At 33.3% G+C, this 72,089-nt stretch overlaps 4 protein-coding genes across 7 annotated transcripts; 2 read left to right on the top strand and 2 right to left on the bottom strand.

Annotated features, from left to right (window-relative positions):
* Positions 1 to 18,510: 18,510 nt before the first annotated feature.
* Positions 18,511 to 19,224, bottom strand: LOC130802523 (uncharacterized). Its single transcript, XM_057666537.1, has one exon. The coding sequence runs from the start codon at positions 19,222 to 19,224 to the stop codon at positions 18,511 to 18,513; it is 714 nt and encodes a 237-aa protein (XP_057522520.1).
* A 1,443-nt stretch (positions 19,225 to 20,667) lies between these two features.
* Positions 20,668 to 59,506, top strand: LOC130802911 (protein FORGETTER 1). 4 transcript variants are annotated; one of them, XR_009039817.1, is made up of 33 exons: positions 20,713 to 21,387; positions 23,935 to 24,000; positions 24,137 to 24,310; positions 24,393 to 24,523; positions 25,896 to 25,972; positions 29,443 to 29,627; positions 29,715 to 29,792; positions 31,252 to 31,384; positions 32,470 to 32,530; positions 32,603 to 32,684; positions 34,938 to 35,066; positions 35,188 to 35,331; positions 35,432 to 35,531; positions 35,657 to 35,788; positions 36,654 to 36,724; positions 36,796 to 36,965; positions 37,098 to 37,191; positions 39,803 to 39,900; positions 41,486 to 41,621; positions 41,830 to 41,936; positions 44,463 to 44,558; positions 44,629 to 44,716; positions 44,821 to 44,935; positions 46,011 to 46,122; positions 46,213 to 46,336; positions 46,400 to 46,477; positions 46,557 to 46,675; positions 48,455 to 48,508; positions 48,592 to 48,694; positions 51,927 to 52,055; positions 55,761 to 55,854; positions 59,076 to 59,231; positions 59,333 to 59,506. XR_009039817.1 is itself a non-coding variant. In XM_057667025.1 (32 exons), exons 1-32 carry the CDS (start codon positions 20,875 to 20,877, stop codon positions 59,105 to 59,107), a joined length of 3,825 nt encoding a protein of 1,274 aa, XP_057523008.1. In that variant the 5' UTR covers positions 20,668 to 20,874; the 3' UTR covers positions 59,108 to 59,506. The 4 variants fall into 4 exon arrangements, 3 of the variants coding, with proteins under 3 accessions (XP_057523008.1, XP_057523007.1, XP_057523009.1); XM_057667025.1 differs by having other exon boundaries at positions 20,668 to 21,387; positions 59,076 to 59,506; XM_057667024.1 differs by lacking the exons at positions 59,076 to 59,231; positions 59,333 to 59,506 and adding an exon at positions 55,969 to 59,066 and having other exon boundaries at positions 20,668 to 21,387.
* Positions 59,507 to 62,760: 3,254 nt separating this feature from the next.
* Positions 62,761 to 66,352, top strand: LOC130802910 (aspartic proteinase NANA, chloroplast-like). The gene is made up of 3 exons (XM_057667023.1): positions 62,761 to 63,715; positions 64,255 to 64,715; positions 65,449 to 66,352. The coding sequence occupies exons 1-3, from the start codon at positions 63,141 to 63,143 to the stop codon at positions 65,829 to 65,831; spliced, it is 1,419 nt and encodes a 472-aa protein (XP_057523006.1). The 5' UTR covers positions 62,761 to 63,140; the 3' UTR covers positions 65,832 to 66,352.
* A 73-nt stretch (positions 66,353 to 66,425) lies between these two features.
* Positions 66,426 to 69,400, bottom strand: LOC130802909 (pentatricopeptide repeat-containing protein At1g79490, mitochondrial). The gene has a single exon (XM_057667022.1). The coding sequence runs from the start codon at positions 69,200 to 69,202 to the stop codon at positions 66,737 to 66,739; it is 2,466 nt and encodes an 821-aa protein (XP_057523005.1). The 5' UTR covers positions 69,203 to 69,400; the 3' UTR covers positions 66,426 to 66,736.
* Positions 69,401 to 72,089: the final 2,689 nt, after the last annotated feature.

The following is a 72,089-nucleotide window of genomic DNA, read 5'->3' as shown; positions in this document are numbered from 1 at the left end:
TACCAGTAGGTTCAGTAGATTGTTTGGGTGATGTATTTGTGGTTTCTTTGGTGGTGAGTGGTGCAGCATCCAGTAATGGTGGAGGATGAACCACTCTCAGAGGTTTTGGCTGTGATTGTTTACGGGATTTAGGGGTTTTCTTTGAGGAACTTGGGGTTTTCATTTTGAAGTGTTGAATAGATTGAGAGATAGGGAGGAGGACGGTTTCTTGAAGAGGAATTGAGAAGGCGTGTGAAGTGTGAAGTAAGAGAAGGGTTTAATAATGTGATGAAATGACGGTTTCCTTAAGTGCAATCCCTTTAATGCTCTAATCATAGCGTTTGATATGGAAAGATTTTGAAGAGATGGGATTGAAAACCGTTTCCCATTATTTTTATTTTAAGTTGGCCGTAAAAAAAATGTGAAATATGAAAATAAAATATGAATATGAATATTAAAATAAAATATGAAAACAAAATAGAAAAATGATGAATTAAGAAAAAAAATTATAAAGAAAATAACGAACATATTGCTGTGGTCTGATCAAACTAACAACATGCAAACAAGAAAATATTCATAGTACAAACTTCATTACGTGTTTACCTGATCCATGCAATAATTGATTTTCAATCAAAATTTTGAGGTTGATTCCTGACCCTCTTTTTTTTCATGATGCTTCATTGGAAATTTTATGCAGCCAACTTTAGTGGAGCTTGATCATACCAAGTTCCAATCTCATCTTTTCATATTGTTCCCTTGGAAGCGGTTTGGTCAGAATGTCTGCAACTTGTTCATTAGTATTGACATGCTTTAATACAATATTTTTGTGTTCTACGTTATCCTTAAGGAAATGATGTCTAATATGTATATGTTTAGCTCGTGAATGATGCACTGGATCTTTGGATATACATATGGCACTGGTATTATCACAATAAATACGAATGCATTCAACTTTAATGCCAAAATCTCTTAGTTGCTGTTTTATCCAAAGCATTTGGGAACAGCAAGCTGCTGCTGCCACGTATTCAGCTTCGGCTGTGGATAGTGCAACCGTATTTTGCTTCTTGGAACTCCATGAAACTAAACATGAGCCAAGAAATTGTACCATACCTGACGTGCTTTTTCTATTAACTAGATCACCTGCATAATCTGCATCACTAAAACCTTTTAAATCATAAACATCACTTTTAGGATAAAATAAGGACAAGTTGTCTGTTCCCTTCAAATATCTTAAAATTCGTTTGACTGCTGTGAGATGTGATTCTTTAGGATTTGATTGAAATCTAGCACATAAACCAACACTAAATGAAATATCGGGTCTACTTGCAGTTAGATATAATAAGGAACCTATCATGCCTCGATACATTGTTTGATCTACGTTAGTTCCTTTTAGGTCTTCATCTAATCTAACATTTGTAGCCATGGGTGTATGGTTGGTTTTAGCATTTGTTAGACCATATTTCTTTAGAAGTTCTTTTATATATTTTTGTTGATGAATGAAGATACCATTTTCGATTTGTTTAATTTGTAACCCAAGGAAGAAATTTAGTTCTCCCATCATGCTCATTTCAAATTCTGTGCCCATTAGGTTAGCAAATTCTTTACATAATAAATCATTAGTGGCACCAAAAATAATATCATCAACATAAATTTGAACAACCAAAATATTAGAACCTTTATTCTTAAAGAACAAGGTTTTGTCGATTTTTCCTCTTACAAAGTTATTTTGAATCAAAAACTTTGAAAGTCTTTCATACCATTGCCTAGGAGCTTGCTTCAAGCCATATAGGGCTTTATCAAGCTTGTAGACATGATCAGGACAAGAGGTATTTTCAAAACCTGGGGGTTGTTCAACAAAAACTTCTTCATCAAGAAAGCCATTTAAAAAAGCACATTTCACATCCATTTGATATAATTTAAAATTCATGAATGCAGCAAAAGAAATTAAAATTCTAATAGCCTCTAACCTTGCTACCGGAGCAAATGTCTCAGTATAATCAATACCTTCTTGTTGATTGTACCCTTTGACCACGAGTCTTGCTTTGTTTCTTACAATTATTCCATGCTCATCTAGCTTATTCCGAAATACCCATTTCAAACCAATTACTTTCTTACCTTTTGGTTTGGGTTCTAAGTGCCACACTTTATTTCTTTCAAATTCATTTAATTCATCTTGCATGGCTACTATCCATTCAGAATCCTTTAGAGCTTCTTCGTGATTTTTGGGTTCAAGTGATGATAGGAACGCAAAGTGTGCACAAAAGTTTCTCAGTTGGGATCTGGTTTGTGTTCCTTTATTCATATCACTAACCAGATCACTTATAATCAGATCAAGAGGATGATAACTTTGGTGTTTCCAAGGTTTAGGCACAAATTCTCTGGAGGGAACAGTAGCATGTTCTGTTTCAGCATCTTGATTTGCATTTTGTTCAGCTACTGGATCATTTTGGTCATCTGTGGGAACAGCTGGATTGGGAACAGTCTGCTGGTCCTGTTGTTCTGGCAGTTCCTGGATTTGGTCAGTTTCTTCTGCCTCTTCTTGTGTAGACTGTTCACTTGCTGTTCCATGATCTTGCACTTTAATTCCTTCATCATCATCTTCCAAGTTTGCAAGACCTATTTTAATATTACTTGTTTCCTGTTCACTTTTTGAAAAGTTAGTTTCATCAAAAATTATGTGAACAGATTCCTCTACGCACATTGTTCTCTTATTATAAACTCTGTAAGCTTTGCTATGTGATGAATAACCGAGAAATACTGCTTCATCACTTCTTTCATCAAACTTACCTATATTTCGTTTTCCATTCACATGAACAAAACATTTGCATCCAAATACACGAAAATAGGAAATATTTGGTTTAACACCTTTGAGTAATTCATAGGGTGTTTTAGAAGTGATTGGCCTTATTAGTACACGATTCAATATGTAACATGCAGTATTGACGGCTTCTGCCCAAAAATTCCTAGGTAGACCACTAGCAATCAACATGGTCCTAGCCATTTCTTCTAAGGTCCTATTTTTCCTTTCTACTACTCTATTTTGTTGTGGTGTTCTAGGTGCGGAAAAATTGTGATTTATGCCATGTTCATTGCAATAATTCATGAAGTTAGAATTTTCAAATTCTTTCCCATGATCAGACCTTATGTGAACGATTTGATTATTGGTAGATTTTTGTATTTTATTAGCAAAAGATACAAACTCATCGAAAGCTTCATCTTTGCTTGCTAAAAATAAGGTCCAAGTAAATCTACTAAAATCATCAACTATGACAAACACATATCTTTTGCCACTACGACTTTGTGTTCTCATAGGTCCACATAGATCCATATGAATTAATTCTAATGGTCTAGAGGTAGTCACCAGAAACTTTGATTTAAAGGATGACCGCACTTGTTTTCCTTTAGCACAAGGATCACAAATTTCATTTTTGAGGAATTTTATTGCTGGTAATCCTCTTACTAGGTCTTTTGATCTTAAGGTGTTAATCAATGAATAACTAGCATGACCTAGACGCTTGTGCCAAAGAAGTGGGTCTTCTTCTATAACGCTTAAACACGTTAGACTGTTTCTGGGAACAGTGTCCAGGTCCACCACATAGGTGTTCCCTTTTCTGATTCCCTCTAGTACAGGGTCTCCTGTGTTGTTCCTAGAAATTATACATCGTTCAGAAGTAAACTTAACAGAGTTACCTTTGTCGCAAAATTGAGAAATACTTAACAAATTGTGTTTTAAATTCTCGACTAAGAATACGTTATCGATGGCATGGGAACTAGACCTTCCAACCTTTCCTTTGGCAATTATCTCACCCTTCATGTTGTCACCGAAGGTTACTGTTCCCCCATCATAGGCTTCAAGTGAGAGAAATTTAGATTTGTCACCCGTCATATGCTTGGAACACCCACTGTCGAGATACCATGAGTTGTTCCCCCTCACTTGAACCTGCAAAGCAAACTAATGGTTAGGTACAGGAACCCATTCATCCTTGGGTTCCTTGTCGACAATACTTGAATCACATTTCTTAATCCATATTCGTTCGACATAATTTTTATTTGCTTTGATATGCTGTTCCTTCTTTATACATTGATGTTTCAGGTGTCCACTTTTACCACAGAAGGAACATATTTTGCTACTAGGGAGATCTACATAGACCTTTTTCTTTTTATCATTCTTCATATAGCCTAGTCCTTTTTTACTTTTGATTTTAGCATTTAGAATCCATTTGGGAATTTCATTGAATTTCCCTTTTCCTCTTAAGTTTATTTTATTTTTCAAATTTTCATTTTCAATTTCGTAGGATTCTAATTTTGATTTCAACTTTTGAAATTCAGTGTTAACCATGTGAGTAGATATATTGTTTGCATCTTTACTTAAACCTAACAATCTGTTTTGATTCATTTCGATACTAAGGAAAATAAATTCTTGTTTCATTTTCTCAATTGTCTCTTTCAAAACAACATTCTGATCTAGCAAATTAAAAAATCTGCTTTGTACATCTATTCTAAATGAATTTAGATAGGATACATGATCCTTGTTTGAGTTGAGGTCTTTCCCAATTTGGAGACACTTAGCTGTTTTTTCCTTCAATTTTTCTTGTGTCTCTAACAACAATTTGATTAATTTATTCTTACTTAAATTAGACAGTTGTTTAGAAGATGGACTAGAAGACATTACCTCTTTTTCCTTAGACTCTTCATGAGATGCCATGAGACACAGATTTGCGGTTTCTTCCTCCACTGGAGCTTCTGTCTCAGCCTCGCTCTCCGTATCACCCCAAGCTGCGATCATTGCCTTTCTAAAATCAGTTTTGAAGTTTCCCTTCTTATATTGTCTTCCAACTTCTCTTGCTTTTCCCTTGCCCTTCTCATTTTTCCATTGAGGGCAATCCTTGATGAAGTGTTCAGTGCTCCTGCATTTGTGGCATTCAAAATTTGTCTTCAAGTTAGTAGTTCCCTTTTCTTTATTATTTCTTTGATTTCCATATCTTCTGTTCCTGAATAATTTTTTGAATTTACGTGCCAACAAAGCTGCTTCCTCTTCACCATCTTTTGATTCTTCACTATCATCTGCTGCCAAAGCCAATCCTTTGTTTCGGGAACTGTCAGCGGTTCCCAAATGCAATTCATGGGTCATTAGAGAACCAGCCAGCTCTTCCAAATTAAACTTGGTGAAATCTTTGGACTCCTGGATGGCAGTGACCTTTGCTCTCCAGCGTTCGTCTTGAGGAAGACTCCTAAGTACTTTCCTAACTTGTTCATCAACGGGAATGATTCTACCAAGAGAGACTAATTCATTCGTAATATTTGTGAACCTAGTGAACATCTCTTGAATGTTTTCCCTCGGTTCCATGACGAATCTTTCATATTTGGACATTAGCAAGTCAATCTTGGATCGCTTTACTTCACTAGTACCTTCATGGGTAACTTCTAGCAGGTCCCAAATCTGCTTAGCGGTTTTGCAACCCATAATACGATTGTGCTCATTTGGACCAAGCCCACAGTGAAGTAACTTGATAGCAAGAGCGTTCATCTCCATCTTTTGAAAATCTTCTTTTTCATATTCAGTGATTGGTTTTGGAACAGCTTCATTGTTGGAGTTGATGGTCGTCACCTCAAAGTCTCCAATTTCAATGACTCTCCAAACTTGATAATTTTCGGCTTTTATGAAGATTTCCATTCTATTTTTCCAGTAAGTATAGAATTTCCCATCGAACATGGGTGGCCTTTGTGTGGAGTACCCCTCTTCCATACGCTCGTTCATCTTCAACATCTTTCCAGGGAACAGGATACTGCTCTCAGGGTTTCCTGATTAAATGAGGAACAGGGCTCTGATACCAATTGTAGGAATGCTAATGGATGATCAAATGCAACAAGAGGGGGGGGGGGGTGAATTGTTGTGTAGTAGGTTTAAGATTTTTGCCTCTAATTTTTGCGGAATTGTATCAAGTAAAGAACAATACTTAAACTCAAAAACGAAAAGAAAAATAATAAAGGAGACAAAGATTTTACGTGGAAACCTTCTTGGCCTAATAAGAAGGAAAAACCACGACCCCCCGGGATTTCAAAATTCTCACTATGTTAAGGCAATCAATTACAATTACACAAAACAATGTTTGCTTCACTTGAAGCTTCTCAATTCTCTAAATGCTTCACTCAAAGCTTCTCTACTTAGGCCTACTTCTCTTCTCTTCTCTTTCTCTCCTTCTCTTTCTCTTCTCTCGATTCTATTCTCTATTCCCTTAGACTTCCCATAAGTCTAATTACAACAAAACAATCAATTACCCTTTATAAGGCCAATTCTCATGAAGATTAAAATTAAGTAGTTGATCAAGAAAAATATAATGAATTAATTGGCATTCAAAAACAGAAAATATTTTTCTTTGAATGATCTCCCTTAAATGGACACTCTCTCTTCTCTTCCGCTTAACCGTAGCTTCCCTCTTTTATAAAGGGAACAGCCGTCAGTGCACTCAGCCCACGTTCTCCATGAGATGCACTTATCCCACGACTTCCATAAACTTACTTGCTCCCAAAGAAAGTGGGAAGTTAGTTGAAAGTAGGAGTGGAACATAACTGCTGTACGGTTAATATTACATGGGTTAAAGGAAGATCCTAAAATGTAGGAGACTAATTCAAAGTAGAGAACAAGTCTCTTGGATGTCCGAGTTTATAGGAGATAAACAAGGAATTAGTCTTCTCCATGTTTTTAGGCGTATTAAAAACATTTAGCCAATTAATAAATAAATTTAATTAAGCAACTAATTAAATTTTAACCTTTTACATTAACTAAAAACAGAAAACATAATTTTCGTAACTTCCAGTCAATGTCTTCTTCAGACCTGTATTGTGGGGAACAGCGCACTGTCTCCATCTACAACTTTCGTCAGGACTTCAACTCTAGGAACAGTAAACTGACTTCTAAAGCAATTGCCCAACTTCTTGGATATTTGAGACATGTACAACTTCCACGAATCAAGTCATAGGCTTCATCAACGATTCAAATTAAACCGGATATATACCTACAAAACAATCTCTAAAAATATGTTTGTTTATTTAAAAGTGAAGTCATCATCAAAACCTTAAGAGGCCAACATATTGAACACTTGTACATATTCAGTATTTGTAACATATCGACTTTTGTGTATAATTTGTAATATATGTGTATGTAACGGCCCGGTTTAAGTGACCCGGAAAATCATATGAAAACATGATTCCGGTTCACAAACGGACACAAAAGGAAATTCACTTTTACTCGGATCGTCAACGTTCCAACAGTAAAAGGAATATGGTCAACACAGGAAACAACGCCAAGCAAAATAAAACAAGTCAGCGGAAGTCTTTACATACAACTCAAGAGCCCACAGGCCTCTAAACTAGCTAAAGTTGTACGAGATAAAAAGAAAACGTCAAAAAATTTGGTTACATAAACTGAGTTATTTCGACTCATTACAAAGTATGTCTAGATTTGATGGTTACGGGTTCTAAGCTGAATCCTCACTCCAGCCCCCTCCTGCAGTCAACCTGCTGCACGTCGTATGATAACACGTAGCAGGTTCCAAAGAACAACCAATACATGTCAGAGACTTCATACATATATTAAACAGGTTGAATACAAGCATTGTTTTTACCCTAGCATGCAAAGGCTCTAATACATATTCTTTATTCAATATTTCCAATCTTGTAACGTTGCCCGTCCTGTTCGGGTCGTACAAGTATAATTTCAAATTTGTTTTGGTGGAATACACTTGGGAGAGCTAATCCCAAGGCAACCACCTACCTAAGATGTTGCCCGTCCTGTTCGGGTCGCCAAAGGCTAAAGTATGCATACCCCCATGGTGACCGTAATGATCCACAACTGCCATGGGAAAAATAATTATAATATTCCAAACCATTTGTTAACCCTTTTGGGTAACATAACCAAACGTCAACCCTTCTGGGTGACAAACACATAAATTCTCAATTTACACTTAATTATTTCATATTATTTGAGGTGTCTAATCCTTATGTGATTACAAATGCCTCGATTAGGAATAAAACAACATTACTTGCTCAACCATATAAACAGTATGGTCTAAGCGTGTACCTTTGAACGCTGCAAACACACGTTGTTCAAGCACAATTAGAATTTCGCCCTCTTATGAAACGAGGTCCTAAATAACACACACACAAAACGATCACGTATTAGACCGTGTTTAAACATTTAATCCACTCAATACCATTAAAATATCACTAAGACTTGATAATTTCAAATGTTTTCATCAAACTCCCAATAGTTCCAAATTTTTTTTTACATTCTGACCAGAAATTTTTATGGCCATTTTGGACAGTTTAGAAAATTCAAATTAAAAATCCGACTTCATTGCTGCGTCCGGAACGCATCAATTACCTTGGGTACCAAATTTCATAATTTCTAGCATCCAATTACTATTTTTAATTATTTTAAGCGTTTTAACGAGTTTTAAAACGCATCGGTTAAATAAAACAACAACGAAAACACACCCAACGCTCAGATCAGGGCGCCACTATCGAGGCAGCAGCTGCTGTCCAAAATTCCTTTTACTTTAATTATTTTTATTTTATATTTTTTTTTCTATTTAAATTATTTAAACCTTTTTAAATCTCATTACCAAGATACACTTAACCGAAACCGAATTTACATTCTACTAAAATAAAACAAACAAAACCAATTCTCCTATCACACAACCACTTGATATTTCCACACATCTAACAATACACAAAATCCCATCAACAATCTAAACCATCATCAAAAACATAAAGCTAGCAACTTAAGACATACTCATCCACAAGATCCTTCAAGAGCACTTAAAATTTCATAAACCATGATAATAAAATTAAATACTTGATTCTCTTATCAAATTAAAATTTTGTAGAGAATCATATATCATAATTTTTGAATCAAAACATATATATAAGGACAATCCTTTAAACAAATCAAATTTTGTTAAAAGATTTATAACTCTTGGATACCTACATTACTTAATTCATACACTTAAAATTTCTTCTAACAAACTAAAATCTTGCTAGAGAAATATAAATCGTAAAATAAATCCATTTTAACCTTTGAATAGACTTTATTCTTACAACAAATTTAAACTTTGTTAAAGAATGCAAATCAAGGAAAATTTTATATAATAGAAATAGGATTTAATCCTTTTAACAAACCAATTTTATCAAATGATTATTAAAGAAAACTTATATAAAATACTCAATCCTCCTAATAAGTCATAGGATATCATCATAAAAAGAAAGAAGATTATGTAATCCCATACTAAAATTTCTTATAAATAAAAATAGTAATTAACAACTTAACTTACCCTTTGATTGGAAGATTGGATTGAGCAAAGAAAATGTTTTTTTTTTCTTCTTGAGTGCCGAAACCAAGAACACAAAGGGAAAAATTTCTGAATTTTTTTCTCACTAAGAAGATTAAAAATGTGATTAGGAATGTGAGGAATTCAAAATGAAGCTTAAGGATTAATAGGGAAATTAAGGACCAACTTAATTACTCCTAATTACACCATTATGAGAGGAGTTACAAGACTCCTCCCATACTCACCCAAACCGGCAGCCCTTCACCTCCCTTCCATAATTTTTTTTTTTATTAATTGAGTAATTATTATACTTTTGTTAAAACAGCAAGAAACATCACGCGATAACATCGTACGCGATAAAATTTGTTACCGTTAAAATTAAACCTACTTTATTTCTTGTAATTAACTATGTAAAATAATATAATTTAATATTACTTATTTATTTTATTTTATTATATTTTATTTATTTTTAAACCCGATAAATTACGGGGTGTTACAGTGTACATGTATATATTTTAATCGTATTATCATACGTTTATTATGAATGAAATGATGTTAAGTACTCAGACTTTTCGGCGATGAATCATTCCGCCAAGAGTGCAGTATGAATTTAATCAAAAACTGTAACATCTCGGAATAACTCGGGTCGTACGAAAAGAGAAGATTATCTTTTAAAAAAACGAAATAAATATTGTCCGAGTCAAACCGGGATGTTAGAAGGCAGTTAAAACGGATTTGAAGTTAAGGGAAACTTGCGGATCGAGTTCTATTAGTGTTATTATGAACTACTAGATATAAGAAATTCTTAGCAGAGGATAAGAACGAAAAGTTAAATCTACTTATTACAACTTGAGAACGAAAATCGCCTCATAAAACCAAATGTTCTTTAAACTTAATTAGAAGTTCTTATCAAGAATTCTATATCCTAATGATTTATTTCTCCAAGGGTCAATCCTCACTCCCCAGATCTGCAACTTAACTTACTGCTAATCATTGCCCAGATAGGAAACAACATCATCGCAGGGTCGTTAAGACCAAAAGTACACGTCAGCAAACGTCGCATACCAAATAAATAATAACAACAAGAGAAAGTTTTAATTTAATAGCTGTCAATTCACATAAAAGTACGCTGTGATCATGCTAATAAAGAATAATTATTTTCATATAAAGATTAGTCAGCCATACAGCTGTACTATCCAGCCATACTGCCGGTACAACTCCAATCTCCATAAGTGAGACATTACATTAGGGGGAGCTAACCCCTAAGCAAGTCTCTACCATAGACACTCGCCTTACTTCGGTGCCTATGGTTAAGTATGCATACCCCCGCGGTGGCTCATAATTAGGGATGCAAACGGGGCGGGGCGGGGCGGGTATTGGAATTACCATCCCCATCCCCATCTGTTAATGCAATCCCCATCCCCATCCCCATGCCCACGGCGGGTATAATTTTTTTCCCCGTCCCCGCCCTGATGGGTTTGTATCTAAAACCATCCCCGCCCCACCACCCATCTGGGTATCCATCCCCGTGTAATACCCATTTTCCCCGCCCCACCACCCGTTAAATCCCCGCTTAATACCCATCTGTGCCACATATTTATATTCAATCATTTTATAAAACTAATAACATTATTACATAAATATCAATAACTAGTTAAAATACCAATAGACTCATCATTAACAACTTTGAACTCTTTTAACCATTTTTATGAAGACAAATGCGAGTCCGGACGAAAAAGATATCGCATTTACAAAACGGGAAAGAAAACGGAAACTAGCAAAAGACTTGAAAATATTTTGAGGCGGGTATCTTGAGGCGGGGCGGGGCGGGTATGGAGCGGGTATCACCTAAAACCCATCCCCATCCCCATCCCCATCCCCGCGGTGGGTATGAATTTTATACCCGTGCCCGCCCCATGACCCATCAAACCGGGACCCATCCCCTCCCCGATGGGGCGGGGATGGGGCGGGTCTTCTATTAGACCCGCCCCGCCTGCATCCCTACTCATAATGCCCCCATATACCGCGAGTAATTCATTTCCACCAATTGACGTCATATTACGTCCACTTTTAAGGTTAGTGAGGTCATACTACCTCTGCTTACCAAACAGTGTATCAAAATTATTTATTCGGAAAGATAACATTATTCATACTATATATATCCATGCTTTACTTTTGTATACCATTATTATATGATACATCGGACTAAATCTGAACTTCGCTGCGTGTACATACCTTAAGCAAGATAACCAACTCACAAGCGTCTTAATCAATTCCCGGTCACGAATCGACTTCCTACAAGGTTCAATCGTATTCGGGGAATAAGCACACATACACATTTTCCTCAAATCATCCATAACACACATATACAATTACACCCATACCTAGAATACCACACACAACATGAACATCCATCACATACTATAACATGGTAAATACACAAAAACAGGACAGCATACATAATCTGTCCAGAAACACAACTTAAAACTGTCAAACTGAAAATCCGACTTCACCTTTGCGTCCGGAAGGCGTCAAAACCCCCGGGTACCAATTTCCATAATTTATAACATAGTATAAGTATTTTTAACTTAATTTCAAAGCCAAAAATGTTCCAAAAACACATTTTTTTCACCATTTTCAAAACCTACGAGATTTTGTCTTTTTCATTTTTTTATCACAAAAATATAAATTTCAATGCTTTATTTCCTATTAAATCTAAACAACAAAATTTACATAATTTTCATGATCATCTACAAAAATAAATTTTAATTAATTTTTTTTTTCCTCAAAAAAAAAAATAATTCTTTTTACACAAATGTACACACACATACACATCATATATATACATGTATATTTCCCTACCAACATTATAAATTCCTTCTATTTATCAATAAAAAAAATAAATTTCTAACACCACATACATTTTTTTCTATGAGCATCCATTTTTTTATATATATATACTTTTCAATTATCCATCAAATAAATCCTTCACACACATATAAACATATCTAAAACCCTAAAAACCATACATTAATTTAGATAGAAAAAATACATCATACTTTCACACATGAATTTTAAATTATAAACAAATCATAAATTATAAAATAACACACATAAAAATCATAGAAATTTAAATTAAAAATTAAAAATAAAACTAGGTTAAGAATTACTCACAATTGCACAAGAACAAAACACCAAATTGATGAACCAATTGATGATTTAGGCGTGAGGATTAGAGAGCATTTGGGAGTGTTTTTTTTTTCTTGCAATTGTTTTTGAAATGAAAGGATGTAAGGTAAGAAATCAATTAAGGAATTATGAAATTTAATTATGATAATTGCCTTAACCATTCAATTACCAAAATGGAAGTTACAAATTCTTCCCCAAATCCTCCATATGGCCGGCCACCCCTTTTCAAATTCCCTCTTTTATTTTTTTTTTTTTTGAAATTAAAGATAGGTTAGAAAAAAGATTTGGGCTTAAAATGGTTTTATTTGCCTTAAAAGTTGAAATCTCATGATCTAACCCACTAACAAAAATTAAAAAAAAATATACTCTTCTAAAAAGAATAATAATAATAATATTACTAGTAAATCATTTAATATATCGGAAAAATATCAGGGTGTTACAAAAACAAACAGACAATCATATTCAAATAGGGATGTTGCTATCGGATATTCAACACAATTTCAATCATGTTCAACAAATCCATATCAAATTACATACTTCATTCGTTAACTTAAACTACCGTCGCTAACTAAAAAGGCTTCTTAAACTTTCTCATAATCCTTTCAGTCTCTTTTTTCCTATGCGCCATATCATCCATTTGTCTCTTTAGATTAAATACCTCATCTTTAAGCTCTTTTTTTTCCTTTTCAAGCCGTATTATTACGTCTCTCTGCCATTTTGTACCCTCCGGAGCAATCCATCTAAAGTATGTGCATCCTAATCCGTCAACCAAGTAGAAAGGGCAAGCAACAAATTCACCCCTGGATCGAAGTCGCTCCAATTTGTATTAATCTCAACTTCATAACCACAATCACGAAGCTCTTCAATACAATGCTCCTTTGACATCTACATAACACATATAATATAGTAACGTAAGTGAACTTTCAAAAATAATATTAACATTTATAAATTGAAAGTAAAACTAACATAATACCTTATGTTACCTTTAAAAATTAATTGAAAAGAAGAAGAATGATGTAGAATGGATATAATGAAGTATGGGAAATGATGGAGCTATTTATAGAGCATCATTACAACGGCTATTTTCAAGTTTCTAACGACTATTTTTCTAATTAACAACGGCTACTTTAGTTCATAAAAAAAAAAAATTAAGTGCTTAAGTCGCTGTTAGTAACAGCTACTTAAGCCCTTAATTTTTTTTTTCTCTTTCGCTATTAGTAACAGCGATTTTACCCGAGGCTAGGCTTGGATGTACGGACGCTTATTTTGGGAAATAAGTTTTCACGAAGCTTATTTTTGTAATTAAGTTGTTAAAAAAATCTTATTTTATTCAAATTCTCTCAAAAATTAGCACACTTTCTTCAAAAATTTCCTCTCATTGAGTTTTTATAGAAACACTTGCATGTGTTTTTTTACCTTGTGGGATGCAAAAAAATCATAATAAATTTTCTTCTCATGGAAAATTTCCACCCTATTGGGAGTGGCTAAAAAATTTTCAAATTATATCATGGACATAATTAGTCTTAGCCACCCTAATTTTAGTATTTTTTTAAAAATATTTATGGTCTTCATATTTTCTATTAACTTTATCTTTACATTTCATATTTTCTATTAACTTTATCTTTACATTTTTATAATGCTTAAAATCCCCACATGTTCCTCATTAAATTTATTTTAATATTTTTTAAGTATGTGATCTCCATATTTTATTCCACATATTTTATTTTATAAAGTTTTTAATGCTTGTGATCTCCACTTTTTCTGTATTAGCTTTATCATGCAATAAAATAATATCTCACTATCTAAAATATTAATTTTTTCTTAATTCTCGTGAACAACCTTTATAAGAACATCATATAGGAACGAAGAGAATATAAACTACCACTTGAAATACTTAAGAAAATTTTATAGGAAGATAACATATTTGTAGATAAAAGCTTGAACTAAACAAAGAACTAAAACTTTCAAAATACCCTAAAACACTTCTCTCTTTTAACTTCACAGTTTCACTAAATACAAATTTGGGGATAAAATATTGTGCTAGATAAATACTTCATAAATACAAATTTGAGGATAAAATGTTCTGCTAGAAAATGTTGTGCTAGATGTGATAGAAGCTCTTAATCACTAGTGTAAAGTAGAAAGGTTTAGTGAAAATGATAAATGAGTTGGAGAATGAGAAAAAAAATAAGACAAGTATAGAGCTGAATGGTTTTTTCTAGAGAGTATAAGTTCATGAATATGATTAAAAGAATGAGAGAAGAACCAATGTCAGACAAAGAAAATGGGCAAAATCAGTGGAATATATTAAAATCAGAAAGTGGTGTAAAATGAGAGAGACAAAATAAGTATAAAATAAAAAATAAAGTTCAAGTTATAACCACTCCTACATCAAACATTAAATATAGGTTCGCAAAAGCTTAGAAGAGACCGCCTCATTATGAGGCTGGTGCTAATGGACTGGTCAAACTCAAAAAAAAAAAAATAATTTTAAAAGTATCAATTCTGATATTAAAGTAATTTGTTTCAACTTAAAATAAACCTTAACGGATCAATTAAAATAAAATTGGACCTAAAAATGATCAATCTCACAATTAAAGCCATCAATATCTACTTACAAGTTTATAACTTTAAATAGATCAATTATAATGTTTTTAAAATATTTAATTTCGATGTTAAAATGATAAATTACAATCTTAAAGTGATCAATTTAATTAAAGTGATCAATTTAAAGCTTATAGTGCTAAATTAAAAGTCATCACGTGTATTGTGATCAATAATAACTTAAATCTTAAATGAGTTCATTATAACCTTAAACGTATCAAATATAATCTTAAACTGGTCAATTTTGACCTTCAAGTTATAAATTATAAATGATCAGTTATAATTTTAAAAAAATTATCAAATATAATCTTAAAGTGGTCAATTTTGACCTTCAAGTTATAAATTATAAATGATTGATTATAACTTTTTAATTATAAGAATTAATTGCAAAAAGAAATTTACCACTTTTTTTTTAATGTTTTTAAACTATTATATACATAGGTGGGTCAATCCACCAGGCCATAAAGTATAATAAAAAAAACTATTTTATGAAATTTTAAAAATTGAGTTAAAGTGGGTCGGATTTAAATGGGCTTTGACCCGCCCTGCCCCATTTAACATTTGACATAACCCGCCCCGAACCAACCCATTTAATTTTTGACCCGCCCCCCGCTCCCGTCTGTTGAACACCTCTAATTATAACTTTAAATTGATTAATTACTAATCTCATATCATGCAAAAAATAAAAAATAGACCGATTGAGTTATTACTTACTTCCTCCGTTCCATAATACTTGCTACATATTCCATTTTTGGCAATTTCATATTACTTGCTACATTTCTATTTTTGGTAATAAAACAATCATTTAAAATTCTACCTACCCCTACTTTTATCCTACTCTATACCTCTCTAACTTTTTTACCTACCATTATTTAATCTTTATTTATTTCCAATTAAAATTAATTTTCCCTCCATATTTATTATTCTCATTAAAAACTCAACTAATCTCCCATAACCCACCATCCCAATTAATTATTTCCTCTATTTAAATACACTATCTCAATTAATTATTTCTCCCATTTAAACCAACCTTTCCAACTACTTATATTAATGGTGAGATGAATCTGAACCGTTGGATTTTGTTTGCCCAGATCTGACCATTGATTACTCCTTTATATAAATGGACCGGTACCTTTCCTAACCCTAATCCCATTTCTCTTCCTTTGCCATTTCCCCCTCTCCATCTCTCTCATTCTCTCTGGAAACTTCTAACCCTAAACATCTTTGGTTTCCTTTCATTTCTTTGCCGTTTCTGATTTCATTTCTTTGGTTTTCTTTCACTATTTCTGACGAAAGGATGGATTAGATCTGGTTTTATTTGTGATCTTTGGTTTTGTATTTGGTTAAAGCTTTACATCTGGGTTTTCCGAAATTTCTCTAGTTCTTCTGGTATATTCTTTATAAACTTTGCTTTAATCGTCATCTGGTATGCTTTGATCCTAAAATCATGATTCTCTTGCATGTTCTTCGTATTTTGATTTTCTTAAAACTTTGATCTGCTCTGTTTTCTTTTTATTTCATGTTTATGTTTCTACGTTTATGATTTTGTTTTTGTTATTTTCTTGATTATGTTTGTGAGCTGTTTTTAATCCCAAAATCATGATCTGGTTTTAGTTCTACACTAGATCTGGTTTCAATTATGATATTGTTGCGTGTTCTTATTTCGATTTAATTTAATGTTGGACCTCATCTGTGTTCTTTTTACTCTTTGCTTTCATCTGGTATGATTTGATCCGAAAATCATGATCTAGTTTTAGTACTTTATCAGATCTGGTTTGATTTATGATATTGTTGCATGTTGTTCTTATTTCGATTTATTTAATGTTGGATCTGATCTCTTTTTTTGTTTTCTCATGTTTATTTTAATTTGATTATGATTTTGATTATGTTATTTTTTTGATTATGGTTTTGGTTTGTTTTAAATTACGAAAACGATGATGTGGTTGTAGCAGTCGATGAGATCTGTTTTGATTAATGATTCTCTTGCATGTTCATTTTTTGATATTTTTAAACATTGATCTGCTTTTATTTTTTTTTATTTAATGTTTATTTTAATACGTTTATGATATTGATTTTGTTATTTTTTTGATTATGTTTTTGAGCTGTTTTTAATCCCAAAATTAAGATCTGGTTTTAGTCCTTCACCAGATCTGGTTTGAAATATGATGTTGTATGATCTTGTTCTTATTTCGATTTATTTAGTGTTGGATCTGATCTCTTTTTTTGTTTTCTCATGTTTACTTTAATTTGATTCTGAATTTGATTCTGTTATTTTTGATATTTTTAAACTTTGATCTTCTCTGTTTTTTTTTAGATTCTCATCCATGTTCTTAGTTGATGATTTAAACTTTTGTTCTAGTAGTTGATGAGATCTGTTTTGATTAATGATTCTCATCCATGTTCTTATTCTGATGTTTACTTTAATTTGATTATGATTTTGATTCTGTTATTTTTGATATTTTTAAACTTTGATCTTCTCTGTTTTTTTTAGATTCTCATCCATGTTCTTAGTTGTTGATTTAAACTTTTGTTCTAGTAGTTGATGAGATCTGTTTTGATTAATGATTCTCATCCATGTTCTTATTCTGATTTTTTTAAACTTTGATCTAACCTGTTTTTTTTAATGTCTATTACTAATGATAAGATTTTTATTATGTGTACTTCCTCTGTTATGTTTTTGTTGCTACATAAGATTATTAAGGAGATGGACACAAAGGAAAAAGCATGCGACTCATTAACTGAATCCCAAAGAGAATGTAAAAAATACGATAATATCTTTGGTTCGTGGTATGATCATTATTATTTGAAATGTTGGGAATTAAATTGTGTTGAAGATCCTGATCAAGAACCCCCACCTTGGTACTACGGTTTACCAGATGAGGAGGATTATGCATTAATCGATAAGGTGCAACCTAAGCAAAAGAGGCCACGCAAGACGACAATTCGTGGTCTTAACTCATGAGCATTCTAACTTATTTAATTATTATTCATGATGTTTATATTTATTGAAAATGTTTTTTTTGTTAATGTCTCAATGATGATTGTTATTTGCTTGATGAAATGTGTAGATAGTAGTGTGTTTCATTGCCACCTTAGAGTTAAATCATGAGCAGTAGATATTAACACATGGTTAATGTGTTTTGTCTTATTGCCGGTTCAAGCACTAAGATGAGGCTGAGATACCTACATTTCCACAATTTCAAATGATGTTAATCGTTAAATCTGAGAGTTAAATAAACGCACACAAGTGAAAATTGGAATGATGAATGATGTTTAACTTGCTTAGTTTTTTTTTTGTGACATAACTACCTCAATGACTAAATGGAGAGGTATGCATAATTGTATACTTACAAAATGTTGTCATACATACTGTTTCCTTTACAAAATGTCTACATATTGATAATTAATTTCAATCATCTTGCGGAAGATCATTGAGATTAATTATACCATGAGATAAAAATTGCCGTGCTGCATCAATTAGTTCTTGTGGAATTTCTAATTGCCTGGGCAGCATACCCAGCCTGTCCAGTCTTTGTTTTCCAATGTGTGGATTCTTATAGTTATTACCGCCTTTAGCTTTTAGTACCTCTATCATGCACAATTGATACTGAATCCAAGTGTAGTTTAAAAGCTTTGGTTCAAAAGTGTCATATGCATCATTGACTGCCTTTATCAGATCATTGAGGTCTTTGGGGAATGACTTGAATTGAATTGATTGCAAAGCACTAAACAATCCCAAGTCCAAGATGTTCATATCTGGACTAGAGGCTGGTTGACAAACAAGTCTTATATTAAATCCGTCTTTCTTTGCTTCTTCATTGAATGCATGATCATTTATTAAAATATGTGGCTTGGCGTTATCTTGTTGAATCCATATATCTTTCACCCCATTTGCTGGCCATTTTGATCTTATAGCTGGTAGCACTTCAGTGATTAGTTTGTCTCGTAGAATGTCGCGTGTAACTCTTGTTATTGCTCGTAATGTTGCTGTACCCACTGGTCTGTTTTCTGACCTCCTCACTGCATAATGAGTTTCTGTAAACGGAAAAATTCCTATTTTCCCATCCCACAACACTTCATCTGTAGCATTAATGTGAGGTCTTGCAATAGCTGCTATAAACATCACTTTGCCTATGAAATTTTTATTTTGCACACATCTATATGGTTCCTCCTCTTCCCAAGGAAATAAGTAACACATCTATATGGTTCCTCCTCTTCCCAAGGAAATAAGTAATACCTTTGTGTTGCCTTACTCATGTAGAACCATTTTTCATCTATGTGCACAACATTATACATAAGTGAGAATTTTGGTATGTTGTCAACAGTGGGTGGTATTATTTGGGATAAAATGAAGTTGACTCTTCTCATTTTGTGGTCATGAGAAAGTTTTGGTTTAATAGAATTCGTATGTGCTTTAATAATACCGGATTTCATCATTCTATAAACTTGTGAATGACCAATGCCTAATGCAGAGGCGATTGCTCTAATTGTGGTCCTCTTTTCAATCGGAACAGCATTCAGCAAATTCATGTCAAAAACTTTTGGTTTCCTACCAACTCTTCCCCTTTTTCTACTATTAACATCAATTAAAATGCCATTTTGCATTGATGTTTTGGCTGATTCCCACAGCCTTGATATTGTCCATCTAGATGTGTTATGTTGCATTGCAATTGTTTTAATTGTACCGCGTGTCAAACGTCTATCTGATTCTGTAGACAAACTAGTTAACTGTTGTACAATTAACTTTCTGGTCTGAACTGGTAGTTCCCTCTTACTATCTACTGGTTGCTGTCTTAATGTTTCTATTTCTGTTTCTGTTTCTTCCTGTGTTAATGTTTGACCATGGCTTATGGGTTCCTCCAAATTCAAACTGACATCGATGTTTCCATAATTCTCACTTGTGTACTCATTATAAATGTCATATTCACAATCTATATTAAGGTTTTCAAAGAAAGAAATAAATACCTCAATATTAGGATTAATAAATTCCTCTTCTTGAATTTGAACATCAGCCATTTGTTGTTTTTGATTGCTTGTTGTTGGTTTTGTAGAGTAGATGAAAGAAATAGGTTTGGATCCAAATTCTTATGAACTTTTTAAAAGGGGAGGACAGCAGATGAAGAAATTGAAATGAAGAAGTGTTGAAATTTTATAAAGAATTTGATCTATTTATAGACAGATGAAATGTGTTAATGCTGACTTTTGTGTAAAAATTTTTACTTTTGTTGATAATTTGTAATATTGGAGGGAATTCTAATATTTGGGTGGGAAAATATTTTTTTGGGGGAAATGAAACAGAAATCCAACTTAAATCTGAAATTATTCATCTAATCTAAACTATTTTTCCTTTTTCTTTTAAAAATAACAACAATAAAATATTATACTTTTACTGATCAACAGTAACCTATAAACTAGGTCATCAGAATCCTTAATTTATGTGCAAATGCTAATGTAGCATGTAAAAAAGAACAGAGGAAGTATTAGTATGACAGTAAGGCATTCCTTTACAAGACCTGATGGATATAGATTCTCATTTAGCCTTATGTTGTGGTCACGTGGTGCGTGGGTTCATGACTAAACCCACACATAAGTCAAGGGGGCGCCATTCCAATCATCATTCTCCCAAAAATGCCTTTGGCGCTCTAAAACACGAACAACCACTTCCATTTCTTCCTTCTTTCACTCTCTCACTTCCCGTTACCCAATTTCCAATTCACTCCTCCAAATTCTTCCCTCTTCTCTTTAATCCTTAATCTTTCCAATTTTTCCTCCAATGTCTCAACCTTCAATTCCTCCTCCGATTCGTCCTCACCTTCCTCCATCCTCCAATGGCGGAATTCTCGGTGGTGGAGCTCCATGTCAAGTTCGTTGTGCCGGTTGTCGTCTCATCTTAACCGTTGCTGCTGGTGTTGCTGAATTTTCTTGCCCTACTTGTCAATTACCACAAATGCTTCCTCCGGAATTGTTGAAGAATTTCCGACCTCCTCATATTCCTCCTCCTCTTCAGATGTTACCTCCGATTCATCCTCCTAACCCTAACCCTAACCCTAATTCGGTGAGGCCGCCTCAGCCAACGAATCCTCCTGTTCAGGCTCAAGGCATAGATCCTACTAAGATGCAGCTTCCTTGTGCTAATTGTAAAGCTATTCTTAATGTTCCGCATGGTCTTACACGGTTTAAATGTCCTCAGTGCGATGTTGATCTTGTTCTTGATGTTTCCAAAATGAAGCAGTTTCTTTCTCCTCCGCCTCTTTCTCTTCCTCCTCCTGTTGAAGAAATCAATGAGGTTCTTTTACTTTTTGCTTTTATTATTTCAGTTGGTTGCAATTTTGCGTCCAATCATTACGTGCAATTCGGGTTTTTTTTTTTTGTTTTTTTTTTTTCTGAATTTTGACACTATTTTGAGCAGTAGTTTTGCATGCTACATGTTACTTAATCGGTTGTTTTTCTACTAGTACAAATGCTATATTTACAGTTATAATTTGTCATCTCCTTGGAAGTAATTAATTGAGTTGCTGTTTGCAAATGAGGGTTGTGATGGAACTTATGTTTCAAGGACATTACTTCCTATTTGATGGAACTTCCATTTATGACAAGAATGTTTTCCTTGGTTTCCTTTTCATTGCTTGAGTATCCATTATATAAACAACTAATCTTGCTTAATATGGGCAAACATCAATTACAAATACATTATATATGATATCATGGTTATATCAATAAAATGTGGTCAAACATATGGTAAAATATAAGCTGAATTTATGGAAGAATATGTGATAATATTTAGTTGAAGAACTTCAAAATTTTATTTGTAGGATATATTATTTCCAGGAGAGGAGAATTAGTTTTCGTACCCCTTTATTTGAATCATCAGCGTAGACTTAATATTAAGATGATTGTTTTCATGTAAATGTAATTTACTTGAGTTGAAGAGGTGGTTTCATCAAGAGTGCATAGTTGGATTGAAAAGCAAGCCTAAAACTTTATTTTGGATTTTTCCTTTTGAGGTGTCCTATTTCGTATTATGGTTGCGTAGGGCATGAAATCATCCATGCTTTACAACAAGAAATCATTTTTCTGCCTCGTCGAGCAATGCATGGGACATACTTTTTCAAACATAATCAATGTATAAAAACTATTTTGAGTTCATGATTGCATATAGAGTGACACATTATTTAATACAACAATAATTTCAGATGCTTAATTGCAAAAGATCGTTGTTGCTTAAATGAACCAATATATATATATATATATATATATATATATATATATATATGTATATATATATATATATGTATATATATATATATTTATATATATATATATATATATATAGAACCAAGCTTATATGAGAATCGTGAGAACTAACTACCTGATAAAAATGTGTTACTTTTTATAAAAAATGTGTTACTTTTGGGCAAAAAAATGTTACTTTTTTAAAAAACAAAGTTGGTACTTTTAAGCACAAAAGTGTTACTTTTAGAAAAAAAAATTTTAAAAAAATAATACAAAGTAACACGTTTTTTCCGATTCCGAAAAGTAACTTTTTTATGTAAAAAGTAATACCTTTTTGTGAGTTTTGTTCATAATCTTTTTCTGAAAGTAACACTTTTTTGAGGAAAAGTATCATCTTTTTTTTAAAATAAAAAGTAACATTTTTTTTCCTAAAAGTAACACATTTTAGTAAAAAAGGTAAAAGTTAGCCTTATTGGTTCTCACGGTTCTCATATAAGGATGGTTCTCACTGGAACTTCTTCCTCTCTCTCTATATATATATAGGGAGAAGCTCCAGTGCGAACTGTGCTTAAGTGTGAACCGTGCGAACCTTCTTATTTTTTGGCAAAAATGTGTTACTATTTTGTGTGAAAATATATGGTTGAGAAGTAACACTTTTTAAAGTAAAAAGTAACACTTTTGAAAAAGTCTTTCTTTTTGGCAAAAACATGTTACTTTTCAACCATAAAAATCAAGGGAAAAAATAGTAACACATTTTTGCCAAAAAATAACAAGGTTCGCACGATTCACACCTAAGCACTGTTCGCACGAGAACTTGACCATATATATATATACACACACACACATATATATATGTATATATACATATACATGTATACACACACACACACACACACACACACATATATATATATATATATATATATATATATATATATATATGAAGTTCCAGTGAGAACCATCTTATATGAGAACCGTGAGAACCAATCTGCTTGACAAAAAAGTGTTACTTTTAAAAGTGTTACTTTTTTTAAAAAAAGATGAAACTTTTAGGCAAAAAAGTGTTACTTTAAGGAAAAAATTATGAAAAAAACTCACGAAAAGGTATTACTTTTTACATTAAAAGGTGTTACTTTTCTGAAAAAATATGTTACTTAGTATTATGTTTATTTTAATGAAAAATATATATATTTTTTTTCTGAAAGTAACTATTTTTTGCTAAAAAGTACCAGCTTTTTTTTTAAAGCAAAGGTAACATTTTTTGGTCTAAAAGTAACACCTTTTTTGTAAAAAAACAACACGTTTTTATCTAGCTGATTGGTTTTCACAGTTCTTATATAAGTTTGGTTGTCACTGGAACTTGACCCCCCCTCTCTCTCTATATATACATATGTGTGTGTGTATGTGTTTGTGTGTGTATATGTGTGTTTTTATCATTGTGTATATAGCTTTTCATGTCATTTTGTATATTCCCACCTTTTTTCAATTTATGGGAGGGTTTCTTCTATGTCATGGCTAGGAAGTTAATGTTATTTTATTTATTTCTATCATTCAGTTAGGATTGTAACTTCACTGTTGGTGTCTGTTCTTGTCTGTTCAGGTAGCTATTGAAGTTGAACAGGAGGAAGGTGAAGGTGGAATGGTGGGGGAGACATTTACGGACTATGTAAGAATTATAATCATCAAGATTGACTTTGTGATTCATATATAAACTTCTCATTTTATATACATTCCTTCTTTATAGAGTTCTCCTCGGTTGAACTTTGTATATAATGATGTTCTTGACCATGTTCAATATGCAGCGACCTCCTAAATTATCAATAGGTCCTCCTCACCCTGATCCAATTGTGGAAACATCTTCCTTATCCGCAGTGCAACCACCTGAACCTACTTATGAGTTGGAGATCAAAGAAGAAATTGTGAGGTCAAAGGCATTGTCTTGCTTACAGCTTGAGACATTGGTGTATGCTTCTCAGGTTGTTTTTGATACCAATTCTTTTCAACTTCCACGTAACTCCCCTTCTTCTTTGCTGATAAGATGTTTTAGTTCTTAAACAGAGACACATGCAACATCTTTCAAATGGTGACAGGGCTGGATTCTTCATTGGAGATGGAGCTGGTGTGGGCAAAGGTCGTACTATTGCAGGGTTAATCTGGGAGAATTGGCAACATGGAAGGAAAAAAGCACTGTAAGCACAACTTTTATCATAAGATGTTGAGTTATAGCATACTACCTCCATTCTTTGTGATCGCAACAAATCTCCCATAATACTCTCACATTAAAATAGAACCATTGCGGTTCAAATGGAGAGCATATGAAGTTTTAATGATGATGAGACATAATTGTTTTTTTAGAAAGGGAAGGGTGTTGCTGAGTATTATGCTAAGGATGATTATACATTATCTACAATTGTAAAGTTATAGTAATCCGTAATTCTGTTGATGATTTAAGATTTATTGAATTTGCTTTTTGAGACATTTTGTGAAAATGCTTTCATTAAAGGAAATTATCCACATTGTATAATTTCCTTATTGACTCGAGAGCATATGGCTCTATAGTATTAATCCTATTAGTAATGAGAATTGTTGCCCTTGGAGAGAATAGCTGAATGAAGAAGGGGAAGACAAGCTCCCAGACCTTAACTGAGTGGAATCGTAGTACATTAGTAGAATAAGGAATTTAAAAATATGATTCAAGATGTTAACTGTTGCCAATGTAGCATATGCAATCCCTACAGGGGCTTGGTAGCTTTAGGAGGTGTAGAGGCAAATACTGATATATTTTATAAAGCATGAGGTGCATAAAGGCGCATGGAGCTCTCCTTGAGTCCTTGCCTATTTTCACCATAGGCGCGTCTTTCAGTGCTTTTTAAAATATTTGCAGCCAATAACACATTGTACTGTTTTGAAATGAAAATTTCAAAATTATGCCTAATCTGTTGCTCCTCCGTTGTTTCTACTTGTGCTTTTGGTAGTTGGTATTACTTCTCCTGGAGTATGAAAAGCTTTATTTCTTTCCCTTGGGTGCCCTTTGTGTCCAGACACTTTTTAAAACTAAGATGATTAAGTACCAAGTATAATCTTTATTAGCAACAATTCTCCACGTTAATTTAGTTTTGGTTCTTGTTCCCTTTTCTAATTAGCCCAATGATTTATAGTTCTTTGGTTCGGATTATAATCGACTAAAGTAAAATGAACCAATAAATCATGTGCACTTCTTATTTCTTTGAAGTTGCACATTACGTTTGCTACCAAGAGTCAATCGAAAATAACTTTTTTGTTAATTTTATCATTAATAAGGGTAAGATTGCGTACATTCGACCCCTAAACCCCCAAGTCCACTTAATGGCATTAGGGAAATGAAATGTTGTAGTTTTATGTTCTCAACCCTATTTGGGATCAAATCTTTTGCTGTTTTGCGTGTAATTGTGTGTGTGGACTACTATTTTTTGTGTTATTCTATCTAGTAATTGATTTCACTCTTTCAAATTTGCTTCCTAAAAGAGCTATCATATACTGCTTATGTCTTGTATTTGTTTCCTCTCAATTGACCATGTGTAGGTGGATATCTGTTGGTTCAGACTTGAAGTTTGATGCTCGGAGAGACCTAGACGACGTTGGTGCAACTATTGTTGAAGGTAAATGTGCTGTTGGTTCCTTTTTGTTGAGACATGTAGATGACATAATTTTAAATTGATTTAGCCATGTACTTAGGTGTAACTCATTAGTGTTAGGTTTTAAGCACTTTAGAATGTTTTGCCCCTTCCATATATTGTTTGTATGTAACTTATGAAAGAACTTAACTTGCATAATACTAAGTAAATATACAGAATAAAGTCGTTAAATAAATTAACATATCTATGGAAGATTGTCATTGTTGCTTGATTTGAATTTGGCACATTGAATTGTGACTTTTTTAGCCTATTAGTCAAATACAGAATGGAGGTATCATTTTGCTAAGTAAACCTATCATATCTTATTTTTATGATATCTATGTACTGATTTAAAGGGAGAATAATAGAGATTGCGTGGTTTAAACTTATTAAATATCATATCTTGTTATGGAGAGGAATTTCTGGTTTTTTATTAAAAATAAAGAGAAAATTTTGAATTTTAAAGAGTATCTCGGAATGCTGTACACTACAACGGTTCAAAACGTTGAAGATTAACATACTGAATTGTCAAAGGACGGACCTCCATAGTGTCCATCTCTAGCTAGAGAAGCTTTAAGAACTTTTAATGGAAGTTCTTGCAATTAAGATGAGAAGGAAGAAGACTATGCCTTATTTTTTATTTTATTGTTTTCAAAAATAGACTTCAGTAGCCATAATTTGGCACCTGCATGACGTCACTATTGTGAACTAACCAAATAAAGTTTGGAACCCATGTGACATTTTTAAAAATAAAGATTGGTACTCATTTTGACATCTCCTAATATTAAATTGGGGTTCACAATTCATTTCCCAATATAATAAGTTGGGATTCATTTGACATTTCCGAATAATAGTATCAAGCTGGTAAAGTAAAAGCACTACTTCTTTTTGTTTATCGAGGGGAAGGCTTAAGAAACTCCTACAAACAAGGGGGAAGGTTGATCAATTCATCCAATAGGTGGTGAGAATTGGACTCTTGTCACTGCACCAATCCATAATTCTCAAGATCATTACTTTATTAATCATGTACTAAGTATTTTATTTAATCTCAATGATAAATTCAGTCATCGATGATTTTTTCAAGTCATTTGGGAATAAGATTGTAACTCACCAAGGTAAGTAATATGGGATTAGGTTTAATAATTCTTGAACTAGAACTACATAAAGTAGCTATGAGTTCTTTTAATCTTTATTGACCAACAATAATTAATACTCCCTCTTATTTAGCTTAGGTATCCCTTTTTTTCCACAATTCTACCTGTCATTTCAGCATCACCTCTAGTAAATTATTGTACCCTTTACCGTCCCTCGTCTTAGACCATATTTCGTTCCGTGTAACTATGATCTGATCAATATCAGGAAACATCAATACTTGGCAATCTTCCAATTCATCTAAATTAGTTCATCAACTTCTTTTAATTGTATTATTGCACATGAGTCTAAGCTTGGAAATTAAAATCTTTGGTGTTTTTAAAGGTTTAAACACATATTGAGGGGATAGTTTATTGATTTTGACTTTTGAGAAATGAAATACATTTTAGCAAGTACCTAAATATGAGATATACGATTGTTGCAACTCTTAAGGGTAGTTTCTTAAAAGGAAGGGGGAGAACTAGGAAAATAATGGTAAATAATTTAAATTTTTTTTTACAAAAACGAAAAGATTTGAAAAAATGATTCATAAGAAGAGGAAAGCAAACTAGTACACTAGTTAAACGGTTTATAAGAATAGTTGGACTCATCAACTTGTGTCATCACCGGTGTAGTGATTCTAACATAAGTCTCATACATTACGATTCATTTACAAAGTCTCAACAAGGCAAATAGGTGGTTTCATGGTATTTTTGTGCTCGAATTGAAGGCACACCAACTGGAGAGGCTATTAGTTCTCACACTCAATCTCCTTACATCACAGATTAGGTTTTGTACTTGCAAGTTTATTTTTGGCAAGGTTCCTCCAAATGTTTATCATATCTAACTTCTTTTCTTGGACCTACCTTAATCACACTCTCATTTCCTCCTTGGCCCATAACAATGTGACTCATTAATTATAATCTAAACTTTGATTTTCCATCAGCATATAATCTATTCCAAACAACTTATGATCTAAACCTTTGTGCCATCTTAAATGGATGCTGGGGGAGTGTTACCTATACTTTCATTCATTCCAAATGCTTTGTTTCTTCGATTTGGTGGGAGACTGGGAGTACGTTTACCCCTTTATTTTTTTTGTTGTATTGTAGCACAAATTTCTTTTTCTTGTTGTAACTTACGTTAGTTGTACTAATATGCCATTCTAAGCTTGTATATGCTGTAATGTGTTTGGTAACATCTATATCACCTGTTATGTGGAAATCCTATCCGATTCCAATTTAGGAGGGAGAAAGATGTAGTATGAATAATAATGCAAATGGGATGGAAATGTTTCGACTAATTCACTTAGAATTCACAATTCACCCAAAATGGCCGAATAATATCCCTAAAGCAATTGTTTTCTTTATTTGCGAGGAGATCAGCGTATCATGTGACATTAGTTTGGACTAATTTGGGGGACTATTTGTTCGTTTCCATTAATGTTAAAGCCATCGATTGTTAGCTAATAATGAACTTTATGTTGAATGAATCCATATCTTTGCTAGCTTTAGAGTTCGAGGCTTCGAGCTCTTGCAAATATTATATATTTGGGAGTTGCTTTACTTGAGATTTGTAGTGGTTGATGACATTTTTTTCTTGATATGTCAATTTTCATTTAGCCTTGTTCATATACATGTGCGAACTTGACTTACATTCTAATACTCAAATGTTCATTAATACTCGTGATTAATGATCCTTTACAATAAATAGTTAGGTAGCATTGAAGAGTTTGACTCATGAGTCAGACACCTGTCAAGAATTAGGCAATGTATCAACTTTGTTTATCCCGTTATTGAGGATTGTTTGCCTTTAGAATAGATGTAGAAAGCTGATTCTATTTTTCTGAATCATCTCAAACATCATGCAGATGGTTCTGCTGTTTTCACCTTTGTCATTGCATCTTCGTGCAAATCCTGGTAACATAATTGTCATTCATAATGTTGGCATTGATATCTTCTTTATCAGTAATGGCTTATTACACAGTTTAAAATTTTCACCATAGATGGATAGGCTCCTTTGTACTCCTCTCAACCTATAATTTAATGTTCCTCAAAATTCAAAAAATACTCTGCTGACATCCCTATGATATGTTCTTGATCAACAAACAAGTATTGTTTGAATGTTCTTAATTTCGTGAACATTATTACATTACATATTGATAGTTAGACTATTTCATTATTTATATATCAGGTAATAATGTATATTGAGTGCATCTTAAATTTCTCTCTATATGAGGCAAGTGTGCATTTACAATTGTTTATTTATCATTATATGACAGATTTGTGACAATGCTAAGCTAATACTTGTACTTGTTTTTACAGTTCATCCATTAAATAAGCTTCCTTATGGAAAGCTGGATTCAAAATCTGTAGGAATTAGAGAGGGTGTTGTGTTTTTGACGTATAGCAGTCTCATTGCATCTTCTGAAAAGGGGAAATCTCGATTAAGCCAACTTGTCCAATGGTGTGGTGGAAGAGATTTTGATGGTCTTGTCGTATTTGATGAGGTATTGGTTTGTGGTCCTTTCCACTATTGTAGTATTTATGAAATTGATGTCTATCCCGTATGGCTTGTGATTATTTTTTCGTAACAGTGTCACAAAGCTAAGAATTTGGTTCCTGAAGCTGGAGGGCAGCCTACACGTACGGGTGAAGCAGTTCTAGAACTTCAGGTGCATTGTAGATGGCTAGCTAATTTAGTATTTGTTTTTCCTTTCACTACCATGCCTTACTAGTTATTGCAATCAAGAATACCTCTTGTATCTTTCTTATATTTACATTTATTTATTTAAAAGTGTCGAGAGGAGGATTCTATTGCGCTTTACTTTTTGGTGAGAAGATGCTGGATTTGTATACAATTTAATTTTAAATTGCTTTTGGCTTTATTTTTTTTCATCATTTAGAGTAGATTGTAGATTGGTTTTAATGTTTTTGGAACTGTGATAATGTATTCCATCAAACTCTTATTTTATGTAGATTGGTTTTAATTAGAGGGGTTTAATTTTACTTGACCTTGGGAACCTGATTTGACTTGACTTAAAAATAAATTTACAATTATGTTAAAAATAAAAATCAATGTGGACATGAGACCCAATTTTGAACTGACTCGAAACACCTGACCCGAAATCGAACTGATGACCGGAAGGAACACCTCTAGTTTTAATATGAGGCTTGGTTGAAGTATTGATTTGTCATTTGTTAGCTTGAAAGCAAGAGATATGCGTGCTACTTATTAGCTTGTTGATTGGAGAATGTTTATTATTCCCTCCTAGTCTAATCAAAGGCCTCATTTGGTATTGCATACTAGCCGATGCACTATTTCAATCCTAAATCTATCTAATTGTGCTTGATTAAAAATTATAAAATGTTGATATTCATAAAATTTACATTAAGCTAGCTACTTTAAATGGTCTTTGTAGGAGTAATTGGGTTCTTTTATGATTTCTCATCTTTAATGTGTACCTTTTGACAATTTCCCATTAATATAATTTTCTTAATAAAAAAAAAAAACTTTTGAGACGAATCAAAGAATTTCTCGCTTGACTGTGTTTGAACTTACAAATTGAGAATGAAATACAAACTAAGAGAGTAAAATTTTATTCAAGTATATCTCTGATGATAGCTGTGATTGAATAAGAGTGAATCAGCTACTGAGCACATGATAGGACCTTGGCACAAGATTCTGCAGTCTTTCTCCAGTCTCCTCATTTTTTTAGTGCTTGAAGGGTGCTTCTCCCGCATGGTATTCTGTGGACAATCTGGTATTTATCAGCTTGTGCGTCTTCTGTCTCTTATGTGTTAAGCTCAGTAATCGAGTAGTTCTGCTCCTTTTTATGGGTTGTGTATGTATTCAGTGCAATGACTTGGTATTTTGTAAAGGGGGCTGGTATGCTTCTTAGGATACAACATCTATGAGGTAGCATTATCAGCGCACTCCTTTTCCCCCTTAAGCGAGTTTTCAATAGTGTAGCTATCATTCTTTGTTTCTCCTTGTAAAAAAAATGTGCGTTTAGACTCAAGCTTTGTCAACTTGTTTTACTGGACTTGATGAGTGGAGCTGTCTTTTCATGATTCTTTCTTAATGTAGGTCAATATATAGACTACTGACTGGTTTTAATCTGAATATAACAGGACAAGCTTCCTGAAGCTCGTGTAGTTTATTGCTCAGCTACTGGTGCATCTGAGCCACGCAATATGGGTTACATGGTTCGGCTTGGTTTATGGGGTGATGGAACATCTTTTATGAATTTCAAGGATTTTCTGGGTTTGTCTTCTTTCACTATAAGTTGATGCTATCTTTTCAAAATTTTAAGGCTGCATTAAGGTATTTGTATTCCATAACATACGATTTATTGTCATATATGCTTCAAGGAGCTCAACAATGAAGTTTTTTTTTTTTTTTTTTTTTTTTTTTTTTTTTTTTTTTCCTCTTTTTTATTTTATTGTTTTTGGTTTCTGGTATGTTCACAGATAACACTATTCTCTTTTCCTTTGAGTACTTTTTGTTAGTCGGATGAGTGTGATCCTTCTTCTCTTGTTACTTTGCTTCACTTTGTGATTGTGACTTAGAAGTTATTTCCTATAAATGTCGAGGTTCCATTGGAAAGGAATGCTATGATGAACTTTCTTTTTGGCAATTTTCGCATGACATGGATTATAATCTTTTGGAGAAAGAGTTGGCATATTTGAGGGATATGGATATCTTTTGGAGATTGAGCAAAGCTATACTAGATTATTGAAAGGGGATTGAGATGCATAATATAGCTTTCTGGATGTAGTTTAATGACACCTGCCATGTGCAAAATCTCGAATGCAAACTTTTGCAAATCGAATTGCACGATCAAAATGGATTTCATCAAAACCTTTACTTTTCGTAATGTGGAGATGTCGACGATATTTGCCCCATGGTTGGATATCGACAGTTAAATATTTCATTCTAGACCAAAAAAATGAAAAGCTTGCCATAAGATAGTAGGTGTGACACAAGGAAATGTTTTAAGTCTGCTTGATATAGATTCCACCCATTGAAGAGTTTCCATTTTATATGTAGGGGACTTGTGTATTGTGCTTTGCCTACAAATTTCTATGTTGGTATCAGAAACTTTTTTGTTTTTTTACTCATAGTTTTGTTTTATTTGGTGTCTAGTCCTTAGTTTTTCTATACACCCCCATAGTGGTGTCTCTTTTAATATGAAAAACAAGAGGGAAATAAATTAGCTCATGAGCTCCAGGATTACAAGTTTTAATGCGATGATTGCATAGTTATTTGGAGACTAGTCAATGTATTGGTGTAATGTATTATGTTTTTTTTCGGTTATAACTGTAATATTGTATCAAATGCGTTTATAGGTGCACTAGAGAAAGGTGGGGTTGGAGCTCTAGAACTCGTTGCCATGGACATGAAAGCAAGGTAGTGTGAAGCAATTTTTTAATATATTTTTGTCAAATGAATGGTGTTGACATTGATTATTTTACTCATCAGGGGCATGTTTGTTTGTCGAACACTTAGCTACAAGGGGGCTGAGTTTGACGTGGTTGAGGCACCGTTAGATCCTATGATGACGGTATGCCAAAGAGTTTATGTTCCTCGACTTGGTGATTATAAATTATTTTTTTAGCTTCTCTGATGAATTTTGATTCTTTTACAGTTTTTTAAATAGTACCTTTCATAATCTATTGCATTTTTTTTATTTTTTATTTTTTAATTTTATTTTTTCTTTCATTTTATTGGGCGTTAAGTAAATAAATAGATCATGTAATGATCTATTCTTTTTCCTATTACATTCTTAAGCATTTATATGTCACATGATGATGCTTACTTTCTTTAAATACAATTTAATTATCTACCTTTTTTAATGATAACCTGAAGGGAAGCATTGGAAAAAAGATATGGAGAATCTAAATACACTGTTTGAGATGGTTTACGATCAGAACGAATAGAGAAGGAAAATTTACGTAGGCAACCATTGAGACTGATTATTTGGGATTAAGGCTTTGGCATTTTTTTTGTAACTTATAGTTAGTGATCTTAAAGCGAACTATAAAACTAGTTTTAGCTTAGAATCTTGCAATCTACTCGAGTGAAAGACATTTATAGGTGCTGAATCAATTTACATGTTTCTCTTGCCTGAAAATTTATGTGAAGAGTTTGGGATGATTAACATGGCTTCACTCATCTGATATTCAATCTAAACTTACATATTTGACTTGCTTAATCTAAGACAATACTTACATTAGTTTTGACTTGCCTAATCCAAGGCAGTAAGCCCCATATGGTATGGCTATAGGAAGCAGAATGACATGAATACATAAGAGGGATGGGAAAGATAACGATAACATTTACCTCTATTGATTTTTATGTTAAAGATTCAATGAAAACAAAAACAATTTTCCTATGCTAGAAGACCGAGTCTTTACATGTATTAATAAATTACGATGATTCAAATAAAAAAAGGCTTTCTTTGTGATATTTTGCAAAACTACCTGCATATCAAGCTATTGAATACTGCCATGTCTTATGCAATTTCATTGATTAAAACGGAGTTTTTTTTAAGGTGACTATGCCTTTATCTAGTATGACCTTACAGTTTACACAGCTTTCTAGTCATGAAGTAATCAATTTGGTGCAATTTTTAACCACCAAAGGTTTTTAGAGCTTTCTATACCACGTGCTAAGTATTAAAAAATGTATCTTTGTGCAGAATTCAAAATAGATTATCCTTTATTTCTCCCAAAAAGTGCTTCTCGTACTCCCACATAAGGCACATTTGCACCAATTACATTCATGGATTCTTTTAAGCAAACAAACTTCACCCTTATAAATCTTCAATTTATTTTACACACCTCTAGCACATAATCGGTTAATCACTAATCATCAAAATACCATCATTGTGTTTCTATATTTATCTAGCTCGAATGCCACAATTTGCATATTTCCTCGTTTTGTCTTATTAATGTCTTGGCATCTCCACTAACCGATTTGCTCTCTTGCACACAAAAAAATGTTAATCTTTCGTTTTTTTAAATAATATTTTCCAGTTCTATGTACTCTAAAAGTTCCAACATTCAAAGACACCAATGTTAGCGTAGTTCTCACTCTTTCTTTTATCTTGTATCGCGAAAACCTATTATTATTCGTTCTATTGACACCACGTTAGTTAGTCGAGAGGCGACCTAGCAACCCTAGGTGTGGAGAAAATGTTCTCACTAGCAAAGTGAAATCCAAAAAGAACATGAGGGGCAATGGGGGATACAAATTCTCACGACGTATGGTTGGGTTGAGCCGAAAATTTTCCAAAAAAAATTGAAAAGAAATTTAAATTACATGTTTTTGGATACAATTTTTTATACCCTAAAAGTGCACCAAGGTGAACTTAAGGCACATTGAGATAAGGCTTTGCCTCTTGTTTTTTGTATTCCTTACACTCACACTTATGACTATCCTTCTAAATACGTTGGGGACTTCGTGGTGAATCGAAAACAACCTTGTTCATTTGACAAACATTCGTGTAATGTGGCACGCTGCTTCTGGGAAATGACGTAAAATCCCTCGCATACTTATCACTACATGTATTCACATAATAACCATGTGAAGTGCATACTTATCGATATATTTTAATAGTTGCACACTTGCACTTCAAAAAACTACTTTTTTGCTCCCTTGACCAAAATTAAAATGAACTTTAAACATCAATGTTCGTACCCATGTAAAACATATTCAAAGTTGCCGATATTTACTATTCCCGAGATCGATCTTTCTAATAATTTGCAGATTGTTTGCATGAATTTGTTTTCCTCAGTAATTTATATTTTTGTAGGAAATATATAAGAAGGCAGCTGAGTTTTGGGCTGAATTGCGTGTGGAGTTACTAACAGCAAGTGCTTTTCATACGGAAGAGAAACCTAATTCTAGTCAGCTGTGGCGATTGTATTGGGCTAACCATCAGGTCTTGCATGCAATTTAATTTTGTAGTGATTTTATTGTTATTTCAGAAATCATCGTTGAAATTTTCACTTCCTTTAATTTTTTAATTATCTGTTTAATTGGTGAATGGTTATATGCTGTAGAGATTCTTTAGACACATGTGCATGTCAGCTAAAGTCCCTACTGTTGTAGAACTTGCTAAGCAAGCACTGCAGCAGAACAAATGTGTGGTTGTTGGCCTCCAAAGCACCGGAGAGGCACGCACTGAGGAGGCTGTGACGAAATATGTGAGTAATCTAATATTGGTTCTCTCTTTTGATAGCTTCATACTAACCATTATCAATCATCTTATTTCCTAATTGTTCCTTATGCATCTTTGTGTAATAGGGTTCTGAACTTGATGATTTTGTTTCTGGACCTCGTGAGCTTTTACTCAAATTTGTTGAGGAAAATTATCCCTTGCCTGAAAAGCCTGAACCCATTCCAGGTCTTCCCTGTACATTACATATTTTGTTTTGTTTTTTCTTGCATTATTTATCATCTCTAGCTGAAATGTGCTATTGGCATTTTTTCAAAAATAATTTCCATGATATAAAAAATCATTTCTTGCAGGTGATGAAGTTGTACAGGATCTTCCTCGGAAGAGGCATTCAGAAAATCCTGATGTTTCCTTCAAGGGGCGAGTGAGAAAAGTTGCTAAATGGAAGGCTGAGAGTGATGAAGAAAGTTTTGATGAATCCGAATGTGAGTTCCTGTAGCCCGACATTTATAGTTCATATATGCCAAATCTGTAAACTGAATATAATACTTTACTGATTGACCCTGCTTCATACTTGCATTTCCATACCACCAATACCCTATTTTATATGCAGTGCTATTATAGCATGTACTTTGTATTATCTGTTGAGTGATGACGTTTTTTGTTGTACTGTTTTTTTGGATGCCGAAGGCGAGGATTCAATTGCTTGATGGTCATGGGGATTAACTTCCATATTTTTACTTTGTTTTGTGTATACAACAGCTAGCATTCTCATTGTTTGGTATAAGTTTGTGGTGCAAGATCCCATCATAGAAATTATTTTATCCGATATTTATTTAACAGTTTGTTTGCCATGGTGCTTGGTTTAATTAGCAAATGCAGATTATTATGCTCACTTTCTACGAGTCTTTTTAAGATATCTGAGTGTTAAGTTCAGTTAGGATAATAATCAAGTCTTACACCTGGGTTCTTTTTAGAGAATTTCAATCAGTGTAAAATCCTTCTTTTGAGTGTTAGAGAGAGATATCTGAGGCAACTGTCAACCTCAAATTATTGTTTTCTGTATCCGTTGGAGACTAATTTAGTTTATGTTTCTATAACGATATCTACTCATCTGGTTTTGCTAGACCAATTTGATTTTCGATGCACACACACACCCAACTGCAAACAGAGTATATTTTTTAACTTAATGGTTGTTCTATACCTCAATTTAAATAGCGTCAATGCTGGAAAGTCGTACCAGGAGTGGATCCCTTTTTTGAATATATGTATTTCTTCCATAATTAGTGATTTTTGGTGAGACATTTTCACTATATTTTGCTTTATACCTCTTTGCTTCGACGTTTGCAGCTGATATGGATAATGAATCTGCTGAATCTGATGACGAGTTTCAGATCTGTGATGTTTGTAATGGCGAAGAGGTATGTCATATTATTTGTACCTTCTACGTAATCTTGTGATATTGTTTTCTGAATTGCATTATCTGGAACAGGATAGAAAGAAATTGCTCAAATGTGCCTGTTGTGGCCAATTAGTCCATCCTTCTTGTTTAGACCCACCCTCAACAGATGTTTTGGAGGATTGGACATGTTATTCATGCCAGCAAAAGACAGATGAATATCTACAGGCTAGACGTGTCTACATAGAAGAACTCACAAAGAGGTTTGGGACTAATTGTATCCTTTCAATGCAGCCATATATTTTTTTTTTGTTTTTTTGTTCATATATTTGTTTTCATTTGTGGTAATTTCACTTGTATTAAGTTACTTAATGTGTCTTATCAATATGCATTAGGTATGAAGGAGCTTTTGAGCGGAAAATGAAAATTTTGGATATTATTAAATCTCTAGATCTCCCAAACAATCCATTAGATGACATTATTGATCAGGTATTTTGGTTCAAGGCTTCGTAGCATTTTGCTTTCTGTATGTGTTTTTTTCCTTGGTATTTTCAATGTTCTTTTAAGTATCTGGCTATTGCAACTCATGGTTCTAAGCAAAGTTTTCATAGCATCTTGTATGCTTTTATTTTCTTAATTTCATATTATTTTGACCTTGTAATCAATTCTATCCTATTACATTTACTAGGAATTTTTTGAGGTGCCTTATGTAGTCATTTCTTTTGCCTGATAATCTTCCTTTTATTTTTTTTTATCAGAAATTAGTTTTTTATCAGAAAACTATCTTTAGACTTAAGTAACACATTTTCGGCAAAAATTACCAAATCACAGTTTCTGCTAATTTGACTAAACTTTGTGTCAATTGCAATCGCATGCTATTACAGTGGCGAAGCCCCATGGGATGTCCGCATGACTTACTTTCAGTCTATTCTCGTGGCCTATTTTTTAGTTTGGCCCATAGTGTGAAAATGCGGTAACAATCGCGATTGCGGTAACTGTATGATGATGCAGTAATGGAAGTGATGGGGTTATCACAATCCTGCAATATCAATTGAAAGCATGTGATATCCCTTGATACCACCCAAACACGATTTTTTATACACATTTTCAACGCGAGAATATCAATTTGTTTATTTTGAAAAGCTTTACAATGTGATATCTCTTGATACTACCTTTTCATTGTAATATTTTTGGCTAAATCTACCAAGTCATTCCTTTTTTCCTCTCCTTTGAGTTTCATGCAATCTCAATTCTACAACCTTTCAGCTGCTAGCTGAATTCAACTGTTATGAAACTTAAAATCTAAGGGAATTTCCTTTGGGTATTTTTGTTAATTTTTGGAGAGGGGGCAAAATTTGGGTTTTTGGTGAATAATTAACATAATTCAAACCATTTCTTTTTCTGCTACCCTAGCTTAAGTTTTGCTTGTTTGGATTGAGATATTGAGGCTTTTAGCTACTATGTTACTATATTTTTTGTAATTAACTAGGCTTGGAATAAAGTGTCGAGCTGTACACGCAACATTGCAAACCAAAATATGAAGGAAAAGTGCATTTTAAAAATTTGCACGTGAAATATGAAAATACTAAGTTTAATGTATACCTTGTTCAACCTTGTATATTTTGCTTGTTGAATAGTATTTGAGTTTTTGTTTTTAGGAATAGTGCATTTTTCAAATGGGAGAGAGGAGAAAGGTGGGTTTTCATGACCATAGTAGTGGAGAAGGCAAGACAGGAAAATGGAGGGATCCAGAAGTCATGTGATGGTAATTTTTCCGCAAAAATACAATTATCCAGGATAGTTTTAAAAATAAACTTGTAAAATGGGAGTTTTTTTCCGTCTCTCCAAACATTTTATCGAAGGTTATCTAAAATTCAAGGACTTGAAATGGAACTTTTAATCACATTGATTTCGAGGCTTCCTCTAGTGCGTAAGTGGGAGCCACTATCAAAGGTAATTTTTCCTAAATACATGCATTGCACACTAGAAATTTTGACTTGTACATTGGTTTCCCAAGTTTGGCAAGAAATTGAGCAATGAAGCTCGCTATACATGGGTGTGCAATTTGTAAACAACTCAAATAAATTCTTGATACTATCTCTTTGATGTTCGTTGCACCAAAAGATCTCAGCTGTGAGTCTAGATATTAGGGAGGAGAGATGATGGGGGCCGATTAGGTAAATAGGAAATAAAGGATAGCTTTCTTCTTTACTTGGCCTTTTGTTTGTCTTTTACTACATGTCCCGCTCATTTTGATGTATTCTCTTTTCCAATGTGAGAGCTTTTGGAATTGAGTGTGATGAGGGAGTTTTCACTAACTACTTAGCTTACTTTTGACTATATATTTATTATGCAACCAAAAATGGGTTGCATGCTATTTGCTTGTCTCTTCAACATTGTTAGATTCACCTAAAAATAAATAAACAATTTAGTTTTGTAAAAGCAAGTTTATAATTTTTTTTTTGTGTATTATAATTTACATCATACTTCCTCAGGTTTTTTAGTTGCACCAGTCTTCCTTTTTCACAAATTTCTATTACTTGCACCTCTTCAACATTTTTAGATTCACCTAAAAATAATTAAACAATTTAGTTTTGTAAAGCACAATTTTATACTTTTTTTGTGTATTATAATTTTAATTTACATCATTCTTACTCAGTTTTTGTAGTTGCACCAGTTTCCCTTTTTAACAAATTTCTATTACTTGCACCCTTACTCTTTTTGGTAAAAGTGCTACTTGATTGGCTCCATTACTATATTTGTGGGCCGCATTATTTATTAGCTGATGCTATATTAATAAGTTTGCTGGTATGCTGGTTAGGAAAATGTTTACTTGTGTTTTAGTTTGGCCTGTCTCTTTATTTTATCCTGTATTTTTTGTATGCCTGGTTTACCCTTGTGCTCGACTTATTTAACGTGCAACAAAGATGCAGAGTTGTGTTGATTTTTTTTTCTCCTCCTTATAGTGCAGTTGTGCCATATCATTGTGTTAGTACATAATTCTTTTTGCTTGTGGAAAGGAAGAAATATGGCAGTTGAAAGGCATTGTTGTTAGTGCAAGGGATACCCTTTAACCTTGGCAGTTGATGTGAATGTACAGCTTGGTGGTCCTGATAATGTTGCAGAAATAACTGGTAGGCGGGGTATGCTCGTTCGAACATCATGTGGTAAAGGCGTCACATATCAGGCACGGAATACGTGAGTGTACTTAAACCTTTTGTCACTATAAACTTCACCCTTTTATTACTTTGAACATGATATGTGCTGAAAGATAATTATTTTGAATTCATTTTCAAAAGGCCATTTATCATTCCTTGTTATTCCATTCTATACAACACACACTTTTGTGTTATTATAGTGGCGACATTTCTCATTTTCATGTTATCCTATGCACTATTTTGACTCTTAATATCTTTAGGTAATTAAAAGTTGTAAAAAGTTAATATTATGAAAATATGCATTGAGATGATACAAACAAGACCCCTCTGACAATGTTTTTCTTATACAAAAGGAACATAATCCAAGACAATATTGATTAATTAATAGTGGCTACTATGAAAATGTAGCCACTATTAAAACACACAGGAAGTATATATATATGTGTGTGTGTATACAAAAAAAATATCCACTTTTGATGGGGTATGTTTCCCATTTTTCTTAACACTATTTTAGACAAGATGTCTTCTTGTGCAAGTAAGGATGAACCAAGTTCAGATTCTTGGTCTGTGCATTATTGCTCTCATTCATTGTTTTTATATGCTTTGTATGTATGTCTTTGCTCCCTGGCAAGCATCCCATGTTTATGTCCATGATTTATAGTTATTGTTAATGAAGAAAAGATCTTACAAAATTTTTTTGGGCTGCAAATTGTTTGTGACGCATAGTGGAAAATACCTAGCAATCGATACTTCATTTCTGTGTCAACAGAAAACAATAAGGTATCTCACTGAAACTATATCTAGAAAGAGGAATCTAGAAACGATAAAGGAAACAAACTTTATGTTGGTTGACTTTCATAATAGAGCACCTTGTTTTATTCACATTTCTTTATCCTACTATCTCCGAGGAGATTTGTATTTCTACTGTTATCCTTCTTTAATTTTGCTTTTGTGAGGTTGCAACTCCATAAAAGAGAGCACTAAACAAAAAAACCAAAAGAAAATAAACTTCTTGATCCATCAGATGTGCTTCTCTCGTTGTTTTCTCTATTTAGTATTACATAGCTAACAGTTTATTCTCCAAGTGTTCTCTAACTTCTTGGCTTCTCAAGCAAGCTTCATGCAATCGACCTATTCTATTTTTCACTTGATACCCCAGACTATTTTACTATAAAATACAACTACTAACAGTATCATAAGCTATTCTCATTTTACCCCTACATGGCTGATTTGTAGCATATTATTGTGCTTCTTCATCAGGGTAGGAAATTGAAGTATGTGAACTAATTTTGACTCTTTGTGCTTCTTTTTTTGTGGAGTTTGTAGGCGTTCCATTGTTGGAGTGTAGCTTTATGCTACTGCTCAAGTTGGCTCCTTCTCGGGTGTCCGCTTGCAGCTAAATGACGTAGTAGAATAATGTTAGCTAAGTTTGTTTCAAAAATACGAGTGTACTTATGTTTCTGATGCCACACTCCCCTAATCCGAACAATTATTAATGTGTGGTTTGGTTAGTATGAATCATTTAAAAAAGTAAAAGGCTAATATGCAGGGGCGAGTATTTGTAAGCTGATGAAGATATGTCAGATTGTCAGGTTTATTTTATAGTACTTTTTTTTGTGCTTTAGGAAAGAAGTGACAATGGAGATGGTTAATATGCACGAGAAGCAGCTTTTTATGGATGGTAAAAAGCTGGTTGCTATAATATCAGAAGCTGGTTCAGCTGGCGTGTCACTTCAAGCTGATAGAAGGGCTCTAAATCAGGTGAAAATTGGGAGTGCCAAGTAGCTTTTTGTTTCTTGATAATTACAGCACAGTTGTCGTCGATTTAGTATTTAATTCAGTCTTACATCTGCTACTCTATTTGAGAAACTTGGCATCTTTAATTATCTTTTCAGACACTCTGATCTTGAACCCTTGCTGCCTTTTTAACTGTCAGTTAACAATTCCAATTGATTATCTTTTGTTTCAGAGAAGGAGAGTTCACTTAACTTTGGAGCTGCCATGGAGTGCTGACAGAGCAATTCAGCAGTTTGGAAGGACACATCGTTCCAATCAAACCTCAGCTCCTGAATACAGGTATGTTCTTCAATTGTTTACGTTATGCTATAAGGTTTTGCAATATGTATAAATTTACTTGAAAAGATCCTTAGCATGGTTTATCCAGTTTTCATGTTTCCTGCAACTGCTTATGCCTTTAAAAGACCTTGGTTGTTAAATTTTAATTACTGTGATGAAAAAAGGAAGAACTGGTAGCGATATTTATATATTTGAAAAGTGATAGGTTATTATCAATTACTTCCTCAGACCCTAAGATTTTGCTACATTCTACTTTTTCATATTATCCAATGATCCAATCCAATCTTTGATACCTTTAATGATACATAATAAAAAATTTTAAAAAGTTAATATTAATAATTCTTGCATTGAGACGAATCAAAAAAATTCCCATTTGACTATTTTTTAACTTGTAGATAAAGAATAAAATACTAATTAAGACCAATTGATATTGTTGTAAAATGTTAGGGACTGAGGGAGTAGTTCTTTTCTTATCGTATTTGATACATCCCTTTGAAACATCAGGTTTTAAATTCTCTTTTCTTAATTTTTCTCCGACTAGTAGTGCTTTGACCGTGTGTGAATGTAAAAAGATGGACAAATTTGGACATTGGCAAGTCCAAAAGCATCCCAATTATTATTAGAAACTTTGATAAAATTGAGTCCAAGTTTAGTTCAAAGTCTCCCAAGTCCCAACTCCAAGCTCAATCTAGTGACTAGTCCAATCCAAAGCGTAAATTTTTTTCCGTCAAGTATCTTGTTACAATTTATTTTTATCACTATCAACAATAAAGTTAATAAAGGTGAATAGTTGATCATCAACAAAATTAACTTTATTGTTCGTAATAAAATATTGCATTATGAGAAGATACAATGATATGTCAGAGAAATATGTCGGATCAATGAGTACAAAGGTAAGGTTCTTTGTGTTCTCGCTTTGTTGATTTTTGTTGATCTTTCTTTCTTTTTCTTTCTTCTTTCAACCTGATCTATTCTTCTTTTGTGCGCCCTCTCTCTCTCTCTCTTTTTACTATAATCTAGGTTTTCCACTTTCTCTATATGAGCAATCGAACCCCCTAGATCTTATATCTTAGTTTTTCCCCTTTTATTTTTTTTCTTCCCCTTTCATGTTTTTTAGTCTTCAACCTCAATTTTCTTAAAATCAAAATTTTCCGATTTGTGAAAAAGAAACTAACTAAAGTGAATATTTTTGCTATATAAAAAAGTAGTAAAATACTAAATTTATTTTGTAAAAGCAAAACATTTATTTTTAATCCTGCACCAACAATTCCCCGTAAAAAATATAATTCAAATTTTTTAAAATGCGCGCCTTGACTACTATCTTTTTCCATCAAATGGACTAAAGAATGGCGAAGAAATAAATATTTCAAATAATTTTTAGGTGACCTGCAGTATCGAAATCATTGAGTCTTGTTTGATGGAAATCTCCAATTTTTAGAGCCTAACCTACGGTGGAGAAATATATGCTCATTATTTAAATTTTTTATTTTATTTTTTTATCAATTATAAAATCGTGACCAATTTAAATTTGTTTTTTAAATTGATTAGAGTTAAAAACAATCAGTTGAAAAATACTGTTTGCGCCTTGGTTTTGCTTTATAGTTATATGCTTTTCAAAAGCGGACCAAATTGCAAAAAACTCAAACTACAATATTTGGATTGTCAGCTTTACCATAATGCTATGTTTGGTTTGATTGCAATTTAGGCTAACGTGCAACCTTGAATAGAATCAACATAAGATAAGGATTTTGGTATTTGAAACAAAGATGTACAACAGATGTTTGCAGATGTTCTTCACAAGATGAAGGAGAATAAACACTGTTGGTTCAAGCATCTACAAGCTAATCAACTCAACTGACAAGGAGTTTGAGCCTGTCCGATTAATTTTTCCTTTTTTAAAAAATGGAGCAGTAGTTTTGAGTTGGGAGTTGGGACCTACTATTTCAAAACCAATTTTTTAGTTTTGGTGATGATTCCGTACTCAAGACTTAAAAAAAGCTCTTTTTTGTCCACTATTATAAAAACAATGAAATCTTTCTTGATTTTTTTGTAGTATTTTATTAAATATTTTTAACAGAAGACAAAGCTAAATCCTTGATCCATTGGGTAAAAAACTCGGCCCGTCTAACTAGGCCTAATCTTAATAGGTCAATTGAGCTTTGGACTAAGAAAACTATGTAAGAAGTCGTGGGAGGAAAAGTGACTTGAATGGATGGTCGTGGAGCAAATAAGTATATGTGGAATTAATTTTTTAGGATGAAAATGAAAACTGTTCATGCATTTTGTGTTGTTTGACATAGCATATTTCATATATTGGGATCTAGGCTTTGACATTGCTGTTTAGCAAGTCATGTATTAGCTGGACAGCCTGACCCTTTTTTTTTCTCAGTCCTTTTGCATATGGGTGACACCGCCTTGTGTAATTATTATAGAACTCATTATTACTTGTAAAAGGTTTGCCATATTGATTTCAAATCTAAATGCAAAGCTTTCTGGAAACAATCTAATTGTACTTTGCTCATGCAGACTCCTTTTCACCAATCTTGGTGGTGAACGACGGTTTGCGTCTATTGTGGCAAAGAGACTAGAATCTCTTGGAGCACTGACACAAGGGGACCGAAGGTATCTTGAATTCTTGTTCTCTAGTCTCAATGAATCCTAGGTTCTTTATTTGACTTGCTTTATCTTGCAGGGCAGGACCTTCTTTAAGTGCATATAATTATGACAGTGCCTATGGGAAAAAGGCGTTGATGGTGATGTATCGAGGAATCTTGGAGCAGGTTCTTGTTGTTTCATTTGTTTGTCACTGTAGACATGCTTTAGTATAGTTTGTTTCTTGTCGAATACCTTATTACTTTTTTACACCTCTCTTTCTGGATGACAGGATTCCCTCCCTGTTGTGCCGCCTGGGTGTTCAACTGAAAATCCAGAGTCAATCAAAGATTTTATATCTAAGGCAAAAGCTGCTCTGGTGTCTGTTGGCATTGTTAGGGATTCAGGTAATAATTGTCAACATTTTTGTTCCTTATGTTTTCCCAACCTTGAGGCATGCATTTCATTATAGTTAGGGTGACATAAGGTGTCCTGAACTGGCTGTGTACTTGTTTGAATCATTTGTTGGGGTATTGTTTAATGCGTAAGCAGCTCCTAAGAAGCTACTGTGCAAAAATTACTCTTAGGGTTGCTATTGAGCCTAGGTTAAGTAGACTAGACAGTGGCATATGAGTGAACATTGAGGCAACATATCTTCTTGCCTAGGTTATTGCTGTTGCAGTTTCAAATTGAATCCTGTTCTACTCAATTTCATAAGAACTTAGCTTCCGACAACACGGGCATACACCGTCACTCAATTGTTGACATGGTTAAGTTATTTGCTCAAATTTTAAGAAAATGCAAGTTTTTGGATATTAACTGAAGTTGAGGATTCTTGTGGGATTCAAAATAATGTGAACCACAAATAAATTTCTAAATATGGAAATGAGACACTTGTGGTGAACTGACCCAATATCATCTCGGCGTTTGTGATTTCTTCATCTTTTGGCTTTTATAAAAATTCTTTGCTCGTAGTCTATACACAACATAAAGTCCATTATCGAATCACCACCTTGATAATGTCAAAGAGCTCTTTAGGCAGGCCATTAGGTTTGCACCTTTGTAGATCCATTAACCTTAAGTTTGTGGGAAATGGAGTGCAATCTTCATTTAGCAGTGTTTTTAAGGCTTGAGCTTAATATTCTATTTTACCTGTTTTTTAATGTATGTATGGACAACTCATTTTACCATAGACATCATCTGCTGGGTAAGATTTCAGTGTTCTCACTTGTACATTTTGGGCTAACCGTTGCCTGCACTGTCAGCCAAAAGCATTGATATGACCAATTATACTTTTTGAATTCCTTTGTTTCTTCTTAGTGATACATTGATCCTAACTATTTTACCTAGGTGATACTTTGATCCTAACTTTGAAAGATCTATTACTTCAATTTGGAAGTAGTATAATTGTTCAATTGTGTCTTAGAGATGAAGGACATGTTATCCTAATTGTATTTGTTTGGCTACATTTCACTTCTGAAGGTAGTGGAAAGGAATCTGGAAAGTTTTCTGGACGCATAATTGACTCAGATATGCATGATGTTGGTCGTTTTCTCAACCGGTTGTTGGGGTTGCCTCCTGATATCCAGAATAGGTTCTGGCTTTTTCTCTTGATGATTATCTGTGCTGTACATTTATAATCTCGGTACATATGGGTTTTGATGGGTAAATATTCTGAATGCAGGCTTTTTGAGTTATTTATCAGCATTCTTGATGTAATTATCCAAAATGCTCGAACTGAAGGGAATCTTGACTCGGGGATTGTTGACATCAAAGCTAATATTATTGAATTGCAAGGAAAACCAAAGGTTCGTCATCTTTCATTTGTTACAATTACCTTGGAATTTATTTGTGCTAACTTCCTCTTTCAGACAGTGCATGTCGATCAAATGTCTGGTGCACCAACTGTCCTATTCACATTTACTCTTGATCGTGGGGTCACATGGGAGGTAATTGCGTTTAAACATATTGATGTCGATTCTGTTTGTTTGACAACTTTTGACATCTAATATTGCTTATCATGTGCAGTTTGCTTCTAACTTGCTCAATGAGAAGCAAAAGGGAAGTCTTGGCTCAGTAAATGATGGTTTCTATGAATCTAAGCGCGAATGGCTTGGAAGACGCCACTTCCTTCTAGCTTTTGAAGGGTATGCATTTTAATTAACCAAATGATATTTTAACACTTAGCATTTGAAGGGTATGCACATGAAGTGATTTAATCAAGCATGTTTTTGGACTTTAAATTGGCGCTTATTCTTTTGCATGAAGAGGTGAATGTGTTGCGTATAGTAAGAAGTAATGAACAAGGGTTGGGAAGACACAAGGAAAAAGGAGAAATTTGTTTTAAGACTTAGAAGATAAATGGCCATAATGCATGTTTTGTGAAAGAACGAATAAGTTATAATGGAATTGAGAAGATCTTTTGATTTAAGGTAGTCTTACAAACGACATCTTGATTAGCTTCTTCAAAACATAAATCTTGCCAATAACAAAACCTTAGTAGCCCAAGAGGGAGTTGTTAGTGGCCTAGAGCACAGGATATGACATTTGGTGATGGTACTAACTTTTTTTGTGATTTCTATCTGGTGCTAGGGATGTAGGTTTGTAGGATTAAGTGACAATGATAATTGATAAGTGATTAGAAAAGAATACAAATTCTTTAGATTGCTTTTGATTGAACTTAGAAGGATTCTTTTGCTTCTAAGGTAAAAGCGAATAAGTAGAAATATGTTGAAATACGTTGACTGTCCGTATTAAATTAATCGCAAGTGTAAATAAAATGGTTTGTCTAAGGATTTGTAGTTCTTTGGTTTTGGATTATAATGGACTATAGTAAAGTGACTTTATTATATCATCTGCACGTATTATTAATGTAAAGTGGCACATCATATTTGCCAACAAAGTTTAAACTCTTCATGCAAAGGAAATATCTTTCGAAGATATCATGTAAATTTGAAAATATAAAAAGAAAACATATCACCAAGACTTATTGTCTAGTATATACGTGCTCACACTGAACAAATCTTAGATGAAATAACCATCCTGGCCCTCTCGTTTTGTTGTTTGTAACAATCCTTTCCAAACCTTATGTTCACAAGAAGGCTCTTATGAACCTTTGTCTTTCAGATAAGACCATTTGTCAACAAATCAGATTAAACAAGACTTGACAATTAAAAAACTATAACTCTCAATTAGACCCTGGAGCTCTACTAGCTACAATTATTACTACTACTGGTTACAATTTACTACTAGTTTTTAAATGAGGTTTTTATACATATATATTTTGTTTCTTTTGCTTTTCTTAATTTAGGCCTAACGTTTAATTTAGTAATCTTTTATATCAAATTTCGTTTATACGTTTTCGAAACTTTAAATTAACGTTTCTCATTTTCGTTTCTTGTATTGATATGGTTTTCATTTCGTGTAACATTGGATTTGACATTCTCATTCACAGCATATTTTCTCTTACTAATCTCTAATATTCTCTCTCTCTTTCTCTCTCCATTGACTCTCTCTAGTTACTTAATATGCAAATAAATTATAAGAACATAAATCTTAATGAATTGTTAGAAATGTTTAAATTTTTTAATGGTAAGATTATCTTAACAACCGATCTTTGGTCTAGTATTTCACATAGTGAACCTTATATATGTGTAACAACACATTTGATGGACCATAATTGGTTTATTCAAAAAAGAATTATCGTCTTTAAATAATGCCACAAAAACATAATAGTCATAACATAAAATCAGGTTTATTAGACGTATGTAGAGAATCAAACTTGCTAGTTGCTAGATAAGATTTTCCCTTATTTTGTAAATAATGTTTTGGTAAATATTAAATGCGATTGCATTGAGCAAGAATTTTTTGTGTAACTTGTTGATTATTGTGCTTAATTAACTCTTTTGTATGCTTTCATATGTCAGTTCTGCCTCTAGCTTGTTTAAGATAGTCCGTCCAGCTAACGGGGAAGCAATAAGGTGATTAGTGATTCTCGTGATGCCCTTTTGATCTATCCTACTTTAGTAAATATGCACCAATGACAACTACTTTGTCCTTCTAGGGAAATGCCTTTGAGTGAACTTAAAGCCAAGTATAGAAAGATTTCATCTCTGGAGAAGGCTCATAGTGGATGGGAAGACGAATATGAAGTTTCATCTAAACAGGTGAAGTGTATCTTGTCTATGCTCTTCCTTATTTCTTATGGTGTTTAAAATGTGATATTGAACATAGTTAGACCAGTTTAAAGAGCTCATCAACCTTGAAAATGTTTTGAAAAAAATGTGCGGGTCACTTCGCAATATGTAATTTTAGTCTTTAGAAAAGTGGAATTTGCATGTGGGAACCATAGTGGAGTCTAAGTTGGGAAGGAATTCTCATTTTCAGATAATTGGCAATATTATGCTGCTCATGGATTTTATCTTTAGGACCCTTGGTTTCTTAACAAATATTTTTTTTTCTTGAAGTTACTGTGAGGAATAGGATTACAGGTTCAAAAATTTATGCTCCTCTCAGGTGTAATCACGAGTAGAATATGTAGGTGAGTTGATTTGTGGCTGTGGGTGCCTAATATCTAATCTTGGTAAACTCATAAACCTTTGAAATGCAATGGTCTGGTCCAGACTGTATACTTCATGTTTTGTTTGATTGATGTTTTAGAGAGACATGTTGACTTGATGGGGGACGTGGACCTGAAGTGGACTGTGGAGTTCTCTTATGAATTTTGAAATATAATTTTTTCGAAGTTCTCTTGACTTTGACATCAAGGGGCTTATAATTTTGAATCAAGAGATCTAGGGAGTTAAGAGTTGGGATTAGAGACTATTGGAGATTCCGCGCATTGTTAAAGTTTTATTGATAGGTGCTTAGGTGTGGAGTTGTGTTTTATAGTGTTGGTGAAAGATTGACCGAGCGTGAAACTACTGAAACTACATCTAAAGCCCTGGTGTGGGGTGTTGAAGGCACACATGAGGATATAAGCTTGTAGGGTTGAACCTTCTTTTGACATTACTCTTTCTTTAATGAATGTTCTTCCCAAATTTCACCTTGAAATTTGTCTTAGTGTAGCCTTTAAACTTGGTGACTCTAAGTTGATTAGAAAAAGTGATAGATTTATAGTGCAAAAATAGGGTTACAATTGCGGTAACAATGATCCAAAAATGAGGATCAGTTTTCGTAGTGTCACCCTAAAACAAATTGTTTTACACTTTTACAAAACAAGTACTATGGGTTTTTATCGTTTTAATAAAATGGAATACAATTATAACTCAACCGTTATGATATGACACAACCTTGTTTTTACTTTATTTATTTTTCTTTTGTGCAAATGTTATTCTTGAAAGTAATTTGATTCTAGGGAAACTCTACATGGTACACTTCCAACTCTCGACTTATTTACATGATAGATAGTTTATTTTTATATCCATTTGGTAACTCCAAGGCTTGTACAATTAGAGCCACGTGACCAGTTATGCTAAAAAAAACATTCGTTGTCGTTAATAATCGTGGTTACAAAAATAGCCCATTTACTTAAGATAGATTGTAGTTGTAGGCATTGGATTGTCATTGGTCTATTATGCCAAAAAAATCAAGTGAACGTTAACTAACCGTTAAAATTGGTCTAATTTCATGCTATTTAACGGTCAACTGGCATAGATGATCGGGTCACATTAATCTTTTATAGCATAACTCAAGGTTACCTTGTGAACTAAAATAATATTCTACCGTGTGCATAAGTCGAGCTTTTTGTTACATGTAGAATTTCTCTTGATTTTTATATTATTTTGTTTCTTTGAGTTTACCATAACAACAATGCTAATGTTTTGAATCAAACCAATACGGGGTTGGCTACATGAACCACAACAATCTACATGAGAGATCGTTGTTTACAAATAATGTTTTTTGTTCCACCATATCTAACACTATATAATTAAGAAAATCCACTATAAACATCGTCCACACATATTCATCTCCTCTAGTTATTCTTATGCATTGCCATATGCACTTGTAATCCACTTCTATCGCCTATAGATAGACCTACTTCCTTTTCTAAGCTACTCAAAATTTCAACGTTCTACTTTTCTAGGGGGTATGTCTATGGTTTTATTAGCACCCGATCAAACCAACATAAATGATTTTTTCTCATATTGTCTTCTAATATATGCAGATTTACAACCTTTTCTTATGTCTTCATTTTGAATTTTATCATTTATGGTTTGTCTATGGAACATTCTTAAGTTATGTATTACAACTATCTCTATATTCCTACAAGAATCTCTTCTGAAAGCCCAACTTTGCTGGGACATCTCGATTGCATACCTTGCAGCTCTCCATTTGAGACATCTATGCTTAATGGCTCAATTCATATCACTGCTCTTTGGGTTTTGAAAATGAACCACACTTTTATTTATATGAAGTTGCATGTGATGGTTCCTATTAAGAGAGTTAATTGGTATCAACCTCTTTGTTATAATGAAACGTGCTAGGAAAATTTTTTGGGAGTAAGTTTAGTCCATTTCTTGACCAAGCGCACCGAAAGATGGATGAACTTTTATACATTTTCGTTTCCATTTGATGTCTCCATATAGAATATTTATGTAGATTAAGAAAAGTAGAGTAAAATATTATTTTATTGAATAATATTTCTAGATAAAATGTAAGGATCATAAGCATTTAAAAAATATCAAGATAGAGTTAGTGAGAAAAATATGAAAACCATAAACATTGAAAAAACACCATAAGTATTATAAAAATGTTAAAATTAAGTTAATGGACAATATACGGGTGCCATAAGCTTTAACAAATGTTAAAATTAAAATGGTCATGGCTAATCATGTCCTATAAATTGATATAAAGAAAAATATTTTTGTGGGAGCATCAATTAGAACTACTCTAAATGGCAGAGGGAAACATCAAAAGGGAACGGAGGGGGTAATTAATAAATCACAGCAATAGATAATATTTGCGCCTTTTCTTCTTGTACATGTCTTGTTTAATTGACTAGGATCGTGGAACCATGTTTATTTTAAGGAAAGATAGTCAAAAACCACCTATCAAAAATTAACTTTTTATCATAAATTGCCTACACTAAATTTTTTTGGTGAAAATTTGATTTTTTTTTTTTTTGCCGAAAACTATCAAAATTAAATTTTTTTTTTGTCAAAAATTACGTGAAAAATATTTTTTTCTTTGTTGAACATTACATACTTACGGAGTTTGTTTGATTAAAAATTGAAAAGAGGGGAGTGAATTGGGTGGGTATATTTGAATCAAAAGTTGTGGTTTCTTTTGGTGTTTTTTGATGCAAATTAAAAGATGTACATAGTTATTGTTGTGATCAGAGCTGATGAATGGTTAGGCTGATGCAAGTTCCTGTTTTGCATTTTATTACTTTTGCAGTGTATGCATGGCCCTAATTGTAAGGTTGGCAGTTATTGTACTGTGGGGAAAAGACTGCAGGAAGTAAACGTGTTGGGTGGCCTGATCCTTCCCATTTGGAATGCAATTGAAAAAGTTCTATCCAAACAGGTACCTTGGTATCATCTTGCATTCTTCAATTTCCCTCTCCTGTTTATGGTCAATGAAATTTTATTGTTATTAGTGTATTCTCTATTGCAGTAACTAGATTGAAAATAGTTGTGAGAAAGCAACAATATAGCTTTAAACAAGTTGATGATTTGGGGCCACGTGGGGGTTCAATCTAAACTCTTGTCTATTTCGAAATTATATCTATGTCTAAAAAATCGACGATAACAGTATTGCTCATCTAGTATCTCACTTTCCCCTCTCTTATGGTTGTGTTGTGGAACAGAAATTAGATGGGGAAAGGGAGGAGCTTTTGGATAATTGAGACTGATTGCATCATCTTTTATAATACTCTCTCCCTCAAATAATCAAATCAAGCTTCCTTTGCATTCCTTGTTAGATGTTAGATCTGATGCATTGTATACTATCACCATCTGGTATATGACGCTTTTGGCTCAATGGTATCCTACTATCCTTGAGCCAATTCTGATTGACACTGACTCAATGGTTGAAAGTGAATTCTTGTTAAACTGTTATTCTGTCTCTAGATATCACTTTGAAATAGCTGTATTATTTTTTGGCAAACTAATAAGTTACGATCCTATGTGGTAGAGAAAGGAAAAGGAATCAAGAAAATGAAAGTCAAGGAATGACATTAGACTTTCCAAAAAACAATTTTGGTTTTGATTGGCAACAACCAAAATTCAAAACCCCTGCTGTCACTCATTCGTCATGACTTACCCTCTTATCTCTAGTAGAATAACTGATCCCTTGAAGATACATGTGGCGTCCCACTCCCACCACAACCAAAAACCACCCTTTTAGACTGGTTTCTTTTAAAGTTTTTTTTAACCATGCATGAAACTGTAAATCTGAATATGTTTCTTCAATTTTGCCAAGTAAAATAGTGATTAGTCATTTTTGTGGTGCTTCTTATATGTCTAAAGTCACTGACAATGTTTGCAAGCTAGAATTAATTATAAACAACCTTTTTGTTGGTATGAGGGTAAGATTGTGTCATCAAACCCTCCAAACCAAGCTTGAGCAGGAGCCACTTGACAGTAGGGTAATTGGCATATTATTGTTTCTCAGGGACTTTGGTTTTCTTGATGTGAAGATGGGTCAAAGTGTGAAGATGGGTGGTGGTACGATGGTGGAGCTTTATACAGGTGAACGTAAGAAATTGATGGACATTGGTACGTGGTATGTCGTTGAGCGTGAAATCTTGGTGGTGTTGACCAGTGTGGTTGGGTTCATATTGTGGAATATGGTTTGTCGGTGGTGATTATGTTGAAGAGGAATTTTGGAGTTTTGTGTTATCCTTGTGGGAGGGAGATAGCGAATCAAAATAGAGTTCTTTTGGATGTATGATACTGATGATTGAGAAAAGAGATTCAAAAAGTATCAACTTAACTTATCCAAGGGAATTAGTTCATTTCCCTTTCTTTGAATGCCTATGCTGAACGCCCCTCTTGATCGGACTTGCAAATGTCATTAGACAAAGAGGCAGATTCAAGTTTTAAACCACATCCAATCCCTAAATTCTATTGAGTAGTATAAGGAAAGTCGAATCCACATGCAGGAAAGGGTTTCTTTACACAATCTTAGATTCTTATTGACCAAAGGTTTTTAGGGGTTTTTGATTGATAAATAGTCACATCAAAATATTAGCAAAGGATTGATCCATCAATATTATGGACTAGGATTTGGGAAAACACTTTAACATTCAAGAGGGCTATTGATTAATGTAACCAAGCAAAGTCTATCTAGGAATTGTTGTGGTAAATCAAGGTCAAATGGATGCTTCTGTTTCTACGTTTGTTTAGGCATCACTTAGTTAGTAACAGGGATTGAGAATATTAAGCTTCTAGGCCCATAATCACAACCACAGCTATCAACACAATTCAAACAAGATTATGATTACTAGTAATACTTAAGATGTACACTAGTGTGTAAGTGATCCTTCAAATGACCCTCTATGGTAATAAAGAAAATTCAATGCTCTTTTGTTTCTGAACTATTCAATCATCAATCTAGAATTTCACAAGCATTCATACTTATATTTCAAAGTTAATTAACCATGAAAAGTGATTAGAGTGGATAAGCACTCATTCTTGGGATAACCTAATTTCCCTCCATCGACCAACCTTATTAAGTCAAGTGAGTTCCAACACACCTTCCATGGACTATATAAGCAATAATACATGCTTAATAAACACTCGTCGCATTCTAATAATGCTCATAGCCAATTGGCCATTAAGCCTCAAACTCTAGAAATAGAGTAAACGGATAAATATTATTAATATTTATTACTCTAGTTAAGCAAGATTAAACCAATTATATAAAAATTAAGGTAATTTCTTAATATTAAAAACTCTAATCATTTAATTAAGAAAACAAATTTGATAAAATGAAGATAAACTTATTAGTAACATGATTAAAAATACTACTACTATAAAAAAATGACAACACGAATATGAACAAAGTAAAGATTAAAGAAGGAAGAGTTTACTACTTGAAGATCTTAATGAACAATAGATGAACTTCAACTTGAATGAAACTCTACATGCTTGCAATAATGTTCACCCAAATTAAAGATTGTTGCAAAAAGATTACAAGTTAAAAGAACAAAAGAACGATTAATATACAACCAAATTACAAATGAAGGTTACAAACTGAAGGATCAACTAAACTAGAGTTTTTGAATTCTCTACAACCTCTCTCTACTTTGTCTAAAATTCTACTAATAAAGTTCTGCTTTGTCTAACAATGTAGGAATTTATGTAGAGAGTGCTTAGGATGAGTATATAATACGCTGACAAGATGCTTTTCCATGCAATAACAAAATTGTTGCGTTCAAGGTTAAATTGACCTTGTGTGAGAGGAAAAGCGTGGCAAAGATGTGCTCCACCTTTTTGAGAAAATGTGGCTTCTGTAGAGTCCTATTTATTGTGGCTTCTGTATAGTTGGAACTAAGTTTTATTGAGGAAGTCCCTTGATTTTCTAGATACGATGTCTTGAACTTTTCAATTTAAAACAAAATGATCCCGAGGTTGGAATTGTTTACTTTCTGCATACATGTTAATATAAATTGCAAGTAATAGTTCTGTTTTTTACTTTACTTTTATAACTTATTATTATTACCTAAGACACAAAACCATCTTCTTCCTCTATCTCCAAAAAATTCTCGAGCATAGCAGGCAGGGAAAAAGTATGTGTATTTGTCTTAGCTGTTAACTTGTTGGCCCTCTGAGTTCAGTAAAAACTAAATAACCCCATGGATAAAGGAAATTCATCTCATGCATAGGCTTAAATTTTGACATTTAGCTATCTTGTTTACCATTTGGATAAAAACAGGCAATAATCTGTTCACTGATTCCATTGCTCTCAAACTCCCCGCTAGTGGTGGAACCAAATACGAAATTTTTGTTAAATTTTGCTATTTGTAAGAGCAACGAGAAGCTTGTTTGGTAATGTCATGACCCTTGATTTCAGTTTTCTTGTCATATTTGAGACGTAATTCTAAATAATGAACATTTAAAATCCTGCCATTGGATTAATTTAATATGATGTCCACACCAGAAATTAGAAACTTATTATTTTATATGTAATTCATGGTGGCTATAATAACAAAAGGCATGTCTAGCTCAAATCTATCACTCTTCATTTCATCTATAAGCACCATTAATTGTAAAACCCAATCAACAGGCACGTCAGAGTCATCGGAGAATTCGTGTTGTCCGTGTAGAGACAGATAGCCAACGAATTGTGGGGCTCTTGATTCCAAATGCTGCTGTTGAAGGTAATTATGTCGCTTTCCCCATTTCAATCAATACCCCTTTTCCCTACTGTTTGAGCAATTAGATCATGAAATCATCACCTCTAGACTGACATTTCTTTCTGTATTTTAAGACAGTGGGGAGAACTTCTAAGATATGGTGTAGTCATTTACTTCCTCCATCTTTCAAGAATTGCGACTTATTCCTATACTTGGGAGATTCCTTAATAGCTGCAATGTCTTTAATTGGAATGTTTATAGGTGCAATAATACACCCTTGTCTTTGGTATTTATAATGTTTGGATTGAAGTGGGGACCATCTTTTCACTATTCTACATGGTCAGGGAGCTTGTAATTGCATTTTCAATAGAGGTGGGGTTCAATACTTGATATATATTAAAATCAGGAAAAAAGGTTAAGGTAGGCCCAAAGACTTCAGCCCGAACTTAATCCTCGATCCTAATTTCAGCCCAAACTTAATCCTCGATCTTAATTATAATAGTCGTGTACCTTAACTTTTTCACTTCCATTGCTCATTTTCTTTCTCCTTTATCTCTCCTATTCCAACCTATATCTCCTCTTTCACGCTCACTGGGATTTTTATGGTTTCTTTTTTTAAATTTTACATTTCACAAACCTATATTTCTTGGGAAGTTAACAATGGGATGATATAGCAAGATGTGTTAGGTAAAGATGAACCTTGAATGTAGATAAAGAAAGAAGGCCGAAGCTAGAAATGTGCAGATTAAAAAAAGACAAAGTAGTATTGGTTAGGTGATCCTAAACTAAGTACCCTGTTCTAACATGTTTGTTATCATTTAATTTGAGTTTCAATCTTTTTTTGACAATAGTAAAACCTTGCTCAAAAGCCAAAACCAAATACTGAAAACTGATAAACAAGAAACTACTACTTTGGGCGTCTTGGTTTTTGTCACCCTTGAAAAAAAATGAAAACCTAAAATGACAATGTTTTGATCTTTTGAGTTTTATTCATAACAGAGTACTAGGTTATTGTATCACTTTCGAATACACTGCAGATAAAGCTAAATCAGTGTTTTTTTTGTTAAAAAAATATGGTTCTGTGCAGTTTGGTCTATAGGGGAAAACCAAATCGCGACCGAAACTTCACAGTTTCACCCCTAACAACACATTTCATATTTAGGTAAAACAGTTCAGAAAATTATTGATCTGTATATTTAGGTAATATAAGAAGTGTTAATTTTAAAGCAAATGACAAAAAGGAGTTGGAAACCTGAGAGGCACTTCATTCCTTCCAGAATGAGGTGAGGTGCTAGGACTGAAGAAAGACAGGAAGAAGTAGCACTTCTAAGGAAACAAGTTCTTCCAGCCCTAGGTTTAGCTGCTGGAGGGAGAAATTACTGTGAATTAACAGCTCCACTTTTGACTTTAACCAGAGACACCCATTTGTTTGTTGGTAGACTACCTATTTTTATTGAGGTGGAAAAACCTGGATTTTTTTCTGGGATTTTTTTTTTTTTCAAAAAAAAGGTGATTTGGGAAGTGAGGTGGAAAATTTTAGCTGTGCTTGTTACTTGGAAAGTAAGATTTGACTGAGGTGTATATCTGGAAGGAAGGAATATCTAGCAGTTCATTCTAAGAATGCTTATTTGGTCGTTGGTTGAGTTATGGGTTTGGGGTTGACTCTTTCTTAGGTATTTATCATGAGCTTAGAATGCCAATTCAGGTTCATTTTATAGGGGAGTAAGGTCTGGTACATGTTAGATCAATTTGACCGGAATTGGACTGCCCTGGCTCTGATTTCTCTCTTCCTGCCTCTCTCATCATCAAATTTCTCTCTTATCTCCGGTTTTCTTTGATTTACTCATGTTTTATAAGGGGCAGGGGCGAAAACCGAAAAATAAACAAGTGATGTCGATAATAGAAAAAATAAATCAATTGCATTAAAAAGTTACATTAAACAACTATTGATTAAGGTGATTGTCCACGCCGAGTTTTCATATTTTGAAAACATCACATAATATCACTATTTGACAAATTTTGAAACAAATCGCATTCAAAATAAGTTACATTCATTAATTTTTTAAAATACCCATCTATTTGAACTGTAAATACAATCGTTAATTACGAATTCACTATTGAACTATCAAACTAAATTACTAAAATACTAAATAACTAATTAATCACAATTAGACAACCCTTAAAGTTTAAACTATCTAACTAATTAATCACAATTGTCAATTGCTATTTTCTAAATAGGAAATTAGGTAAACAAATAAAAAACCCTAATTTTTTAAAAGCCCTAATTTTATTACCTAAAAACTACTAAGAAAACTAAAAACCCTAATTTATCTAAATAGATAAACATATAAATTGTAAAAGTTATAATTTTTTAACAAATAGATAAACTTATAAACAAATAGATTAAAGATAAACAAATAGAATTAAGAATTAAAACTGGAAACATAAAAGCCCTAATTTATTTACCTAGTAAGTAGTAACTGAGCGTGAGAAAGTGAAGGGCTTGCCGCCGGTGCCCGGTGATGATTTGTTGCGTGAGTCCTGATTGCCGCCGCCGGCTGATTGTTGTTCAGTGTTCGCCTCTGTTTGCGTTTGCCAATTCGTGAAATAGGGAGGGAAAAGGTTTTTTTTTTTTGAAAATGGGAAATGGGTGGGGAAATGAATTGGGAAGGCTGTCATTTTCTCAGAAACAGGGATTTGAACTTGTGCAGGCTGGAATGGGTTAGGCGGTTAGCGGGTGTTATCAAATCAGAAATAGCAAAAAAACAATGTCCTATAGTTGAACTTGTAACCTCTTGGTTAAAAGTCCATTTTTTACCAACTTAACCAACAGTACTTATAATACTAATTTTTTTTTCTCAAAATTTAAGTGATGTCAGTTGACATCGTTGACCCACTATTAGATCCGCCCCTGATTAGGGGGGAGGGAGCACTGAGCTGTGAGATGTTAGCAATTGTTATTTCCTCTACATTTTCATTTACTTGCTAGGTCTTATGCTATCCAGAAGTGTTTTGATTTGATCTATGAGGTGTGAATTTGGTAATATATCAGTAGGCTTTTCTTCTTTGGGCCACCAAATGAAGTCTCCAGCAGAACAATGGAACCACAATTTGATTACGTCAATCGTATTGTGGCTGATAGTGCGGGGAGTGGGTGTTGTGTCCGTCAAGGCTCAGTACTTGTAGCTGTGACAAACTCAAACTAATTGTGAATTTGTATTTAAAATCTTCCTGATTCACTGCAGATCTGGTTTGGGTTCAAGAGCTCGAAGACTAGTGCATATCTGGCTAGTCATTTTGCTCTTTGTGATAAGATCAAAGTGCCTATCAGTACAACCTTTTGAACACAAAAAAATGCGCATCCTTCTGAGTGATGGGCCGATGGCATTGAGATGATGCAGGTAATGTATATATCTAAGCCAATTTTGAGCACAAACTGCCACCATTTTTCAGCCCATGAAGTGGGCTGCCTCATCATTGTAATGATTCATTGTAATTACAGAGCACAGGATACTAGCCTCACTGATGAATTAGGCTCAGTGGTTTAGCTGCTAATTACAAATAGTAATGATAGATATGAGAATGTAGGATTGTTCTGAGCGCAATTCCACTCTGTGCAACATTGTGTTATCATGTCTTGATCCATTTTATACTCAGTTCGAAACTTTTTACCTCACTTGGATGAAGCAACGGTACAGCAGACTTCATGGATGTCATTTTTATATTCAGGTTTGTTCCGAATAATATGGGGTTAATTTTGACTCGTTCAGTGGGATATTAACACACTGATGGTATGAGTTCACGCTTGCTGCTGATTGTCATTTAATAAAATATGAAATAACCGTTGTCTGATGTTGAAAAGCTCAAAAAGGTTGTTGATATGTAATTAGCTGAAATGAAATGTGCTATTGAAACAGAGTGCCAATTGATATATCTTATTTGCATTATTGAATGAAATTGTGTTCACATTTACTAGAAAAGTAAAGAAAGCAATACATTCCATCGTATTCTATCTTTTCGACTTTGCATTCTTCTTTGGGGATTCTTCCCTTTTCTCATGTTGTATGAAGAATCAGTCTCAACAGGCTTTAGCCTTCCTCAAAGAGTTAATTGAAGCTTAAGTTGTCTATTTGAAGTAGGAAAGAAAGTCTCCTATAAAAGCATTATGATTATCCTTAAAGTGAGGTTTATGAGTGTAATCTAATCGATGCTCGACTCTGATCTTGGTTTTCGATCTGAGAACTTTTCTTGGTTGTGCCTAATATTATAATTAATCTTGTATAATTATGAAAGAAAAAAAAAGAAACTATTAAACTTATGTATTTGATGCATATGTTAGAAAAATCCGAACTAAATTACTAGTATATTAGTCTCTTAAATTTTAATTTGATCCAAAATCTAATCGTAAATTAGTGGGTCATAATCAGGAAATTTTTACTCGGTTACCCAAAGACTTGACTTGAAAAGAGTCAAACCCAATCGAATCCTGAATTCGGCGTTTTAACTCGTTTTTATGTCATTATTTTTAGTTGGAATTCATTGTATTTCTAGTCAATTTTTATATTTTGAGTCGATACTTTTATATTGTAGCTTTTTTTGAAAAGTCTTTATTGTAGCACCAAAACTTGGCCGAGACCGTCTCAAATTGAGACCAAGAGTGGGCTGGTCCAATTCGCGCGTGTAACATCATCATACGTTTTTCCTTTTTTTTTCCATTTTCTGAACATTTTTTAAATCTGACCTTAAAGGTATCAATTTCAACATAAAGTAATACTTAAACAAATTAATTAAAATAAAAAAATTCAATTTGAACCTATAAGTGATCAATTTTGACGTTAAATTGATTAATTTCTACCTAAATATGGTTTTGTTTCACAATTTTAGAACGAAGTTATATATTAATGGTATTACTCTATCATTCTATGGATGAATTTCAAACAACAAATGAATGGTCAATAAAACTATTAATAATAGTATTAAAACTATTAATATATTAAATTTGAACTAAATGCTATACAATATATCTATACAATTTGAATACTTATTTTTAAAACTATATTGGAAGATTAGAAGTTCAAAATTGAGTTAGATTATAAAACAACATTATTAAATTATATATCATAATTTAACTATTAACATATTCAATTTGAACTAATTGTTATACAATACATCTATACAATTTGTATACTAATTTTTAAAACGATATTTGAAGATTAGAAGTTCAAAATTGAGTTCGATCATAAAACATAAATTGTCAATTTATGTGTCATAATTTAAATATTAAAATATTCAATTTAAACTATTTACAAATATATATAAACGTATCGAGGAAAGAGTAATATCACTATTATTGATTGATGATTAAAGAGTACAAGTACTCTTATGTTTCGTTAGAACCATTATGTTGCATTAAATAAAAGTACTTGTATTGTACAATGTTTTAACACTATTTTTGATAGCGTTATTGATCATTCATTTGTTGTTTAAAATTCATCCATAGAATGATAAAATAATACCATTTTATTAACTTCGTTCTCAAATTGTGAAACAAAACCATATTTAGGTAGAAATTGATCAGTTTAATGTCAAAATTGATCACAAATAAGTCAAAATTGAAATTTTTTATGTTAATTGATTTATTTAAAGTTTACTTTAAGTTGAAATTGATACCCTTTAAGGTCAAAATTGATACCTTTAAGATTAAAATTGAAAAATATCCAGAAAATAGAAAAAAAAGAGAAAGTATGTGAGGTTGATACACGCACGAATTGGGCCGGCCCACTCTCGGTCTCGATTTGAGACGGTCTCGGCCAAGACCAGTTGTTAGTGTAGCTTTAAAATAGATATATTATTGGTCCTTTTTATAAAAAAAAATATTATTTTTTCTACAATTATTATACTGAAAAGAACTAATGATAAAATCTATATTTTTTAAACTCTTTGATCCATTGGGTCAACCTAAATCCGACTTAAAATAAACTCGATCAATTGACCATTTTAACAGGGTTACTTGTAACTAATTTACTCTTTGCGTTGTACATCATCTAATCTCGGGTATATATTTTTAGTATCTTACCATTATCCTAACAGGCAAGCTAGCAAAATGGTTGGAAAATTATTTTAAATTTCTTCTATACTTCTATATAATGCTTAGTTTGCTTGTATTTAAATGAGGTAAAAGTACTGTATGGATTTAGTTGACATCAAAATAATGTACTTAGAGAATGAAATTAACGGAATATTACTACATACTACATTATTTTATTTTTAGTGTGGATCAAATCAACATAAACTTACTCTTCCATAATCGTATAAACATAAACTTAAATTATTTTAGGTTTTGGTCCCTCTAAGAAGGGTGGATTAGATAACGTGCAAAAGTTGATAACTATCATGCAAAAATGCACATTAACCTTGTAAACTAAAGAAGGGTGGATTAGAAAATAATAAGAGGATCACGTGAGAGTTAGTCAAGTCGGTGAAAATTAAAAATATGATTAATATTTAGTTTTTTGAAATACATGTTGCAAAGCCCTTTTGGTAAATATTTGTAATTTTAAAATAAAATAATACTGTAGAAGCATCAGATTATTCAATCTTATGTTTCATATTACAACTTAGTTATCACATGATGATAATTCTAAATAATGATGATAATAATAAAATTCACTATAATTATTGAATATCTTTCCTTTTTGTTATAAATTATTTAAGAGTAATAATGATGATAACAACTTGCATGGATATTATAAAAATTATCTAAAATATTGATAATTTTAATGGCATAAAAAAATTAAAAAATTAAAAAATTTAAAAAAAAAAAAAAAACTTAATTTATAAAACTAATTTTTTTTTAATTACAATATAACAATAAATTCAAATTCTCTAAAATAGCTAACTAGTTAATAATAGAACTTAATTGTTGAAGCACCTTCATACAAAACAAAATCTTTGTTGGACATTTACAAAAGAAAACACATCCACTTAAAATTCTCCTGCTTTTGTGTGAAAATCCTTAATCCTTGTTATGACAACCTTCAATAGAAGTGAGAGAAAAATAAAATAAAATTTTTTAGTCATTATGGCTTAATTTCCATACAAAGTAAAAAAAATTCCTTGTAATTTCATCTATATTCTCTTCTTTAACTTTTTTTTCTTCTTTGTTTCTTCATGTATAATTTCACCTCTAACAAACACAAGATGATCATCAAATCAACCCATCCAAAAAACCCAAAATCATTTTAAAAAAATTTTATTTTTTAACAAAAAAAACCCATATTATTTATTTCTTTTGATAAATTTCAAGAAAAATGCCTAAGAAATATATCCCCCATTTCTTAACGATCATTACCCTACTTTTAATCACAAATTACTTAAGCTTGGGTATGAATATAACAAATTCATCAATCATTGAAGAAGAAAGGCCAAGAAGATTAAAACATAAAATAAAAAAAGACATAAATAGATACATGGGAATATCAGAAAGATTAAAATTAAGATCAAAAACAAGAAAATTAATAGATGAAGAAGAAATCCCAATAGAAGAAAGACAAGAACCGATGAAAAGTATAATAGATGGAGCAGTAAAATTACCGATGTATGCAGCAGCAGAATATGAAATGGGAGAATATGTTGTTGATATTGAGGTTGGAAATCCTCCAACAAAACTTCATTTAGTTGTTGATACTGCTAGTGATCTTACTTGGGTTAAATGTAAAAGGCATAATTCTGGGATTCTTGATGAGAAGAATGTTCTAGATGTTGATAATTCATTGACTTATCAACCTATTTCTTGTGATCATTCTCTTTGTAAAGAAGATTTTGCCCCTCTTTCTGCTCTTGATGATTGCCCTACTACCAATTCTCCTTGCATGTATAATTACAGGTATTTTAATTACTTTTTATTGAGGGTATTTTAATTACAGGTCTTTCTTCCCTTTCTAAATCTTGATCATAGTTCTTATGAGCGGGATATACTAGATATGATGATGATTACGATAAATGTCAAAATCATCATCATTATCGTACCAAATGTATCTCGGTTAGAGGTATTCATTCGCGTTATCGAGTCGATGTTAGGTCATGTATTTTAGGTCGGGTTGAAATTTGGTCTCGTGTCCAGATTGGTTTTTAGTAATTATAAATTTATGTTTAAGTAGGATCAAATCGAATTTTGTTACAAGGTCGAGTGAATATCTGATCATTGGGTATGTTTTAAACACTAAATCTTGATCATAGAAGTTATCATTTAAGTTTAGAGATGAGTTGGATAATGGCAGATAATGAGGTTATCAAAAAAATAAAAGAGGTTGCACACATGAGGACGGTAGGTAGGTTTAAAAAGACGTTATAATCTTTAAAATCTTTATGATAATTTATTTGGATAAACCTTTTGTTTGATTGTGAATTTGAATTTGAATGTAGTTATGGAGACGCGGGTTTATCGACATACGGTATGTTTGGCAAAGAAATGATAACACTTCCTACAAACACAGGGAAACCAGTAATACTAGAAAATCTGTTAGTAGGATGCTCAGAATCATACACAGATAAAGACAGAATGAAGAAAGCAGATGGAGTATTAGGACTTGGTATTAATCCATATTCATTCTCAGTTCATGCAGTTACTTTGCTTGGAGGATGTTTTTCATACTGCCTGGTTGATCATCTTAGTCCACTTAACATAACAAATTATTTAATATTTGGAAATTATAGGGAGAAATCTCCTACACAAGATTATATGCGCTTTACAACATTACATGTGAGTGAAAGTGCACCTTATTTCTGGGTTAATGTTAAGGGAATCTCTATTGATGATAAGATGTTGGATATTGATCCTATGGTTTGGGATAGCAATACTGAAGGTGGCACTATTTTGGACTCTGGTATGTATGATTTTGTTTTCCTATTTGTTTTTTGTGCTAATTGGTTATCAACAGTCGAGTGACTCTTTGACTGCATCCTCTTTTATGAGTATGGGTTGCGGTCTTCATTCTTTACCTATCCTAAATCTTGATCATGATGGTGGAAGCAATTTGATTGTTAAATTGTTTGTTCTTTTAATGAGTCGGATAATTTTAGCCTGGCAAAAACTGAAATGACATGCTAACTTAATCTGAAACTAATCCCCTAAGCCAAAATAAGTGGGTTTGGATTTGAGACTTTTGATCTAATTAATTAGATGGGTTAGATTCAAGTCAAAATTTGAAACACAAACCTATATAACTCATTTAATTAAACGAATTAATTCCGAGTTAAATTAAGAAGTATAATCCAAACTTAATTTTTTAAATATTTTCTTATTTTTCATTGTAAATACAAAATAAACAACTAAAAACATAAAGTTTAAAATTAAGGATTAAAAAATTAGATGTAATCAATGTTAACCAAGGGTTGTGATTTTCGAAATCAAGTCTGCTAACGATCGAAATCAGGTTAACCAAAAACATAAGAGTTTAACGCGTGGGTCGAAATCAGGTCGAACTGATCTGTTTTAGGTCAAGTTAGGGTTGTGATTTTCGACCCAATTAGCCAAACGTAATCAAGGAGTTTATAACCTATTTATATATATCATTAGAACTCGAACCCGTCCCTAGCTGATATGTTGTGTTCTAATAGGTACTGCTGCGACTTATTGGTCGACTCCTGCATACCGAACCATCATGGATGTGTTAATCCCAGTTCTCGAAAAGGATTACCCTAAGCTACCAGAGGGTTTAGGAGACGGAAAACTCGATTTCGAGTATTGTTTTAACTCAACAAAAACACCATTCAAACCAAAAAAGGTGCCAAGGTTAGGGATTCACTTTAGGGATGGGGCAAGATTCAAACCCCTTGTTAAAAGTTACATAGTAGATGATGGACCTGGTGTTAATTGTATTGGATTTCTTGAGGCCCCTGCAGGATTGAATATTATTGGTAATATCATGCAACAAAATTACCTTTGGGAATTTGATCTTCAACAAAATACTGTTGGGTTTGCTGCTTCTGTATGCAAATGATGTTTTTTTTATAAAAAAAAAAATCAATTGTAATTAACTTTTGTATTATGTAATTCACCAGTATATTGTACTTATTGATTATCCTGATATGGTGCATCATCACAATACATGAATTTTTAGTTAAATGATTGACTTCCCTATGCCGACTGTTTTCTGATTAAATATTGTTCGGTCGCCTGTTTCCGATCAACATTGGTCGCAAATTGGTCGAAACATTCAATTTCAAAAAAGCTAAATACCGGATAGGAGTACGCCAATATCTCGATAGGGAATTATAACTCCTTCTGATTCAACACATAACCAAATATCATCATATAACCAAATATCATCATCATACCCAATATACCCTGCAGATAGGAAAACAACTCGGGGTCTGAGGAGAAAAGAAAGGCGACAACTCATATCCATAAAAGAGAATGCGATTAAAGTCCCTCCCCTCAAAAAAGATCTTTAAAGAGAGTGAAACTTCCCGAAAGCCTACAACTTACAACACACGTTTTCCATTAACAATAATTAAAAAATAAAAATAAATAAAATACATAGAAAAAAAAAAAGTAAAAAAAAAAAAAAAGAATGACATGTAAAAGGCAAGAAACCATAAAACATATAACCATATATACAACACTTAAAATGGAGCATCATTGTTTACAATAATGGAAGTCACTAGCAAAAGGTTGATATCAAGTTCTAACAAATTGGAATACCGGTACAACAAAGCTAGAATCAATAGGTATCTAATTCTCGACTTTTCTTCGGTTACAGGGTAGGCTAAGGAGAGGAGCAGGTTAGGGAGAGTAGGGCAATGAGAAACGAACAAGTTCCACCTTTGGAAAGTTGTACATGCTTCAGCTGAGATAAGACCCGATTCTCAAAACTATATGTATGTATGTATAGTACACCACGATTCAAGATGTCTTGCCTCCAAGAAGAGACTTAGGTGGGGATAAAGATCGCATTTCTGGCGCGGAGCTGGGAAACAATATATTCAACCTGTGCATCAAAATATCAGCTCGAGATGGAATCTCGTTTAATAGGAACTTTTGGACAATAGGTTTCTTAAACCATTCCAAGACGGAATCACCTGGAGCTCTCAAAACAACTTTACTAACTTCAAATGGAGAATCAACGGAGCTCAACATTTGGGCAACTACAATCTTCAGAGTTGGTCCGGTAACAAGTTTAATCCTTCGAGGTACGACACCATAATAAAGCATTCGTTTCCTAAACCGATGAAGGGTGTGAACAACAGCAATGAGGGCAGCTCCGACTGATAAGTTTCTGACATCAAGGGACCAAGCAATATGCTGATCAAAGACTATTGCCTTTGGGAAAAGCTTATTCTCGTAAGAAACTTTCCAAATACAACGTGCACGATTTATCTGCCCCATTAAGACAAGATAATTGAGGAGTACGTTCACGAAATACTTAGCAGCCCCCTCTTCTAATTCATAATCGATTCCTTGAAAGAATTCCCGAACAAAAGATAAAACGGGTTGTTTTCTTTGCTCTGGACCGGTGAAGAGACCGCACATGAAGGCATGTGCCTTATGCTTTGTTGTACTAAGAATGGACATCAAATGCTTCTCACTTTGCTCATCCTGACATCTCACAAGATGAGCTAGAATTGAAGTGTACAATATAAGATCGACTTTTGCAGCCGCGTTCACATATGTTTCAAGAAGAGGCTTGGCAGAATCATACAATCCATTTTTCATACATGACTCGAAGAGTTGTCTGATAATGAAGCTATTGGTCCTTATCCCAGATGAACTCATGAACCGTAGCCACCTCAAAGCAAGATCAACAGACCCATTATTGATATAGACCATAAGTACATCACTAGCACTAACATCGGCAGGATATCCCATGGCTTTCATTTCGAGCAGAATTTTGGCAGCTACATCTACAAGCTTCTTACTAGCTAAAAGGGTCAAAAGTGACATACAAGTACTAAGACTCGGTCTTAAACCCGCATTTGTCATTGAATTATACAGTTTCATAGCAGGATCAACTTGTCCAGAGGCAGCATGCATTTCCAATAGACATGAGTAAGTCGATGGGGTAGGTAGAAATCCTGCATTCTCCATATCCAGAAATATAGAAGTTGCGATTTCAAGCTTCCCCGACTTCGCATGAGATTCAACAACCATAGTGTAAAGTCCATAGTTTGGCCTAAAACCAGCATCCTTCATTTCATCCCAAAGCCCAAGAGCTGCTTCTAGCTTCCCAGCCTTGACAAAAGACTCTATTAGTGAAACAAACATTGTGGCCGATGGCCTATATCCAAAGCCCTGCATTTCCCTATACAACTTCATCGACATTTCCAACCTCCCCGCTTTTCCCATCAAATCAACCAAAGATGTGAAAATGGGAAAGCTAGGACGAATATTCCGCTGCTTCATTTCCTGAAAAAGTTTAAGAGCAGCATCCAGGCGACCAGATCTCGCCAAGCTTGGTATCATTAACTCATAAGTCGACCTATCTAACAAGCATTCACATGCTTCCATACTCTCATACACCTCGACCGCCTTATAAGGCAAACCCTTATTCAAATACAAGCCTATAAGATGGTTATAAGTTTGTGTATCAATTTTACAACCAGCTTCCTGAATCTTCTTAAAACAATAATATGACGACTCTAATTTCTCAGCCTTGGCTAAAAACTCAATAACAAGATTATAAGCACTTAAAGAAGCAATACCAGTATCAACAGAATCATGAATCATGATATCAAACAATGATTGAATTCTATCAAAATCCCTACTTTTATTCAATGAATCTAACAATAGTAAATAGCATTCATCATTAGGAACATACCATGATTGCCTCTTAGCCCATTGGAACAAGCTCATTGACATATCACCATCATTGATAATCTTAATTGCTTGAATAACATGAGTTATCTTAGGTACAAATTGAAGGTTATCCAACTGGGTTTCCATTTCAGGTCCCCATTTCCATCTCTTGACTATCTCTACAAGTTTTGTTACTGCTGAAGCATTCAAAAATGGCTTCTTAATCCCACCAGACATTACATGGTCATCAATACCAGGTTCGACGGAACGAACACCTTTACCAGTGTAAAGAACACCTCCCTTTTCATCTAAATACTCTATTTCCTCAGTCCATTCGCTGGAATTAGGGTTCTTAGTACAATAGCTTCTTACAAATTTAGGGGTTTTTTCTATGCTGATAGTATGAAAAATTGAACGGGAAACCAGATGAATTGGCAACGATTTGAACAATCTTTTGTGATCATTTTCTAAAATGTCACCTGAATTAGGATTGTGCGTGTAAACAGAAGCAACACAACTGGGATATTTGCGGCGGAGAGTGAGGTTTCTCCGGCACAAAATTCTACAATGAAGCATGTTACAGTCTACTGTGAACTAACGATTTGCGTCGACAAATTCAATCCATGTGTATCAGATCATTCAAAATCTTACGTTTGCAACCCTAATTCAAAAAGCCCTAAACCCCTGTGCGGTCAATTTTTGTTTTGATAGTGCAAGCATAGAATTATTTTTCTTTTATATATCGGTTGATAATTTAATCTTTACCATAAATTTTTAATGGTGGAAAAGAAAGCCGATCAATTTTTTATTTGTTTGTGTGGACAAAATTAAAAGACGTGTAGTTTGAAAAATAAAATACTTAAGAATAATGCTTAAAAAATTGATTTACGATTATCTGTGTAAAAATAATTTTGCAAAATATTTTCTCACATTAGAATGTTGTTGAATTATGGTTTTATTTAAGCTAAATTGTGAATATTATTTGCAATTTTCTTCATCAAATTGTCTCAAAATTCATATGATATGGTTAATAATATTAGTAATTATACTACATAGATTCTCATGTAAAGCACGGATATTATAGATATGTACTGACAGAATCTGGAGAAAAGCTTCTAGCACATGCAAGAGTGATATGGCAATACAGAATTCATGTAATGGAGTAATCCATTAAAATACCTTGAAAAGCTGATTTAATCTCTATTGAAACAGAACAATATAAAAGAGAGAGGAGGAAGGGACAGAGCCAAGTTGAGAAGGAAAGAAAGAATCAAAAACTTAAAAAAAGAAAACAGAAAAAAGAGCCTATTTAAATACATCAAAGAGGAGTTTTTATATCCTCATGAGGTGGACTAATTTATGAAGTACTAATATCCTCAACATCCCCCCGCAATCGTGGCTGGGACATGCCAAGATTGGATAGTAAGTGTTTGAATTGTTGAGAGGGTAGAATCTTGGTGAGAACATCGGCAAGCTGAGAAGTAGTGGGAAGGTATGTGAGTTGAATGAGGTCCTCTAAGACTTTTTCTCTAGTAAAGTGACAATCAATAGCAATGTGTTTTGTACGTTCATGAAACACAGGGTTCTTAGCAATATAGATAGCAGATTGATTGTCACAATGGAGGGTCACTGGTTGTAGGTGAGAGATGCCAAAGTCAGCTAAGAGTCTAACCATCCATGTTACTTCAGAAGCTGCATTTGCCATTGCTTTGTATTCTGCTTCTGAGGAAGATCTTGAAACGGTGGGCTGCTTCTTCGATTTCCATGATATTAGTGATTGACCAAGTTGAAGAACATACCCTGAGACTGATTTCCTAGAATCAATGCAGGATGCCCAGTCTGAATCAGAAAAGGCCTGCAAAACAAGTTTGTCGGAGCCTTTTAGAAGAATACCCTGCCCTGCTGTGTGAGCAACATAGGAAATAGTATGGTGAAGAGCCAGTAGATGTGGTTCCCTAGGTTGTTGCATAAATTGACTAAGGTGCTGAACACTGTAGGCAAGATCAGGCCTAGTGTGGGTGAGGAAATTCAATTTGCCTACCATACTTCTATAGTATGTAGCATCAGGAAGTAAAGTACCTTCAATGGAACTGAGTTGTAAATTGAGAGGCAAGGGAGTCACAACAGACTTGTATGAAGATAGACCAGCAGTTGCTAATAAGTCTTTAGCAAACTCGTGTTGACTAAGAATGATGCCATCATGAACATAGGAGACCTCCAATCCAAGGAAATAATGTAACCTGCCAAGGTCCTTTATACTGAAAACATTATGCAAGTGAGCTTTCAAATTAGAAATTATGGTAGAATCATTTCCTGTGAGTATAATGTCATCAACATAGATAACAGCTATGGTGATAATGGTGCCTTGATTTTTGACAAAAACAGAATAATCATTTTTTGATTGTTTAAAACCATCTAGAACCAATTTATTATGAAGCTTAGCAAACCACTGCCTAGAAGCTTGTTTTAATCCATAGAGAGACTTTTGTAATTTGCAGACTTTGTTACCAGGATTAGGAAGGCCATCAGGAAGTTTCATGGAAACTTCTTCATAGAGGTCACCATGGAGAAAGGCATTATTAACATCTAGTTGATGTAATTCCCATTTTTTTTGAACTGCAACTGCAAGAAGTGCTCTAATAGTAGTGATTTTAACAACAGGGGAGAAAGTCTCATCATAGTCAACTCCATGTGTTTGTGTGTAGCCTTTAGCTACAAGTCGAGCTTTAAACCTTTCCACAGAACCATTTGCCTTGAGCTTGATTTTATAGACCCATTTGCTTCCTATTGGTTTCTTCCCAGGAGGAAGATCAACAATAGACCAAGTATCATTATCCTTTAGAGCAGCCAATTCAGTGTCCATAGCAGATATCCATCGAGGATCTTTAGAAGCTTGCTTATAGGAAGTTGGTTCAACCAAATGTTTATGAATATCAATGAATGATGCGTGTGTATTAGGAAAAGCATTAGAGCTAACTAGGTTACACCAGTGTTCTGTAGTTGGATTGCTTCTGTTGACAGTTGAGCATATGTAATCTTTCAAATAAGAGAGAGGTTGAGGGACCCTGCTAGAAACTCGAAGGGGGACAACAGCAACTGACGGTGCAGGATTAGATGAATTGTAATCAATAGTTGTAGAAGAAGTGGAAGAATCAGTAGAGGTAGAAGAAGGAATAGAAGTTGTGGATGTGTCTAAAGAGCTGGATATTTCTGAGAAAGGATCATAAAAGAAGTGAGATTGAGTGTCAGCAGGTAAGAAAAACTGTAAAGGCTTAGTAGAAGAAGAAGATTTAGTGGGATGATGGTGGTAAGGGAAGTGTTTTTCATGAAATATGACATCTCTGCTAACAAAGATTTTATTTGTGTTCATATTCATAATGGTATATCCTTTTTGAGTGAGTGAGTATCCAAGAAAGACACAGGCCTCTGCCCTTGGATCAAATTCGGACCTGTTTACCTTGGA

The sequence above is a fragment of the Amaranthus tricolor genome, chromosome 16 (genome assembly GCF_026212465.1).
Source record: "Amaranthus tricolor cultivar Red isolate AtriRed21 chromosome 16, ASM2621246v1, whole genome shotgun sequence".
Taxonomy (NCBI): domain Eukaryota; kingdom Viridiplantae; phylum Streptophyta; class Magnoliopsida; order Caryophyllales; family Amaranthaceae; genus Amaranthus; species Amaranthus tricolor.
The sequence above is the reverse complement of the archived record's forward strand: the minus strand, read 5'-3'. Positions and strand labels throughout refer to the sequence as shown.

Coding starts and splice junctions, on each gene's coding strand:
- LOC130802910 (XM_057667023.1), top strand. CDS start 63,141: ATGCCTAAGAAATATATCCCCCATTTCTTAACGATCATTACCCTACTT. Junction 63,716..64,254: donor CCTTGCATGTATAATTACAG/GTATTTTAATTA, acceptor ATTTGAATGTAG/TTATGGAGACGCGGGTTTAT. Junction 64,716..65,448: donor TGGCACTATTTTGGACTCTG/GTATGTATGATT, acceptor GTGTTCTAATAG/GTACTGCTGCGACTTATTGG.
- LOC130802909 (XM_057667022.1), bottom strand. CDS start 69,202: ATGCTTCATTGTAGAATTTTGTGCCGGAGAAACCTCACTCTCCGCCGC.
- LOC130802911 (XM_057667024.1), top strand. CDS start 20,875: ATGTCTCAACCTTCAATTCCTCCTCCGATTCGTCCTCACCTTCCTCCA. Junction 29,628..29,714: donor GTCTTGTCGTATTTGATGAG/GTATTGGTTTGT, acceptor TTTTCGTAACAG/TGTCACAAAGCTAAGAATTT. Junction 46,676..48,454: donor TTCCTTCTAGCTTTTGAAGG/GTATGCATTTTA, acceptor TTCATATGTCAG/TTCTGCCTCTAGCTTGTTTA.
- LOC130802523 (XM_057666537.1), bottom strand. CDS start 19,224: ATGTTTATAGCAGCTATTGCAAGACCTCACATTAATGCTACAGATGAA.